This window comes from Gossypium arboreum, chromosome 7 (assembly GCF_025698485.1).
Source record: "Gossypium arboreum isolate Shixiya-1 chromosome 7, ASM2569848v2, whole genome shotgun sequence".
NCBI lineage: Eukaryota > Viridiplantae > Streptophyta > Magnoliopsida > Malvales > Malvaceae > Gossypium > Gossypium arboreum.
The window spans coordinates 102,563,102-102,632,034 of NC_069076.1; the positions used below are offsets into that span (position 1 = coordinate 102,563,102).

Sequence of the window (68,933 nt, forward strand, 5' to 3'; positions counted from 1 at the left end):
AATCCAAAGAAACTTTCCCCGCCACCGCCAGTTTACGTTTTTCTTCGCAATTCTTTCCCTATATTTATAAAAGAAATCAATACCAAAACGAAAGCCTTCCCCCCAAAAAAACTGGGTTTTAGTAATTACTTACAAGCAAGACATCGAACAAAACATCCCAGGAACCGAAACCAAGATCTTTGGAAACAACTGGGAAATCACACAAGTTGTCAAATTCATCATCGTCCCATTCAATTGATTCCTCATTTCCTAAAATTTTCTCACTGCTGCGATTCCGTTTATGCCTTGAAGACGACGATACATGAAACGAAACCAAACTAGGCTTGGGTCCTCTCCACACCATTTCAATCAACACGATTTTCTTATCATCTTCTTCCTCATTTCTAGTTATCCCTTCAAGCTTCAATGGCTTCACTTTCACGTGCAATCTCTTCAATGGAGACCTCAGCCGCCACTTCATCTTTTTGATAAAAAGGAAATGGAAATCGGTATTTTATGGAAATTTTTAAGACTCCTAATTTGGGTCTTCAATTTGTAGAAGACATCGAAGCAAAGGGCCGAGTTAAAGAGGGCGTGTTCTGGTTTTTATTGGTTACGTGGCGAGTTCTGATTGGTGAGGATGAAAACACACTGTGGGAAACTGCCACGTCAAACGCGGACAGGAAATCCGACACGTGAGTTACGCGTAGGTTAAACTAAACGAAAACATATCCGTAAACGTTTTTTATAATTTTATTATTTATTTTGTGTAGAGTAGACCAATCAAAAGACGTGTGGATTTGTTGGTAATCTTTCAAGTCAAGTAACTCAAAACCAGTTCAAGGATATATCCTAGCTTCACCTCTAAATATAAACAAGGAAAGAGTGCTATCCACGTGTGATGTGCCAAAAACATTTGCTGTTTTCAATATCTCTGCCCATCACGTGCTTTAATTTTGGTTATGGATTGGTGACCCGTTTTCCCGGTTCAACTTTTATGTTGGGGCTAAAACTTGCTATTCACATTTGGTGGCATTGACTGAAATTCCATTTGGTTTAATATAATTTTTTTCTATTTTTTTGTTATTTTTAAATTAATTTTCTCAAATTCAAATCGAATTAATTTTTATAATTAAATAAATGGAATAATAAATTGGTATAAGACAGTAAGAGTATCACTGCCCACTCACTATCCGATAATTATTATTTTCCGTTTAATTAAATATAAATATTAAATACCAATATTTAAACACTATATAATAAACATAAATATTTATTTAAACTTTAAACCCTAGATATTAATATTGCACAGATTAAATCCTAACCTTAATGCTAAATTTAAAAATTATATAATGATTCATTTGTTTTTAAATTTTATACAAAAAATTATTTTAGCTCTCCATTTATTTTTTCGTCTTTTTAAACCTTTAAACTTACTTTTTTTTTCAAATCACCTAAAAGTAAATGCAAAATTTAAAGTTTTTAATTTTATTGAATTTGTATACACATGCATTGTCACAAGGGTGACACGTTAGCTTTTAATTATTTTTTAAAATTAAAAATTTAGAAAATTATTTTAAAAATATAAAAATATTTTTAATATTTTAAAAAATAATTAAATCGATATGTCATTTACATGACAATCCACGTATATTAAATAGCGAGTTAAAATAATATTTTTAATAAAATTGGAGGTTAAAAATTATTATACCTCTTAAAATGGACCATGTCGAAAAATGTTACAAAAATAAAAATAATATTCAAAACTTTAAAAATCCAAAATTTTATGAAAATTATAAGAAATTATAAAATTTTATTTTTCAATGTGATAAATTTAAGGATTAAATAAATAAATTACTAAATTAAATTCATTGATGTCTTGTTTTTTTTTCTTAATTTGCTTTGAATGAGTTTTTTAATATATATGGTCTTTAATTTATGTGGTTTTAGTTTAAAATTTAATCATCAATATGCTTAATTTTTTTTAGAGTAAATTACTTAGTTGGTCACCCAATTTTTAGGGCGCTTTTATTTTGGTCATTCAAAATTAAATTCTTGACCCAACTTTTAGGATGCTTTTATTTTTGTCACTCAAAATTAAATCCTTTTAATTTACTCACCCAAATTTTAGGGCGCTTTCATTTTAGTCACCTAAGCGTTAAATTTCTAACGGAAGTTAACTATATACGTCAAATCATGTTTATACTTTCATTTTAGTCACCCAATTTTTAGGTCACTTTTTATTTTGGTCACCCAAAAAATATTTTTTTAAGTATTGATTGGGGTAAAAAAAAAATCAAGGAGTAAAGTGAAAAAGCGGTAGAAACTAAAATAATTCACAAAAATTGTCAAATTGTACTTGTTTGTCCCATTGATGAAAATTCTAAATTTGGGTTTTGAAATATAAATTTTCAAATATTAATATTCAAAATTATACTAACAAATCGGGTGACATTACCAATGGGTAAAAAAAAAATTAACATTTTATTTTGATATTTTAAAATTATTTTCATCAATGGCATAAACAAGTACAATTTGATAATTTTTGTGTATTATTTTAGTTTCTACCTCTATTTCACTTTAATCCTTGATTTTTTTTACCCCAACCAATACTTAAAAAAGATATTTTTTTGGGTGACACAAAATGAAAGTAACTTAAAAGTTGAACGACCAAAATGAAAGTGCAAAAATGACGTGGCATTTATCGTTAACCTCCATTGGAGATTTAACGCTTGGTTGACTAAAATGAAAGCGCCCCAAAAGTTGGGTGACCGACTAGGAATTTACCCTTTTTTAAAAAATTAAGACTTGAACAAATTTATTTATTTAAATAGACTCAAATTGAAAAAAAAATAAATGAAATTAAGACGATAAATTGAATCACAAGTTCTGGCTTATTAACTTAGACGGTGCTCTCCTTATTTAATAATAGAGTTTGAATCACAATTGTACAAAAAATTTTGTTAACTCGACTAATTTAAACCTTTTTTTTTTCATTCAAATCGATTGAATACTCACCTATATCTCTAACCGAACAATTGAGAAATTGTTATACTACCATATATAAATATTGAAACTTTTCATTTTATTTTGTTGGGATTGATATTTGGACATGATAACTGGAGAAGAATTCTATACGCCATCTCTACGAATCTTAACATTAAGTATGACCCTAATTTTGTGTTGATTTTGATGGAGCAACAAACTCTAAATGCAGATAGTCTCATATAGTTATATTAAAAAGATTGTGTATCTATTATGGTATATTTGAAGGCTTAAACAAGAAATTATTGTTTTGTTAACAAAATAGTAATAATATTTTATAGTGGAAGCAGATGGAAAAGATACATCATACAGGAGGGCAGATCTCCACACACTACTGATGACAGATATTCGATGTACCCAACAATTTATGGATGCTTTCGGCTTACACCACTGTTTTCAATGAATGGGTTTCTTTGTGAGTTTTTGCTACCAAACATCCCTCAATGAATGGGTTTCATTGGATGTTTGCATGGTATAAGTGGAGAGGATAGTTTATTCACCACCTTCCAAGATCCCTGCGCCTTTTCCACCAAGTACCAATAGTGTTGGAGATGTGTTTACTAATCTGGGAATCTGCACTACAAGAGATCGATGAACCTCCTTGACTTGCCCCAACTGCTTTCACTTTGTCTTTACTAATTTTATCTCGTTTTATACCCAATAATAACTCACCTTTCCTTGGACTCAAGAGCTTTTCTGCTTCAGAAAGTTGTCTCTTTCTCATATTATTATTCTTTTTAGTCCAAATCCAGTGTTGTCATCTCCCACAATTAATTCAATAAATGTATTCATTATTCTATCTGCTGTTGTGTAAATAAAACTCCAGTTTTAAAAGTCACGCCATCATTTATAGTTTGTTTTAATTCAAGTCTTTTAAAACGTTTAATATATTTTTGTTCATACTTGATTTCGAGACGTTTGGTATACGCATAATCTATTTATGTTTTGTTCAATTTATTCCATTGATTTTTTGATAAAGCGCTATTTAGATTTTAAATTTTGATCTCAACAATATGATACAAAATAAATAAATTACTACAAATTAATACATAAATATTATGTCCGTAAAATAATATCAAAAACGAGAAAGATAAATTAACATTAATTATAATGTTGGAATGATCTAGAAACAAACTAAAGATGCGTCAACTTGATAAAAAAATTTGCATTATAGCCTCGCCATCATCAAATCAATCTGACGATGAACACCGGTCAATCAAGAAAAATTGTAAAAAGCCTCAAGAGACCCACCACATTAGTAACGCATAAAAGGCCAAGTCTTAAATAGCTTATATCCTCTTCATCGTCTCAAATTTATCGTCATCACTATGATTTATCATGATAAAGCATTTTAAAATCGGTTCTTAATATATTCGGTACCACTCTTATATTGACAAATCATCCATATATGTCAGAACATGACTAAAAATTAAAAGTAAAAAAAAAATCACATTTGCTTTTAGAGAAAACAAACTAAACAAAATAAAAACTATGAAAAATGTCAACAAAATAAAATCACAAGACTATAGATAAAACCACATTAAACTGAAATTAAAAACAAAATAAAACTACGAAAAGAAAATGTTAAAGAAACCACGACAAAAAAAAGTAACTCAAAAATTTACACCATGATCGACGAAACAAAAAGTTCAATTTAAAAAAGTTGAACCACTAAAAGATTTTCTATGATTGAAAACTATTCATTCAAAGAAAATTTATTATTATTACACTTCAACTTGACTAGGCACTATGTCACATCTCTTCCGTGACCAAGGTATGCATGACAACCCAAGACACTCATAAGCAAATTAGGTTTACTTAACTTATTAGCAATGATCCAAACATTCTGAAAAACAGATCTGCTTAAAGTTTGGTAACCTAATACTCACTCTATTAAGTTATAGTTAACATGTTAATTTGAATTGTAAGAGATAGATAATAGGGAGTTTAAATTTTCTTTGAACTTTATCTTGTACGTGAATTTGAATTATTGATATAATTCAATTTGCATAGTAACGGGAATTTAACTATAAATAGAAACCTCTTCCAACCTCAATTTTATCATTTATCATTGAGTTATTGCAATAACTAATTTCTTTAGTGTTTTTAGTTTCTTGCTTGTTTTGCCTTAGTTGCTTTTTAGCCTTAGAATTATTTAAGATTCTCAACTTGAGTGCTCGGATCTTGATGAAAGCTAAAAGATTAGTGAAAGATGATAAGGAGTCTTAATGAAAAATATATTTTAGTTAACTTTGAAGTTCCTAAATAATAGTTCTAAATTTGGAATTAGATTCAAATAGGAGAGTTGTGAGATGTGAAAATTTTAGATATTAGAGTTCTAAGGGACCTAAATGAAAAATATGCATTCATGTTTTGATTTCTTTTGGCTTTTATGCTTGAAATTTTTGAAAATGATTGGTATGGTGATATATTCATATGAAATTGTATTATAGAATATGACATCATGACGATAACTGCAATGATATGTGTTTTGATGATAATTAATAATGAAAAATGCTTTATTAAATGAGGTCGATTAGCATTGCGTGAAATAGAAAATAAGTAGGGGACATAAAGTTTGTTTACACAGTTCAGCTTCTTTGTGCCTGTGGAGCCTAAGTCAATGAGAAGTATCAATTATCTTTAAACTCTTATACAGTGATTCTAAATCTATCACATAATCATGACATTTTCCTCGCTTGTATTTTTAGAGACTAGAACCCTCGCTACTAAATTCACTCCTGTGAATTCAACAAGTAAAACCACAAAAAAAAAAAAGAAAAGATTTTACTATCAATATGCACTCACAATATATAGTTCCTCACTTGAGCAAATTTAATGCTCTCAATTTTAGGTGATCCGATCTGATCCAATCCTTCAAATATGTTTCCCCATGTGATATGATCTTCATTGATGAGTTAGATATCATTCACATAATCAATACATCCCATAAACATGATTTAATAAATTGTCAACAATACAAATATGGAAACTAAATTAAACAACTTCAATGGTTAGGGAGTGGGCAGTCCCTGATAAGCTTAATTGCCTTTTCCATAGTTTTCAACAAAGTTCTTAATTATATTATTTAGACTTATATTTTATTTATTATGAATTTAGGAAAATAATTGGAGAAAAGGGAGATTAAAGTTTATTTTTGACAAGTTTTTACGGAGTGGGCTTTCAACTTACACCGCTTTAGTATTTTGGCCATAACTTGATCTACAGAACTCCATTTTAATTCCATAATATATCGTTTCAAAGGGAATTGTAATATATAACCGAAGTTATTTCATGATTGAGCCTAAAAAATGTCATGAAGGTATCTAAAAATGGCTCGGAAGTTTGAAGTGAAAACTTGCCAATAAATCTGGAAAAATTATGCTTTGTCTAATTAAGGCACTTTTGTATTTTCTCCATTGTGTGATTTCTCCCTTTAAATAGACATTATTAGGTTAATATCTAGAGATCACCAACTTAGTATTTTTTTTAAAAAAATTTTGTGTTTTATTTTCTCCAAGAATTTCTAAACTCTATTCTAGTAATACTTGTGGCGAATAACATAATTGGATATAAATTACTTATGCAATTTATGTTATTTGGACATGCAATCTAATCTAAATGAATCCCGCTGATTTGCGTTTGTTGGTTAGAATTGGGTCTTTTTAGTTCTTAATTCTATTGGTAAGCTAAATCCTAAACGCTAAGTTATAAGGTTGTTTATTAATAAAAGGAATAATCTTTACGAGTTTCCTCTTAGTTATCAACAAAGTAAAGAGAAATTGGTTATTATGCGCAACATTGGCAACTATAATTAATTTATTAAAGAAAACCGAAATTATTTTTACATCAATTATCAAACACATAAATCAAAATTGAGATTTTAACGTTGACTGGATTCTCCTTATACTAATTTTCTTATATTTTATTTTGTGATATTTTTTACATTGTTTTAATTTTAATTTTAATTTTTAAAACCCTTAATATTTGTTTTATTTTTTTAGTAAATGAATAAAATTATCACTAGTCTTTGTGGATTCAACCCTAGTTATCTGCTATCTACTAATATTTATATTTTTAGTAGGATTTTATATTTGTAAGTCTCGATAAAATGTACAAAACACTTGACAATTGTATGATATTAACACAATCTATGTTTACCATAACTTGGCCCTACCTAAAATATAAACCTCAAATTTTGTCCAAGATTAATGACATTTTAGGTCCACCAGTATATTCTAAAAGAAATTAAAATTAAAAAAAGCTAATTTATTCTATTTTTGATTTATTATTTAATAAAATAATACATTTTTTCTTTTATTAAAAATATTAAATATATTTTTTAATATTTACACTATAGTAATATATATTATATAAAATTAATTATTATGTGCTATAAATGACATTACATATAAAAATAATATATCAAAAATTAAAAATAGGTAAGACCAAGCTGAATTCTGGCATTGAATGTTAGAGTCTAAGCTTATTCTATATTTTAAACAAACTTAATTGTTTTATCCAAGTACTTTTTTTTGTCCAAACCCTCTCATATCTCATGTATCAGAACGAGCTTTGAACTTAAACAATTAGCCCCACTCATCAAAAATTACCTGAAGTCACTCCACCTTTACGCCGAGTCTATTGCTTCTAGAGTAAGCGATAGATTATCTTGAATTGTTGAGAAGAAGAATTCTGAAGACTGCTACTAATAATTGTTATATATTTCCTTAATTTCATACACAACTGTATGACAACCTGATTAGCCGGCAAAAGCTTTATTTCTTGATGATAAAGACAATGACTTTATGATATTAATTCTCCTATATTTTGAAGCTTTCATGCATTGCTAATAAAAGACACCCTTATCATTAAGAAAGGATGGCCCATAACACTTGCCCTTTCTTTATTTTTTTTCCATGTAAAACATTTTCTTTTTCACAATAGAGGTTATTTAAGGATTGAATTTGAAACACGTATCCATTCAATAAAGAGGTAATGAAATGTTATTTTGCAAGCAGGTGAGAGCAGTGGTTACGTTAGGGTTGCAAGTGGATGACAGAAGCATGAAAAACACAATACGTGGTGGAGGCAGGCATCAATGCATGGCAGCAAGAACTGGGCCATCATCACTCGTGCAACTGCTAAGGAAATGTACCCAATAAGGAAGGGCAATCCAACATGCCCATTTATTTCCTCTGTATCTTAACGTTCATTTAACTTTCTTCGAATATTTCTTCACAACCGATTAGTCTATTAAATTTTAGTTCAATTAATATTAGTATAGATTCTAGTTGTTATATAAAAAGAACAGATATAATCAAAACTTATAATAAAATTATTTAAAAAATAATCTGTTTTATTATAAGAAGATATTAAGTTGTCTACATTCAAATTTCAAACTTCATGTTGAAGCAATGGAAATGATTTGGTTTATAAAAAATACAAAATTTAAAGTGGGTTTGAAGGAATAATTTTAACATTTTAAAGTTTTTAAAATGTTAATATTACAGAATTCATAATTTCAAAACACTAATAATTGTAATTGCTTGGTTGGGATGAATAATTATTTTAAAAAAAACTTAGGTCATCGGAATTTTACATATTAAAAATATAGAAAATATTCAATATGTGAATATCATTAGATTTCTAAAATTTCTAAAATTTATAATAAAATAAAATTTAAATATGTATATTAAAATTAAGTATTCAATATTACAAATTTTTATCATATTATTTTAGTGTTAATAATTGATGCATTAGTCCTGTTAGTAAATCACATATCATTCAAAAAATAGTTAAATTTATTTTAAAGTTAAAAAATTTACTGCATGGGTTGGAATATTTAATTAAAATTGCAATTTAGTTGGAGTTCGGATTTTAAAATTTTAAAAAATAGATTAAAAAAAAGTCCCGCCACATTCAAATTTATTAAGGGCATTTGTTATCGTCATTCGTCACGCTCCGGTCAAAACATGCAATTAACTTAGCTCACCATGACGCCAACCTCGCGCTTGCCCTTCCTTAGGTGCAATGGTCAAAGGTCTAATTTTAGTTTTAATCCCTACAAACTTTGAAATTTAATTCACTTACTTTGTTAGCCTCATATCGGTAAATAACGTTAGTTATTACTGTTTAGAGATTATGTAATTTTTTAACCGTAACCATGAGATGTGACATAGTGATAACTTATATTGTCTTTTAATTATATGGTTGAGGTTTGATTCCTGCTTACGAGAATGAAACATATTTTATAGTTAATCAATTAGTTTTTTAAAGAACTCTCATAATAAACGAATTAATTATTGCTGTCGATAGTGGATATCCTAATTTTGACAAAAGAAAAGAATGTTTTTATTGTTATCTGATCACATAATCAAAATTTCATAATAATTTTTTATAAAATTTTCATGTCAAAATGGTATTATCATTTTAACTATTATAAAAGCAGATAATTAAATTATATTGAATTAAAATATAAGGATTAAATTTTAAATTTGGCATAATAAAAGGATTAAAACTAGAATTAGACCATGGTAAACAACGCTTGAAATTTTTACCGAACTCCACTGACTAAATTTAAAATTTCAAAACTTTTTTTTTTTTAAAACTGGAACATTCACTGCTGGTGGGAGGAGAGTTATATATTTTTGAATTTTAACTGTATTTAAAATATTATATAAATTGCATTTTATTTTAGATATTAAATAATCCGTCGTTTTCCTTTGAAAGAGAGTTTTGGATTTGAAAGCCTCTGGTATAAAAGACCTTTCATGCCCCCAAAAAAAAAAAAAAGAGTTCAAATTCCAATTATTTTATTTATTTTTATTTAATTATCTTTGAAGATTCTTCCTGGTTTGGGCCCTAGACTCTCTAATCTTCGCTGTTTATCTTACTTTCTTCATCTTTTTCTCAGATCCTTTCGATTTTCTTCACTGATTTCTGTCATTAACCTTCGTCTTGGCTTTTATGGAGATTTGATTTAACTCACACTTTACGAGGTAAGAAAAGAAAGAAAAATAAGTAATAATTTTCTTTTAGTTTTCTGAAAATTTCTCGTTTCTTTGCTTCCTGAGAAAACCGATGGATTTCATGTTTGTTTTTTTTGGCTAAGAGTAGATCAATGTGAAGCGAAATGTGTTTGTTGTTTGGTGGCGTTAAAGATCTATGTACTTTCTGGAGCTTTGCTCTACTCAAAGCATTCATTTTTTACTCGGTTTTTCACTGATTTAATTGAGTTTTTTTTTTTGAAAATTTAAGCTACTGCCGAGCTTATGAAATCGACTTCTGTTTACTGTTTATCTGCAAATATAAGATCTAATTTAGCGTGTCTTTTGCTATTTTTTCCCTCAAAGTTTATTGCTGCAAAAAAAATTATAGAGCCGATATATAATTTTTGGAAACCAAAATTTGAACGCGAATAGAAATGGACCTATGAAAGTTAGTAAGCATTATGTGAATTTATAATTGTTTTTGGGGTTTGAGAATTTCGAATTAGTGGAAAATGCTATATATGTTGTAGTTAGGCTTAAACTTTTGTTTGTTTTTATTAGTGTTGCAGTGTGTGATGGATTCGGATAATCTCTTGTCTGCGGGTGGGCTTGAGGTTGCCCATCAAAATGGTGTTTATCCGCAACTTCGGGTGTCTGGGGACGACAGTGGTATTTTGAATAATGTTAATGGAAATGCTGAGGAAACTGTCGGGACTTGTTCGCAGAATGGAATAGATGACAATGGAGCAACTATGGAAGCTAGAGAACCATCGAATGACTTAGTCGATAACAATGGATCAATTGGTTCTAAGGTAGTAGGTCTTCCATTTTATTTGAGTGCTTTAATGAATTGCCATTTACCAAGTCTCATTTCATATTTGTGCGTGTGCTTGTCTTCGTAGGAAGGGGAAGTAAATGATCATGTGAATGTGAAGCAATCCAAACCTCAGAAGGTTCAAAGCAAGACCAAGAATGAGAAGCCCTCTGGTACCAGAAATGCTTCTTCAGCTTTAATGAAGAAAAGTAAAGATGGAAAAACTGCAGAGGTGAGGTTGACAGCATCGAATGGCGGATCTGTGGCTACAAATTCACATCTGAAACAGCCTCTGAAAAATAGATCATGTAATGAAAGACAAGCCAATGCATCCAAGGTGAGAGTTTGTGGTATTACTGGTTTCCTTTTATTTGCATTTTCCATTGATCTTTTTACTCATTGATCCTGCCATTATGATTTTCTGACAGGGTTCTGAAAAACCGGATGCAGCCTTCTCTGAAGGCCCTACGTACGTACTACTTGTGCTCATGATTGAGTTTCTTTTCCTTCTCTTTTTTAGTGCACCCTTCTACCTTTGGTGTTCATTTTGTTATACTTGGTGTTCATCAATTTATTTATCCCTGAAATTAACTCTATGTGCTAGATGATGGTAGATGTTTTCACCTGCCATGTCTCAACTGTTTTGTTGTGTATTCCAGGGAGAAACCCAAGCTGAAGCCTCTTAAGAAGGGGCCTCTTAATAAAGCTGAAGGAGACACAGAGTCCTCGTATCCTTTTTGGTTTGAACTTTTTGTTATTTCTTTATGTCTGGAACTATGGGTTGAAAAGGTTGCTATTTGAGCACTGTTGTATTTCTGTTTTTTAATGACCTATTTATGTTTATCCTTATTGCTTCATTGAAGCCCCATGGCAGCAGATGCCAAACCCCGTAAGGTTGCTAGTCTTCCAAATTATGGTTTCAGTTTCAAGTGTGATGAACGAGCCGAGAAAAGGAAAGAGGTGGGTGCTTTATATCATATTTACGAGATTTTATGTTATTGGCCATTGCTGCACTTTTATTTTACTAAAGCCTTCACCATTGTGTTGTACAGTTCTACACCAAACTTGAGGAAAAGATTCAGGCAATGGAAGTAGAAAAGAGCAACTTGCAAGCCAAGTCCAAGGTGTTATTTTATAACTTTGATGGCTTGTCATCCTCAAATGCTTCTTTCTTGTCATGATAATAATTCAATTTTCTGCCAGGAAACTCAAGAAGCAGAGATCAAAATGTTTAGGAAGAGCTTGAACTTTAAAGCAACTCCAATGCCAAGCTTCTATCAGGAGCCTCCACCCCCTAAAGTGGAATTAAAGAAGGTTAGTTTAATGTTCTAATCTATAAAAAGCTAGATGATCTGTTGAATATAAAACTTTAATAGGCGATATTTACTTCAGTTTGAACTACAATGGCATGCTTATTCAATTTCTTTCTTTCTTCTTTTGGTTCCCCTTTTTTCTCCTTTTCTTTTCTTTTTTTTTTTTTTTGTGGGGGTGGGAGGAGGAGGAGGACTGAAATTCTTAACATCTATGCCCCCAAGGTTTTCTTATCATTTGGTTTGCCAACTTTTTCTACTTGTATGCATTTGTATTCAGGCATTTACATGTTTCAATTTATCATTCTACAAGGGCCATTTTCTTTTCTGCATTATGCTTCAGATTGTTCAGTGGGAGGACTGAAATTGTTAACATCTATGCTACAAGTTTAATTTCCAAGGTTTTCTTATCATTTGGTTTGTCACCTTTTTCTACTTGTACGCATTTTTGTCTGGCATTTACTTCTACTCATACTAGAAGAGCCATTTTCTTTTAGCAAAATGCTTTAGATTGTTCAGTGGGAAGCCATACCTCTGCAACTTTCCTTTTTAGTTGTAGTAATACGATTAACATATAACAACTTGAACTGGTTAACAATTAAATCTATGTTGTGATTGTTATGAAAAACCATTCTGAATGAACCTGAGAACATAAAAAATTGATATTGCAAATGCAAGGTTGGCTTTGAAGGAAAATTTTTTCTAGTCTTTCAGACTCATATCATGTCATCCCATTATTTTCCATTGCATATTTGATACTGTGCTGAACTTGGTTGATCTCTGTTAGACTAGGTCATGAGAATTGCTTCTTACTTTCCTTGGAGCTACCTTGTACTAGTCACTGTACCTCTTAGTGCCAAGTAATATCAAAGCTACTTTAGGATAAACATTTTAATCCATCTTAACATGTCCTAGTTTTGGCATGATGAGCTAACAATTATATGCTTTGGTTCAACATCTTGGATTGATAACTTTGAATGGAACTATCAGAAACCATTTTATTTTTCCTTTCTTGAATGTGCTGACAGATGTAGCGTTCTATAGTTTTATTATATGTTTCTTGCATATGCAATTCTGTTTTTGAATATACATCTTTTTTTATGCATCACCAGATTTTATTGCTTTCTTTTTCCTCTGCTGCAACATTTATATTTTAAAATTCCATGGATGCAGATACCACCAACAAGAGCTAAATCTCCAAAGCTTGGTAGAAGAAAAAGCTCAACTCCTTCGGACTCTGATGGTAACAGCAATAGCGGTCACCAATCAGTCCAGCTAAGTCTGGATGAGAAAGCATTTCAGAGCACCTCTTCTAAAGTAATTTCTCCTGTCAATGCAAAGAAGCCACAGCGGAAATCACTTCCCAAACTGCCTTCTCAGAAGACTAGTCTGTCTGGTTCAACAAATGACGAAAAGACATCTAATACGTCCAGCCAGAAAAAGGTAAATGCACCTAAAGCATCTACCAAGGGAAAGATAGCCTTGCCTAAAGCAATAAATGAAGAATTATCTCCAACCCAACTGCAGCCAGCAGTTTCTGCTGCTGGTTCAGATGAAAGTCAGCGAGACATTGATCAAGTGGACTTGGTTCAAGAGCCGATTGCACTGGAGCATTAAGCATGGCAATGGTTTCAAGTGGATGTTCATATACAAAGTTCTTGACCTGAATTTGCCTAAATAAGGACGTCTAAGACTGAATTATTTGATGATCAAGGCATAAAAAAGATTATACATTACCGGTTATGATGTTGTCTTCTCCGATATCAGCAGCCTTGGTTATTTGGTGTGTTGCTTGCAAAGCTTGCTGGGTTTGTTGTTAGGATTCTGCATTCCTGTTTGCAGCACTGTATCTCAATTGTTTACTAAGTTGACCTAATTTATGTTGTTTAAGGATGACCTATTGAACATAATTTGGAAAATTTTGGAGTCATCTGTTGTTGCTGTTAGATAATCCATGATCGAATCGGGTTTGCCTGAACCTGCTGAACAACTTAATATTGTGAAATAAGTACACTTTCTGTTTCTGGGTCTGCCATATTGTATGAAATTAGCGCTTGCGTTATTTTGCGGAGATTAGATCTGCTAGTCACGTTCCAGTACCAGGAAGCTTTGAAATGATCCCTTTGTAGGGTATGTTTCTCAGAATGGGGTGGAATTGCTGATAAAATCTAGAAAGATTACAAGTAGATTTGTGAATTGGATCGGTTTAATTGGTTTTAGTGTGTGTATGTTTTGAGTTGGGATCATTCAGATTTACAGTTTTAGTTTTTTGTGATTCCAATTTTTACATATTTGATCATGTTAGATTTAAGTTACTTCGGATTTGGATGTTTTGAGTTATGTCCTTTATAGGTTTGGATTTGTTTCTGGTTTAAGTGGGTCTAGGTGTTGTTGATTCTTTAGATGCGGTATGGGAATTTAATTGATTGAAGTGTGCTTTCGATATTAGGGAGAAAAATTATTTTATTTTTCTTGAAATATAATCTTGGAAAGTGATTTCTTTAATTGGTGAGATTTAATTTCGAAAGCAGAGAGAAAATATTCCAATGCAGCTTGTAGAATTAAGTGACTGTGTGTAAAATGAGCGTAATCACTAATGTCATCATCTACTCTCAAATCAATTTTTAAATTAGTTCATTCTACAATTTTCTCACAAAAAGAAATATGAAATGCTACTCTAACAAAAAATCTTTTCATATTAAAAATAGAAAATCTAAGGGCTATTGAAAAATTGGCATTCATATAAATTAAACTATTAATTTAAAATTAGTTTTAAAATAAATTTAAGTTATATATATATATATATATAATATATGAATATATTTGAATTTATATCTACAATATAATGAGAAAAATTTACTAATTTTACATCTTCACAATCTTAAATTAATATGCATGTTTTTTTCTTTAATGTATTCATATAATGGATTTGATCAAATTATTATAAAAATATTATTATTAATTTTTACTCAAATACTTATTAATAATAAAAATATTGGAAAATGTTAAAATACATTAATATTATTTTTGGCTAAACTACTTAGTTGGGTCACCCAACTTTTAGGGTGCCTTCAATTTGGCCACGTAAAATGAAGTCTTTGCAATTTCGTTACCCAACTTTTAGGGTACTTTCATTTTAGTCACTCAATCGTTATATCTCTGATAGCGGTTAATTGTACACGCCGCATCATGTTTACACTTTCATTTTGGTCACTTAACTTCTAGGTTGCTTTTATTTCGAATGCTTGAACAAGGACCTCTTATAGATTAAATTCAATGTTTCCCGTTATAAGACGCTTGTGTATTAAGAGTCTCATCAGCAATGCTACATATTTTAGCGCTATTGTCGCTTTGCCATAAAAGAGATGAAACATATAGATATCTAGCCTCCATTGTTCAATCAAAGCAGATATAAATGTTAAGACAAAAGTGATATTTCCAATTTAGTTCGCATGATAAAAATCGATATCCTTTAATTGGTGAGTAATTCTTCCATTAGATATATCTAAACTCATATTACCACGAAGAATACTGCAATGTCGTTACTTGCCAAGAAATATGTACTCCTTCATATCTGAACAGGTTGGCAGCCATTTAAGGTTCTTAGCTATTTAAGGTTAAAAAGGAAGAACATAACACACTAGCAATTTTGATTGTTCGGTGAAAAAAAATCATATATGATCACCTATTTTTAGGTTTCCATCTTAGGGTTTTAGCTGGGGTTTTCTTAGAAGTTAGGTGCCAAACTTCAATTCGCCATGTTGGTTTAAATTAATAAATTAGACTACGTTATCAATTTTTCACCATAAAAGTCGAGTTCAATGTTATGTATTACTCACAGTCGTTATAAATTTTTAGCCATTTAATTTTCAAATATTTCCTCCGATACTCTACATTTGTGAATGTCGAGATGTTGTAATCATTTTATAATAATTACTCTGATTCAAAAGGGCATAAAAAAATTTGTGCCTAAGACATGTCTATGGAACTCTAGAAAAAGACAACATATTTTAGGAATTAAGTTTCTTAATTACCTATTTCAACAAACTAACTTCTAATGTTACTTGCATTGCATGTAATTGTACGCATTTAATTGAATAATGTGATTTTATTTGAATTATTAAATATAATTAAAATATATTAATTTATCAATTCAAATATTACAATAGAAATTTTTCAAATAATAATTAAAGTATTTTTAACATATTCAAGATGTAATATAGTTCTATTTTATATAATTAATACAAAATAACATTCTTCAAAACAGTAAGTAATTAAGATAATTAATTTTGATATTAATTAAGTGATAATTAGTATGCTTATATATCCGTTCAAGTAATAACTCTATTTTAAAATTATCACAAACTTTTTAACTAATAATTATTTTTAAATATGTAATTATTATAACTACGATTAAATTCTAATTTTTTTAAATGTATATTTATCATAACCTCTATTTTACACCAAATTTTTAACCAATAATTTTAAATTAAATATTTAAATATAAATTTAGTAATATGATGAAAAATAATTGATATTTAAAAAACTTATATAAATTATTGATAAATATTAAAATCTATAATAAAAATAAAAATTGAAGACTTTACAGTAGAGGGTATAACATGTCTATAACATAAAATAATGTAATCCAAGAGCTAATATCAATCCAACTTCATTTCAATGAAAGTTGTTTGCCATTACATGACATTCTAATATACAAAAACAAACTCTTTTACGCAAGGTTAATCAATCAAGCAGTTGCCGAATAAAAGAAAATCGCTCTGTGTGTAAGCTTAAGAACCATTTGATATTCGATGTTCAGTCTTTTCTTTCCTTCATTCTTAATCATCGTCTTTCTCAGCAGCCCATAGATATCGAGCATATGATGCAAGGACATAGCTGCCATTCACAATCACAAGGATCCATTAAAAACCAAGAGATGATTCAAGGACCAAATCAAGAATTTTGTATTGAAGGGGCTTGAAATTATGATACCAATTATTTGGAGAAGCCTTAACAGCTCGATCAAAATAAGATTGAGCAAGAGCTTCATCGCCATGGTTAATCCATATTAAATCTCCATACAATGAAAGAATTTCCCCATCGTCTGGTTTCACAATAATTGCTTTCCCGCAATATTCTTCAGCTTTCAGAAAATCACCTTGTACCTAATCAAATCCAAAATAAGAGAAAGGAATTAAACAAGCAAATGAACAGGAAAAAGAAAAAAGAAAAAGGGTTTAGATTCTTTTTGTTGTTTCATTTTCTGGGTCTGATTTGATTACCTCTTTTAAGAATTTAGCGTAGTTTGTGAGAAGAAGAGTCTCTCCAGGGTAAGTTTTGATCATCTTCCGGTAATACTCATCCAATCTTTGTTTCCCTTGACCCCAATCTCCGAACCTATCTACTCCGCCGCCTCCATTGTCATCACCACCATCATCAACGTCACCAAGAAGGGAGAATGGTGGGAAAGTAAAAATTTCTTCTCTGACTGTATTGGGAGACCCCATTGAACTTGTAGGTAGCTTTTGCCTATTGGAAATAACAATCTGCCTCATGTTCCCATCCGACGATGCTCGTTGGATTTTGTTGATGGGGGAGGACGTCAGAGAAATGGGTATTGATGGGATCCGGTGACCGGAGTCAACCGCCGGCGAACTCTGAGGTATATACGTTTTGAGGATAGGTGTGGATGAGCTTCGTAGAAGCATTTCTTGGCTTGTTTTGAAGGTGTTTGTGTCTCTGGGAACCCTTTTCCAGGGAGTGTTTCAGAGAATGAAAGTACAGCAAAAAAGAAAGATGTGTGCTTTTCTGTTCAAGTTTGAGGAGAGGAGACAGACAGGGAAATGCATGAACTAAAGATTGTGTGAAGTCTGATATAGGCATATTCCATGGTAAGATTGGAAGGCAGGAAAAAAAAAGAGAAATGGAAAAACAGGCAAAACTGTAAAAACGGCGGAGAAGAGTCTAAACCATTGACTTTTGGCTCGTGTTTTTATGCCACTTGTCTTCCATGTAAACTACCACTACTTTTGTCGTATGGAGGACGGTCCGAATTTTTATATAGGTATAATTACTTATTTAGACCTTCAACTTAAAAAAAACTATTTTAGCTATTTATTTAATTGTCTTTTTAGCTATTTATTTATATAGACATACATGTGAATTGTTATGTAGATGACATGTCAGCATTTAATTAAAATTTTAAAATTTAAAAGATTTAAAAAAATTTAAGAACTATTTTTAAAAATTAATTAAATGTTTACATGTCATCCAAAAATGTTAAATTTTTCATCTATTTTAGAATAATTTGATAAAAAATACAAATTTAAAGATTAAAAAAGATGAAAATTGAATTAAGTTGGAAGACCAAAAGATGCTATGTAAAGCATATGCTTTTTTTTTTTTTAATTTTCATTTTGTCGTGACAAAGAAGAAAAAGCATAGGCAGATGTGATGATGTGAACATTCTAAAACTCAGGCAGAAGGCACTGGGTCTAATTGCAAAAGTTGAGGACATATGTGTAGATACTCATTAGCAGCAGGTTTTCAGAATGCTATTCGACAACAAACAAATTGGTTTGGTTAATTGCAACATTGTTCCTTTGTAAAGGAGAAAAAGAATGCAGGGATTATCTATTTTTGACCTGTAGATGCTTTAATTAATTATGGCAGGATGTGCTTCTTGGATTTTGGAGGGAGGAGTTTGCATGGACACTTTCCTACGTGAAAGAAAAGGCTAATTTGATATATATGATTTTATATATTACTTGGTACACGTAAATATTAAGAGCTCAACAGATATAAGATGAGTTTGGATGGACAGTACAATACGTGAATTTAATTTACTTTTTGTTTCATGCTATAGTATTGCTTCAGTATTTAATCTTACCGTCACCGTTATTTTTACGCGTACTGTACATAAACGCACCGCCTATTTAAACTCACCCTAAAATAAAAGATAAATTACACTCATCACACTGCACTCCACCGTTTATCAAAATCCACCCTTAAAAAATTGTTTATGAATTCCGTGCACAATAGACCTAACATTTTTTGTTCTCATGAACGTCACAAACAGCACAGATCCATCGGAAGGCAATCCATACGAATATATAAAAAGAGTATACATTGGTTGACTACAGATGTATGGCCTTGGGCATTAGGGTGAGGAAAGAGAAAGAGAAACTATTTGTGTTAATTTTATATATGTTCAGAATATTTAGTTATAAATATATATTTATACATTAATAATTTATTTATTTTGGACATAATCAATTAATTCATATTGTGTTTGTTGTATTTTGTACGTTGTTTTGTAATTATTTATCTTATGTTGTGTTTAAATTATGTATTAATTATTTAATTGTTGTGTTTAGTTTATTATCATAAAATTTAAGGAAAAGTTATGTGTTATTGCACTTGATCTATAATGATTTGATTTTTAGTTAATTTAAAAATTATTTTAGTAATTGAAACTTAAAAATATATATTTTATTACTTAATTATTTTTAATTTTAATGTTAAAATTTTTATTTAAATAGTTGACGGCTGCTTTAAAATTTTCATTACATCGCTGACTGGTTAAAGACTACAGTTGAAGGCAAAATTCAACCAGCAAAACTTAGTCATGACCAATGCCTCTGAAAGCTCCTTGATGAACTGCCGAAAGCAAAGCAACCAAAACTACGATGACTCGAGACTTTCAATCCACCATAGGGGAAAACAAATTGCTGTTATGTACCTAACCACCGGACTTATAGCTGATGAACCCAAAAATCAAACAAGCTGCTGCTCAAAAGGAAGGGATCTATATCCATTAATTCAGAAAAGGATATTACATCTCCATAACTGTTGCACAAGCAGGTCAATTGCACTGCGGCTGATTGCCTTGCATTGCTGTAGGTTTAACCCCAAGAGGGTCTTACCCAAATTTCTGAGTGACGGCAAGCTCTTGTCCGAGACCATAGAGCATCCAGACACAGAGAGGATCTGCACATTGATCAGATCAGAATGAGCCAGAGCTGCAATTCCAGAATCAGTGATAGCACACTTGGAGACATCAAGATCACCGAGTAACCGACAGTTCTCTGCAATTGCAAACAAACTAGCATCACTGATCTTACAACCGTCAAGATTCAGCGTTTCCAGAGTCCACCTGTGCAAATTTGTCAACCTACAAACAGCTTTGTCACTCAAATTTATACAATCTTTTAGGTTAACCTTAACAAGACCAGCATTACAACTCTCAAGCAATTGGAGAAACCCTGCATCTGTTATTCCATGAAGCCTTCTCAACTCCACATGCTGCAGTTGAGGGCACAACTTCCCCAACACAGCCAAGCTAGAATTACTAAAACCAGGGCAGTTACGGATGGAAAGTGATTGAAGGGATTCACAAGGGGACACAGGAGGCAATCCTGTGGTTAGGTCCACAACACCTAAGCAGTTCACAAGAGAAATAACTTTCAACTTTGCACTGCAGTTGAGAAGAGAACAAAAGAGCCCAATTTGGGTAATTCTGTGACAGTCCTCCAGCTGCAAGCTTTCTAGTGAACCAGCTACTTTGGCAAAAGATACCAACCCCTTATCCGACAACAAATCACATTTAAAGAGGTAGAACTGCTTCAAATTCACACAACCCTTTCCAACAGCTTCAAGTCCCCGATCTGTCAAACCAAGGCAGGATGCAATTGTGAAAGACTTCAATTTTTGTAGTCCTTGACTATTACCCATTATCCAGAAGCCGTTGTCACTCACATTTGGGAGGCTAGTGAGAGAAAGGTCTGTCACTGACTTGCCATAGTGTGCAATAACAGAAAACATCTCATCAGTGATATTCAAGGCCTGTAGCTTTAATTTTGTGAGGGAATATGAGGCTGAAGACAACAAGCTTGCAACTCCTTGATCTCCAACAAGGGGGCAGTTTTTGATTGAAACAGATTTTAAATTGGGACAGCAGCTTGCTAAAGCTAGGAGACCTTCATTTCCAACGTTGGCACAACTCTCTATGGTCAGATCATTCAATTTAGGACAGCCCTTCGCAATGGCGAGCAAAGACTTGTCAGTAACTGCAGGACAGTGGCAAAGGTCAAGCGTTACTAGCCGGTGACACCCATTGGCAATCTCACACAGACCTTCATCTCCAATAGAAGACAAGTTCCACAAGGAAAGAACTCTTAAAGAAGGGCATCCACAGGAAATGGCCCTGAGGCCAACAGTAGTTACTCTATTCCAGGAATTGCTACCTCGAATAAAAAGCTTGCCTAATCCTCCACGACTAGCAGACCCGACGGCAATAGCAGCAAGTCCACCGTCTGTTGCTTTCTTCCCTTCCAAACTCCTTGTGAAGTATCCGTCACTGTCAACATCATTATGTTCAACCTCAGAAACACTTCCACCCTTCTTATTAGTACTCTCATCCTTGGGATTCAAAGCTTGGGTGATGTTGTTGTCACGGATTTCATATTTGCAGATGTTGCTTACAAGTATAAGCCAACGCTTGGAAACACAAGCGCAGGAACTCCTCTCTCGGCCACCACGTAACCATCTGAAGATTTCAAATAAGCATTCATCAGGGAGAACCTCAATTGATGGTTTCTTCTGCTCAAACCTCTCTCCAGAGGCACTGTTGCGAGACCTCTTGCTAAGAGGAAAATAGACATCCATATGATGTTGAAGGAACAAAAAGAGAAGCGCCTCCTACGTGCTATTTTGCAATATTAATAAAAAATCAGTAACCCAAGTTGCTTCAAATATAATCTCAGAAATCTAAGATTTGTCTGTATAATAAAAACTGCATATAACTGAATCTTATCTCATCTATAAACCAAGTTCAACAAATCATAGATATCCAGATTGGAAAACAGCTGAAAAAACAATATATACTCATAAGGCAATGATGGAAACTTGCAAATATGAACAGCTTACCACCTCCAAAGAGAGAAAAAAGAAGAGAAACCCAACAAAGAAGAAGGTTTAAACGTCACCATATGTAGCTTGAAAACATGAAAGAGATTGAAGCTAGAAAACTGGGGGGAAGGATATGAAGATGGATGGCAATGAACAAGGGTTAGCTTTATGAGGAGAGGAGAAGATGCAATGTACCTTAATTCTCTCCCACCATTTCAATTATGCTTACCGCCTTTTTTCGGGTTTATTACTATTATTGTTAGCATTATCGATAATCTTATGATCGGTTGGTAAAATATTAAAATTAATTGTAATAATTTTATAAAAAAATCATTAATTATAATCATCGTATAATTATAATCATCATATATATTATATAATGTTAGATAATATAGACATTACATATATATAATAAAAAAGAATTACATACTTTTATTTATTATCATAAAATATTAACTTAACTTTGTTTTGTTTAAATTTTATTAGACTTTAATTATTAAATAAAATATGAGTTAAATATGTGTAATTATTTTAATAAATAAAATTTTTATTTTTTAAAAGATTTAATAATTAATTTTAATTAATAATGAGCTAATTAAAAATTAAAATTAATGTTTAAAGATTATATATTAAAATTATATCCAAACATGATATTATGTTTTCTTGAAGATTTTCCTTTGCTGAAACTTGTGAAAATAAATTTATATTTTCTAGAAAAGATTTATTAATAAACTGATTGAAATCTGAAACTTTAAGTGATTAAAGTGTTTTTACTATTTTCTCCCTTTGGTTCATCTATTTGAGAAAAGAGTAGAGTGCATGTGTAAATCAATTTCTTGCTATCTTTCTATCTATCTATTATTATTATGTAAGTTAAAACAATGTTTGAAATTTGATATTTAGAGTTGTTATTGTTGAGTGATGGAAACCACCAAATAAAAAATTTTACGATAAAATAACTCTAAACAATAGTAAAGAGTAGTAGGGTCGAATCCATAGGAATTGATTATTGTTATCTAATTTCGTTTTTTTCTTGTAAACATGATTTCTGTCATGATAATGGTCGTGCCCACGACTCAAAACGAACTTGCTAAAAAATAAATAAATAGAAAAAAATTAGGAGAATTGAAAATATTTAGAAATTAAATAAGTGAGATAGCAAAAATAAACAATTATATTAATCGAAAATAAAATTAAATAAGAAAGTGAATTTGAATTTTGTAAATAGAAATATAAAGCCTTAGTTATAGTGATAAAAAACGTCCTAACCGCCAATTTTTTCTTTCGTAGCATTAAACTATTGAAAATGGATAATATCCATGTTTCATGCAATCTTTCTCTATATTAAGGTTATGGTCTCAAATTACACATTTATAACTTTTTCGACATCTCATCTGTTAGAATTAAGTGACCCGAATTCTTATTTAAATAAAATACGATAGAAAATAAAATAAAATTAAAATCCATATAGAACTAGACTTCTTTTATTTTATTTTAGAATAAGGTTTTTTAAACATTATTAAACTCCATCTATTTTATATTGATTAGGATAAGGTGTTTTAATCCTACTAGAATACGGCTTTACAAGCTTATAAATAGACATAGTCTATTCCTCTTGTATTGATTCAATTTTTTGACATAGAGAATTTTCTTCTCCTCTGCCCGTGTTTTTTTCCCGAAAGGGTTTCCACGTAAAATTCTTTGTGTGTTATTTTATTTTATTTTTCTCTCATCATCTTTAGAATAGAAAGAGTCTTGTCTTCTCTAAAATAATTGTGTATTAATCTGAAATATCAAAATCAAAAGATTTAAAAATTTTAGGATATAAATGGATTCAAATATGCTTCCAAATTTAAAATTTTTATTCTTGATGATCTAATATGACAAATTTTGGTTTATCAAGTTTTGCGTAAGAGTTTTTAATGTCACAGCATAGTTGTAGACACCAAATTAGAAATGCAACAACAGATGAATTTTGGATTCAACAATAGGATAATAACAGTTTTAAATTTTTATTTGGAAAGGTTTTGCAAGGGATGCATGGCCTTTCTCAGGAACAGTATGCATTACATTGTTGATTAACAATTATTTTCATTATTACAAGTTCATGTATGAAACCAGCTAGGTGGTTAAGAGAGTAAGAACGTAATCAGATTTGATGCCAGGGATAGATTTGGATTTGGTGCCTAGGATACGAGCTTTCGTGTCCGGGAAAAAATCCATGTTCGGCAACGTCGTAATGGCACCGGTGTCGCTGATTTCGATTGGATATCGAAGCAGGTGACCAGGCAGATCTTGAGCCACTGCATCGCTTGAATACTCATTCCATAGCTCCTCCGCTAAGGAATTGACTGTCTGAACACATTGTAGACTCTCTGGATACTCGAAAATGGTGTTTGGTCTTGGAAGTCCAAGGTGCTCCAGCCACAATGCCATTCGGAAACCATAGATTTGACCCTTGGCTCGTTGGCGATCGGTTGCTATATGAAACGGTTGAAATGCTCCCATGGCAATCTCAGTGTCTCTCCCACCATCCATTGATCTTTGGTTGATGTTGGCTGATCCAATTATGATGTATTCATCATCCACTGCAACAACAAAAATTGAACACAACTACGAGTTTAATGGTAAGCTAAAGCTTTATTTTACATTAATGATTAGCATGATTCATGGCGTTACCAATCATCATCTTCGCGTGAACGTAGATCATGAAACGTCGCGACTGCTGAGCTCTAGCGTAATCTGAATTAGGATCCGGTTTCTCAGGAGGTACATATTCTCTAGATTTTGTGGTCTCCTTGTTTCCAAGGCAGAAAAATGTCAAATAGTCCCTGGGATTTGCATTCAGTCCCTTTTTTTTAAGAGCTTCGGTAATATCAGTGTACATCATCTCCATTGTTCTCCTTTGCCAATCTAAAATTGCTTGAACGGATTCACTCTCAGGTATACCTTCAGGCCACATTGGGATCACTATGTAGACAGTGAACCTTTCTCCAGCTTCAATTTTGCTCACAATTTTCAGTGAAAGCTCCTTTGGTATGAGATGCAAAGCACCAATGTCCTCCACCTTGATACCTTGTGATTTCCAGGCAAATGAGCTTCCCAAGAAATACTGATTCTCAATATAAATGAAATTCTTCGCCCTTCGGATAGCATTGATATAAGCATCTTGGATGCTTCGATCAATGGTTACGTTTTTTCCGCTTACGAGACCCATTTTGGCGGCTTCGTTCGGTTCTTGAGGGAATCCAGCAGCTGCCCCACCATCAATGGATCTGAATATCTGAACGTTCCATGTTTCAGGGTCGTTCCATGATGTCAATGGCGACGGTCGAATCACCATTTCATCGAGCTTGGTTCGCGGGATCAGGATATCGTGCCCACCTTGCTTTTGCCATCGCTGCTCGAAATTGTACAACACGTCCCAAGCAACTGGACCTTCTAGCTTGCAATGGATATCATGCCAAGGTTCCCTCGGACCACCCTTCTTGATCGAAGAACCAGCAAAATTCGGCTGATGGAAATCGTCATGATGGACCGTCCCTAGAGTACTAAACAGGGGATGCTCTTGTGTATCGTATCTCCCGTCGCAAAGATCAATGCCGCCGACAAAACTAACTACCGTCCGCTTTCCGGACCTTTCGCTTGGCAATTCGCCGTCGACGACCACCGTCTTCTGATGGTGAGTAAACATGGTATCTATATCACTTTCCTGAACAATACTTACATCAGCATCAGGTTTCCGAGGACATAAAACACAATGCACATTAGTACCCTTGAAGACATTAGCGGTTTCTTCATCATGAGTTGCCATTAAACCATCCTTCTTCAGCTCCTTAACCGAAGTTCTATCATTCCAAACAAGCATAAGAACCGTCACACCTTGATTAGCCTTTTCTTTGAGAAGCTCTCCGAGTGTTAGGTCGCCACCAGGCTTCGGCCGTCTCGGGTCCCGTATCAAGGTTATCTTGGTGTATACAGACCATCCGGTTATATATATAAAATGTTTGGCATTGTATATTGCATCAAAGATGTCTTCCCAGCATCTATGAACCTGATAGCGCTCACCTCCAGCCAAAAACACCGGTTGGAAATCATCTTCAGTATGGGCATCTTTGTAAAGTGTAACTTTGCAGCCTTGTCGTTGAGCAAAGAAAGTGTAGGGAACTCCACTAAAATCTCGGTTTTTGATCCCTCGAGACCAATGAGGATCCTGGGTGACATTGAAGAACTGGAGGTGAACATGGATCTTCGAATCTCCATGAATGGGAGCATGGTTTTGGTCCAAGATGTTAACCCACCGGTCCACTATGTTCCCATTAATGATATCTTGAACTGGAACGTAAGCTCTGCCAATGAGTGTTGCACCAATAGGGTTAACATATTTGACTGTGAAGATGATGTGTGAGATTAAGTGTCCACAATAGATGCGGAAACTCTCGTTCCATCGAGATGCTTGGCCTTCATTTTTTACCATTCTGGTCCTTGCCACCCTTGCCTTATCTAGATCAACTGTTGCATATATTTTTGAATCAGTGATCTGCAACACAATTCGGAGATATTAAGAGGGAAAAAGATCAACAAAGTTTCATAACTCAAAAAATATATATAAAGGTTGAGATTGTATAGGATAGGTACTGATTGGCATAGCACGAGTCTCTTAAGCTGGGCTAGTAATATTTTCCCTTTCTCCACTAGTGCAACATCCTTCAAAATCCAACAAATACAAAAACATCATTAACACAAATTATGTTCACAAATTATTTTTATATAGAAATTTTTATTTTTTAATTTTCACAAATTATTAACACAATTATTAATATAACATCATTTTATGTTTATTTATTGCATATACATATAATTGTATTTCTCCTATATAAAAATAACTTGATGTATTTATTTCTTAAAATGAGCATGGTTTAATCAAAATTAAAATTTCATATATACATTTGAACCACAACCAAAATTAAAGTTAATATATCAAAAATGAGACAAAATTAAGTATTAAAATGAGAAATTTCGATATAATTCAGAAGCCAAATTATAAATAAAATCTTAAATTTAAAATATAAGAATTATAAATTAATTTAGGTATAAAAATCAATAAAATCAGATGAATTGAACTAAATCAATGGGTGGACTTAACTTTGTTTACTCAAAAACATGAATAAAAAATGAGAAATACTCCAATGAATTTGGTTATGAGACTGAAAGAGCTAATGGCTTTGTTTCCCCATGTCTCTAGTTATACTAAATACGTAACAATCACAATAATATGGGAAAAAGGAGATAAAGCAAAGTTGGAGACATGACAATGGAAAAAGGAGGTGCTACAAGAGAATTCATATATGTATCTACGTAAGTATCTTTTATGCCTTGGTTTGTATAACAGATTCCAAATATATCAAAGATTAATGCTTATTGATTTGATTTTTGGTGGTAAGAGAATTGTTTTTAATTGCATAGCCTCATGGAATTCTCACCATTTAAATGCATGCAATGAAAAAGTTATGTTGTGAGCAAACGCAGAGATATCAATGTATATGTATGCAATAGTGACCATACTTAAAAAGGTCGTAATCATTTACCTTGCTGAGCAATCCTCCCCAGATCTTTAGTCTATCAATCTCATATATGGTCACATTAAGTGTGCCATGCAGCAAATGTTGCTCCATTCTTGACCTGCAAATATAACTCTTTATGATATTGCTTACGACTCTAACGAAAAGTTACTTGGAGACAATGTTGGGAGAAGAAAAAAGATGGTACCAAACATATTTATAGTTAACAAAAAAGTGGGTTTTCTCCATAAGAAATGTTTCTTGTTGAATGCATAGAGAAAGATTTACACGCAAGGGGAGTTTGGAAGTTAGAATAAGTTCCTGCCTTCGTTCCATGCAACTTTGGCATGGGGGAAGTGGCCAGCTTAACTAGGTAAAACAGTAATAATAATTAATTATAGATTAGAATCAAATTTTGGGTAAGTCATCCTTTGCTTGATTGGAGAAAAGCTATGGTTCTCGCTTGGAATCTAAGTACTACACTTAATCGACATTGGACATGTATATTATTTATTTCATTAGCTTTTACAAATCCTAAAAATGTATGTTTCAAAGATTAATATAAATTACGTAGGACTGTATGACAGTTGTTAGAATTCGGATATTCGAATCAACAAAGGTTTTTATTTTTATTTTTACTTTTTTTTTAATGTGAAAGATTATTAGGCTTGCATTGCACAAAAGAGAATGAAAAAGTGTCCTTTTAGAAAATAAAGAGATATAACTTTTGAACCGGTAACTTTAACGGATAGATATCAGATTAAGTAACGGTGAGTAAAAATCGATTCAAAATTAAAAAAAATTAATTGTTTTAGTTGGTTTTGTCAATTGGAATATCGGTTTAGATGATTTGATCAATCAATTTTTAATTTTTGACTTTCAAAATTAAACTGATCAAAAAATCATTTTATATTATTTTATTTTTAATTATTTAAAATATATTTAATTTTATAATATATAATAAATATATACCCACTAAACTCATTAATCCAATAACCTCTAAATCCATTAAATCTAATAAAATACATCCTAATTAAAAAATACGTTACACCCCTCGACATCTTCTCCCAATTTCTCCAAAAACAATTGCAGGCCGCAGCATGGTGCTAGAAAATAATAACAATGAAACCCCATTCCTTGAAGAAATAACAAACAAAACCCCCATTGCTTTTTCCATTTTGCTTGAAGAAAGAAGGGTATACTCTCTAGGTGATTACTCAATATTTAGGGTGCTTAATTTCATTTATTCCATTTAATTAACTTGCTATTATGAAACTATGATGACTTCATTAATTTAATTTTTACTTCGAATTTCAATTATTTAATTAAAACTTAATTAAATAATAATTTGAAGAAGTTAATTTAATTACTAAGTCATCTATATTCATAGCAAGAAAATACATTTACAGCATATAGTGATACATAGCAAGAAAATACATTTACAGCATATAGTGATACGTACATGCAATTTATTTCTCTAGTTCGTCATTTTACATTTTCATATCATCGATTAATGCAAACTTTCAAGGTAGTACAGATCTAGCGGAGGATCAATTGGACATATATAATTAGGGCTTAAATAATTTTTAATTAAGTTCCAACTCTTTGTCTATTAATTATAATATTATTTAGTCATGGAGTCATTCCACTAAAGTATCATGATTGAGCTTTCCGCATTTTATACCATTACGAAAGCTACTACACTAAGTGCTCGTCCAATGATCTTGTCATATGCGTGTTACCCTTATAAGATATCATTAATCTATTTGGAATAAAATATGTTCTCCCCATATGATCCTAATTTATCTCATGGTAATCATTATATTTTCCTTCATGAAAAGTCAATTACTAACAAATAGTACTTAAATTATTCATCTTAGAGAAATGACTTGTGACCTCATTACTTTTCATCTATTATGTAATACCAATGAGAGGATATCATTTGCCCTTTATTAGGCTATAAATTTCACTATTGTAAGTGAAGTTATGCCATGCAGCAGTTGTATACCCAATGTACTATAGCTTTCGACTATTACCAATTGAACTTAGACTATCAATACATCAAAGTATACAAGTCATGCACATATAGTTTGTCACTTACTTAAGATTGAGGTAGGTCACACTATAAACATCTGAAATGAATAAATCCACAAATGGATCTAGGATTTATCCTACTTGGGTCCTATTCGATGTATTGTTAGTGTAGTTAATCATAATTATGTCTATATCTTTTAAGAGTTATATGTTCCAATACCCAAGACAAGTTATCTCCCCAACTGGACTTCATAGGCAATATAATAGTCTTCCAATCAACTTACTCAATTTTGATTAGACTACGGAATTTTTTAGATTATATTTTGATACAAATTGTCTTCTTACATTATGATTCAACCACATAAAACAACTTAATATTAGTTAAACATTAGATAATCAATAAGCTAATATTTACTTTCATTTTGTTTTGTGTACAAAAACCATTTGAGGACATTTATGCAAAAGATATTAATAGTAATGATAAAATTTATTAAATTAATTTATTTGAAAAATTATAAGTACATAAAGTATATAAACGATATCACTACATGTAGAAGCCCAAATTGCCCGGGCCCAATTTTAAACCCATACATAAAACCCAAATCTACCCAAAACCCATTACAAAACCCAAATATTTGACTCAACAATAACCCAAACCCCAAACCCAATTCCTAACAGCCCAAACACTAAAATCCAACCCCTAACCCTAGCCCAAACAACACAAAATAAAAAGAAAAAAGAAAAATAAGAATTTTCAAACCCTAAGTGCACCGCACCTAGGGCCTTCTGCCCCCAACCACCCTCTGCCACCACCACTGTGGCCACCATCCCTTTGCACCTGCAAAAAATAAAGATAGAAGTGACAATAATAATAAAATTTCTTGTAAAATGGCTATATAAAAGCCTAGAAGTCAGTTTGTAAAGGGAGAAAGATTTTTTTGTGGCAAGAATACAAACATTCTATTTCAAAAGTAAAAACGAAAAATAGCAACTTTAGCAATATTATAGCACGAGAATAGCACCAAGTCAAGCAACCAAAATACCGATATCATAATCAAAGGCCTAAGGTGATTTTAGTTTTTATTTTTGTTTTATTTTCGAATCCATTAACTTGCATAAACTTATATATATTATAAATACAAAAAAAATTATATATTAAAAATACAAAAAAAAATTATACCTTTTTAAAAATTTCAGCCACCGTGCGCGGTGGCCGGCGGAGGGCGACGACGGCGGACGGAGCCGGAGTTTGGCCGGAAGGAGAGGGCCTTGAGAGAGAATAGAGAGTCTTTGGAATTTTTTTTTGAAAAACAAATGAAGAATGAGTTTTTTTAAAGAAATTTTGACTTATATAGGCCCCGAAAGCGACGTCATTTTGGGACTGGCCTTAAATGCCCAAAACGACGTCGTTTTGACCCTTAACCCATGGCCGACCCGCGACCCGACCCGCTCCAACTTCAGGGTCCGTGTGTTTTCATTGGAGGGGCTATTTGCGCATTTAGCCCATCCGCTTTTTTATTACTTTGCAATTAAGTCATTTTTTATTTTTAATTTGGCCCCGAAATTTGTCACGATTTTCAATTTAATCCTAGCTGATGTTGTGCGTTTTAGAAAGGGGGTTATTGCACTTTAGGCCCTCCCTTGTTTCATGCGCGTTTAAATAAGCTCTTTTCTTCTTTTTTTATTTCAAATTGGCCCCAAAACTTCATTTTTCTTTCGAATTTAGTCCTTTTTCAGATTTAATTTAGTTTTTTTTATATTACTTTTACCATTTTTATTATTTTTAATATTATTTATTATTATATTTACCATTATCGTTATTGTTATTAGTAGTATATTTTTACTATTATTAGAATTATTATTTTTAGTTTCAATTAATACTTATATATTTATATATTTTATGTATATATTTATAGTTGTTTTTCAATATTATTATTATTCCTAATAAATATATGTATACATATTTAAATACTATATTATACACATATTTTAATACCCGTTGTATACATATTATTATTATATCTATTTTACCCTTATTATATTTTTTATTAATATTAGTATATGTTTTGTTACATATGTATATATCTTTAATATATATATTTATATATATTTATGTAATATTATTAATAATTGTTTTTAACATTATTATCATTTCTAATATATATGTGTATCGTATCATGTATATATCGTTAGTATTATTAGTTATATGTTTTTATCCAATTTCATGTACATATTTTATATTATCCTTATTATCATCATTAATATTAGCATGTGTTTTATTATATGTATATATCTTTAATGAGTATATGTATATATTTATGTAATATTATTAATAGTTGTTTTTAACATTATTATTATCTCTAATATGTATATACTATGTAAATATTTTAATATTATATTATGTATACATTTTTTATATATTACATATATATATCATTTAATATTGTATTTTTATATGTTATGTATACATCTTTAATACTATATTATTTATATATTTTTTATTTTTCATATTATCTTACATATATATTTTTAATAACTATATTATGTATATACTATTACTATATATCTATTTATGTAGCATTATTAATGGTTGTTTTACTATTATTATTATTCCTAGTATATATACTATGTATACATTTTTTAAATACTATATTATATATATATTTTTAAATACCGTATTATATACATGTTATTATTATATCTATTTTTTATCCTATTATATTTATTATTAATATTAGTATATATTTTATTATACGTGTATATATATACTTTTTATATATAGTATTATTTTTATATATCATTATGTTTACTATTATACTTATTATTTTCACTATTGTTGCTTATTATTTTATTTTAATATTATTATGTACTATTTGGTATACGTATATCTTTTGTACATACTTATACTTACTTCATTACTCCTTGATCATTACCATTACCACTATTATTAGTATAATTATTATTCTTTTCATCATTATTAACATGTATATACACATATATATGTATATACATAATTTTTATGTATATATTGTTATTTTCTATTATTGTTATAAATACATTATTTTTCTTATTATATTAATTGTACATTATTTTTGTTTTCATGCAAATATTGTTATTGTTGTTTTAATATTCTTAGTTTTTAATATTTTTATTATTAATTGCATCATTGTTTGCATTATTTACTTAATTCTTATTATAATAATGTTTTACTCATACTTTTAATTAATTTCAACAAATAAGGCAATGTACCGATTTAACATTAAGTCGTCGATTTCATCGTTATGTTGGGTGAATATTAATAGGCTTGTGTTAAAAAAAAAAGGGAACATCCTTCTCAAAAGAAACCGAAAAAATTGAAATTTCTCGTGTTTTAGTAGGATCACGATTAAATGTTATATTGAACTCGCATTTTCAAAAATTAAGACAACACATGTTTCACGAGATACCAATTTTGAGCGTCGCGAGGGTGCTTATACCTTCATCGTGCGTAACCGACTCCCGAACCCTATTTTTCTCTGGCTTTTGATGTAGACCTAAACTCGGCCTTCTTTTTATTTAAAAAAATAATTTTTCTTTTAAAAAAAAAGAGAGGATTTATTAGGTGTCCGATCACACCTAGGGAAAAAGATCGGTGACGACTCCTTTTTTTAATAAAGTTGAAAGTCAATTTTCAAATTTCCAATAAATCGCCTCAATTAGCGACCAAAGCAAAAAAAAAATTTTTACGTCACTACACTACACTAAGGGCACTAGAACCCAACATTCGAGTCCACCTAGAGCGAAAAGAAAGAATCCCAAGAAGCCTAAAAACTTGTCAAAATCTAAATGTTTCCTCTATAGTAAGAAAGAGCATGTCAATGCTAATTGTAAAGAATGGAAGGAGTACCTAGCCTTTAAGGGTAAAGGTACGAAACTTTTGGCTATTGAAACTTATTTAGTGGAAGATTCAATAGACCATTGGGCAATTGATTATGGATCCATTAATCAAATTTGTGGTTTTTTTTTTTTGTTACAGGAGTTCAAAAAAACAAAAGATCTTCAGGATAAGAATCTCTTGTAAACTGAAGATGGGAGCAATGTAGTGGTAGAAGCAGTGGAAGATGCATATATTTATTTGATAGTTTTAGGAATATTATTTTAAATGATATTTTCTATGCATTGAATTTTAGAAGAAATGTAATTTATATTGGATGTTTATTTAGAGATGGTTATACCGTGACTTTTAATAAAGTTATTGCAATTCATATTTGCAATGGATGGATGCAAAATAATCTCTATTTTATCAAATAAAAAATGTACTCAATGTTAGAAACTGAATTAGTGAATAAGAAATACTTAAAATTTCTTACTCTAATGATGCGTACTTTTATCATTTAAGACTTAGTCATATTGATCAAGATAGAATCACTAGACTTATAAAAGATAAGATTTTAAGTTCCCTTAAAGAGGTACATCTTATACAATGTGAATCTTACTTGAAAAACAAAATGACTAAAAGATCTTTTAATGCAAAAGATACACAGATCGTTCGTCTCCTAGAACTGATACACACTAACATATGCAAAATGTACAAAGCCTTCTTTCTTTTATTATTTATTATATTGTTACATTAACGATAGAAAAATATTTTATTTTTATTTTTGAAATTTAAATATAATAAAAAAATATTTATGAGAACCAATTTCCATTATTTACTTAATCATTTTAAAATCTTACCACTTCAATAAATATTTTATATAAAAGAATTAAAGAAATTTTATCGAAAATCGAATTAAGCTGAATTAAATATGAACCAATTTATGGATCCATCTATCCAAATTACTTTCATCCGTGCCTGGTTGTAAAAGGCAGCGAAGAAATGAGTTTTTGCCATAAAAAATCACAAAGTCGGCTCAGTAATCAACCATCCAATTTTGCATTTCCTATTAACATGCCAACCCAAAAGTTGAATACCCCCCTCCCACTCCCAATCATAATTAATTCTCTCACCCTCCCCTCACTCAAAAATCAACTAAACCTTTCGTATGTTAGAATTGTATGACCCGAATCCCGTTTATTCCAATTTGAAATGTAAATCACTTGTTAAAAGAATAAAATAGAGGGATAAATTGAGAATCTTGCCGCAGAATCTATATAGAACTATGCTTATTCTATTGGACGTTGATTATAAAAAGATTGTTTAACCCTTAAAACATGTATAGTCGAAAACCTCTTTTATTGTTTTTTTTCAACATTAATGAATTTCTCTTCTACTAGTGATTTTTTTCCGATAAAAGTTTTTCACATAAAATCTGCTTATTTTTATTTTTTATTACTGTACGATCAATCATACTACCATTATTGACGATAATATAATAATATATAAATTAAAAATTAATAGATAAACTTTTTTTTTGGAGAGCAAATTTTAATTTATATCTCATAAAAAGTATCATCTCTTTTGTTACAAACTCACTTCAACTTTTCATCCATCTTTCAATAGAAAAGACTTAATGATTTTGTTTGATTTGGATGTTAATTATTATTGCTTACTTTTGCTAGTTCCTTTTTTGTTTATTGAGACAAGTGGTGAGGATTGTTTTTATTTTTGGTGGTTTGGATTAAATTCAATGTTTGAGTGAGATGAAACCTATTTCAAAGGGAAGAAATTGTCAAACAGTGTTATTCATTTATTCTTGGAGTTGTATGATGGATGTGTAGGTGAAAATCTTTATTGCAACAAGGCACTAATTACTTGGATGACTTTCAAGACTTCCCAATCAATCCAATCCACCGACAACCTCATATAATTTCATTCTCATATAGAGAGAGACCTCTCCATTATTATTTTTATTTCATCCCCTCTTAAAAGCTACACACCTGATCTCTGAACTTCTCTTAAGTGTTTGTTTCTCAAGAAAATTAAAAACATGGTACAAACAAAGAAATTCAGAGGTGTCCGCCAGCGTCAGTGGGGCTCTTGGGTTTCTGAAATTCGCCATCCTTTACTGTAAGCTCATCCACTCACCATTATCACCAATATTAATTACAACGCACACATATAAATTCTGGGTTTTAATTGTGTAGGAAAAGAAGGGTATGGTTGGGCACATTTGAGACGGCTGAGGCGGCGGCAAGGGCATATGACCAGGCTGCCATTTTGATGAACGGGCAAAATGCGAAGACCAATTTCCCAGTACCCAACAGTGGTAGTGATGATAATGGGTCTTCTCCGTTGCCTGCCGAGACTTTGTCTGAGTTTTTGGGTGCTAAGCTAAGGAAGTGCTGCAAAGACCAATCTCCATCACTAACTTGTCTAAGGCTGGACACCGACAATGCTCATATTGGGGTGTGGCAAAAACGAGCGGGGAGTCGTTCAAGCTCCAACTGGGTGATGAGAGTTGAGCTGGGGAATAAGAAGACAACAATGGAAGATGGAGCAGCTTCGTCTTCGTCAGAGTTATCGCATATGGTTGAGGAGACTGAAGCAGTGGAAGAAGAAGATAGGGTTGCAATGCAGATGATTGAAGAATTGCTCAATTGGAATTGTCCTATGAACTCAACTTCAGCTGGAGTTTAGAAATATATATATATATAGATGATGTACATCCTCTGCAAAATTTATCTGCCATACATACATGCATGTAAAACTAGGGCAACATATGAAGTATCTTACTTTCGTAATAGTGAAAATTACCATATGAAAATATATTATATATAAGAACAACCTAATCAAAGCTTATAGGCCTAGAGAAATGTTCAGTCATTGGAATCTTCATATCCCAAGTTTGACTCCAGCGTTGCATAAATCATGCTTGTTTTTTCAAAAATAAAATTTAAGTGGAGATATATTTTCGATTATTTGTTATACTTTGTAATGATTATAGTTAATTTAGATATATATTACACGTAATGAGGACAGTCCACTTATCAGTGTCGGAATCAAAGAGTGACTGGTAAGTTTCGGCTCCTTCATTTAGGTCTTTATAAAATTTTAAATTAATAATAATAAAATTACACTTTTAACCTTCTCAAAAATAATAAAAATTTGATTTAATACTTTAAAATTATAAAGATATAGATTATGAAAATTGTAAAATTATATTTTTACTATCGTAAAAATATACAATTTAATTCTCCCACCCCTAAAAAGTTTCGACTCTGCTACCACCACTTATACTATTAATATTTAAAAATTTAATTGTTATATTTTATATTTCATTCATATAGATTATGCATGTTAATTTGACATAAATTAATTTTTTTAACTATTTTCTTTATGTAATAAAAATTTCAACTGTTCAATAATTACTAATATATATAATGTTTTAGATTCATATGATAGAGATATCGGATGATCGCTAAAATATTAATCATACAAAACTATAACTAGAACTACCCATAGTCCCTTTCCCCAACCTATAAATAAGAGGATAATACACTTCAACACACTTAAACCTAAATCCTCATACATTAACAACAATAACCATACCAATTAAGCTAAAACTCAATCCACTAAACTTTATAATTTCAATACATAATTATTGTAAGCATTGATTTTGGAAAACACCCAAAAATCAAATCAAAATTTTGGTGGTTCAACTTGACGTGGATGAACGCTTATAGCACAAAATAAATGCAAATTTTGTTGAAAGGTAAGTACATGGAATAAAAACTTAATTAAAGCATGAATGGAAAAACAATTTTGATTCTATTTCTTTTTCAAATGAGAATGATGTTTCAAGAATTAAGAATTAAAACTCTCTTTTACCTTATATTCTAACTAAGTATATATACCTCTTTAATTTCAATCATTTATCACATATTTTTTAATAAAAATATATTACAATATAGTAACAAAATTATTTTCGTTTTATCAATTTATTAATATTTTTATATTATTTCTTCAATGGTAGAGCAGTGAAAAATTAGACTCTTAAGAGGATTCTACCAAGTAACTTGATTTCAAATTAACTTTTCTAAATATAATATTGTTTTAATGAATGTAATATTACATTAAATTTAGTATTTATCTAGATAATATTTTATTCATTTAATATTAATGTGATTAATTCTAAACACTTGAATTCAAGAAAAGTTGTTGAGAGACAATTCTCTGAAAAAAATATTTTAGAAAATTTCTAGAGATATATTCTTATTATTTACAACTCCACCCCAGAATTTTAGAGAAATTATGAAATTGTCTCAATGGTAATTTTGTGAATTCTTTTTATTCGAAGTGAGCCCACACTCGGCAGACGTGAACTTGATGAATCATAAATATACGATTTTGATTAAGTGTTTGTTACTTTAGATAATACAACCAAGTTCTTGTTTTTGGAAAAATTTTAAAACTCTAGTTTTTCCTTAACCTATTTTCTGATGCGTTTTCCAAACCCGATCTTCCAACAATATGTAGAGTCATTTTTTTTTGTTAATTCATGTACTATGTATAAATTGTGGATTTAGTTGATCTACTTTAATTTGGTTAAATTTAGTCTCAATACTTTTCACACTTTGAAATTTCAGTCTTAACACAAATGGTAGCAATTAAATTTGTTAGGTCAAATTCTGTTATTAATCCTATACTATGTGTAACTAATGATTTAGTTTAAATGGATCATTTTAGTATCTATATTTTTCTAATTTTGAAATTTCAATTTCAATTTAAATAGTAATCATTAAATTTATAAATTAAAATGATGCAAAAATTTTAGGGATATTATGTGAAAATAACAAAATAATATAATACTATACATAATAATATGTTTATCACATAAAATTTTAAAAATAATTAAATTTAATTCAACGTAATCAGAACTTAGTAGAGCAAAATTTGAGCAACATATAAAATATAAGTCAGCATGGTATAAATATAAAAACAATCATATCTACACCAACGGAAATATTGAAGAGATGGAAAGATAGGCCTTTAGGCAGTTGGGTGAGAGAGTTAATGCTCTTTGTTAAATAAAAGTGAATATCTTGTGATTTACTTAAATACATATTTTACAACTAAGTTAAGATTTTTTTATATATTGTATTTTTATTTTTTTAATTTTAAAAATATAATTTAAAGATACATAATAAAACGAGTTAAAAATTTTTTCTACTTGTGTACCAAATAATAATAATAGTGAGTGTGAGGGTTTCTACTTAGTGATGAGATACGTATACTTGTCATTGGCTAGTTAATGTAATAATAAGTAAAATACCATAGATGTCTCTATATTAAAAGGCGGATTACATTTTGTCATTCTACCAAAAATGGACAAATTAGCCACCTATATATTAGAAAAAGGGTGCAAATTAGTCATTTCGTTAAAAATTCCGTCCATATGTGTTATTAAGTGATGGTTTGACTTTTTATTTTATTTTTTTTATATAAGTGATCTAGAAATAAATGATGAGTAGAATTAGGTAAAAGTACCATGAAAGCCTTTATATTAGGAGTCAAGTTGTATTTTACTCTCTCTATTAAAAAAGGGTAAATTAGTCCCTATATATTAAATCAAAGAGCAAATTGATCCTTTTATTAAAAAATTCATCTTTTTCTACCAACTGTCCTTGTTTACCTTGTTTATTATTATGTATTATATTTAGCTAGTTTAGTTGTTGTTTCATAGAGATTGATTTAGATCTTCATTATGCTAGCAAGCTTAAAAAAAATTGTATAATTGAGAGACTTGTTTAAATTATTGTACTGATTATTAAGAGCACTTAATGATTAAAGAAACCAAAACCATTATTTTGTGAGAGTGAATTTGATTATAAAACCTTTGTATTATAATTATATAAGCTAAGTTCACAAAGGTGAATTTAGTGGTGAGAATATCAATTTTCTAGGATACAGAAGTGAGGCAATTGTCACTGGTGTAATAGATCAGGTTCACCTGTTGTAAGGATAAAAGATAATGGAAAATTCTCACCGAGCTAAACTTTGCAGATGTAAGAAAATCGAACTTTGTAAATAATTTTCATATCCCTATTTTTGTGCGTTGTTTTTCCGTACTTGAAGAAGTATTAATTTTCCAATCACTTCTTTCAAGCACTTAACTTGTTAATTAACAATAAAAATAATTAAATATATTTTATATTAACTTGGAACACAGGTAATATAGAAAAGCCAATCGAATTAAACGATCCATGGTCATATTAATGAGAAAGTGAAACATGGATAGATAATAGCCAAGGGCAAAATCAACGGGGTGGTGTAGCAATTTATATATGGCCCTCTACTTTTTACAAGCTCAACCATATAATATAAGACCCACACTTTTTTCTTTTTTTATTCATTTGCTTTATAAAAAATTGATAGTTTTCAAGTTTTGACCTTTGCAATGCCATTTGAAATGACCATGGGTCCCTTCCCCCGTACCCCCATTTCCACTCAAGTCTACCACTATTGTAGCATGTAGTAAACAATTTTTGGAGTTGCCAACACTTTTAATGGAAAGTCTAGGTGACAAAGTTGTAGTTGGCATACCCCCATTAATTAGCTTTTTGTTGGACAATTTCTCAATGCAAAGATCTCTAACATCCAAGTCTTTGACTCTCCACCTACTTAATTGTGAATGGCCTAGGATTGATGTATCTTCAATTGTGGATGACGAAACGTCTTTATGGTACCCATTTGACTTTTGAGGTCAGTTTTACATTGTTTTGAGACTTGGGAGGTATCTAAATATGTACATTGATGGAAAACATCAGAGTAATTGATTTTTGTACTAGATTTTAAATGTTTCTTCTATCATCATTTTACAGCTTCCGCGTAAAAGCATCATCAAAGCTTTTGTATTAGGAATTAATTTGTAATTTGTTCTTTTTATTTAAAATATATAAAAATTAGTCTATGCATATTAAATTAAAAAATAAATTAATTATTTCTATTAAATTTCATCCCTTTGTAGAGACAAATCTAAGGGACAAGCAAGGGCTCCGACCCATTATAAAATTTTGAAATATTCATTTTAATCCCTTAAGATTTTTAAAATTTTATTTTAATATTATAATTAATGTCCAAAAATATGATCATTTGTGTTTTTCCCAGATTTTAAAAGCTTTTTTCAGCTTGATTTCTTTAATATAGTTTATAGATTTTTATATTAAATTTGATATATTTTTAGTTTAATTTGATAAATTAATACAAAGTAGTATCCAAATATTAATTTGGTTAAAAATATTTAGTAAAATATTTAGTTTAATTTGATAAACTAATACAAAGTAGTATCTAAGTATTAATTTGGTAAGTAAATAATGTTAAATAATAGTCGTATCTAAATAAAAAGTAATATTTAAATATTAATTTGATTAAAATAAACTTAAATAATTGCGTATCTACTACAGATTGAGCATTTAACCTATTTTGTTTTTGTTTTTTTTTTTAATTTAACTTGGGTATCAAGCTTAACTCAAACTTAAAAACACCTTGTTTAAAATAGGCCCGGCCCTACCCACTTTAAAAATGTCTACTTTATATAGACATCTCAATCCCCCTTATAAATATTTCCAGTTTTGCCCTTGTGACATATGGTGTTCATATGGTGACATATGTACTAAGTTGACATACAGAGATTAGTTTTTAATAATAGAAATAGATTAAATTTTTAACAAAAAAAAAACATATTTACTCTTTCATTTAACGTATAAGGATTAATCTACCCATTTTATGAGTAAATGGCCCAAAATGTATTTCGACACATAGTATAAAAGTATAACCTATTCATTTAAGTATAAGGTCGGAAATCTCATAGGGAATGCTGTTCCTCAATAAGTTTGGAGTGATCCGTTTGTCTGGAAAAAATTCATTATTGGCGTGTGAAACTTGTGGGCTTATTGTTAAATTGCAACTTAAAGGATTCTTCGAGGAGAGTGACCTTTACAGGCTCAATAATAAGGGATTGAATTTGAGTTTTACATTGTCGATTGAGTTTTAGCTTAGTTGGTATCGATTTTGTCAGTGCAATAGGACATAAGTTTGAGTGCCGCATTATCCTCTTATTTAAGAGTTGGGGAGAGACTGCGAATAGTTTTAGACATTGTATCAAAAAATAAATACTAGAAATTGTGAGGATGCTACATTCATATGAAAAGAAGTAAACTTGTGGGCTTATTGTTAAATTGCAACTTAAAGGATTCTTCGAGGAGAGTGACCTTTGTAGGCTCAATAATAAGGGATTGAATTTGAGTTTTACATTGTCGATTGAGTTTTAGCTTAGTTGGTATCGATTTTGTCAGTGCAATAGGACATAAGTTTGAGTGCCGCATTATCCTCTTATTTAAGAGTTGGGGAGAGACTGCGAATAGTTTTAGACATTGTATCAAAAAATAAATACTAGAAATTGTGAGGATGCTACATTCATATGAAAAGAAGTAAAAAAAAAATGAGTTGTAGCGACGTAAAAAATTTCACTTTCGGTCGCTAATTAAGGCGATTATTTGAAAATTTAAAAACCGACTTTCGATTTTATTAAAAAAAGAGTCGCCACCGATCTTTTTTCTAGGTGTGACCGGACACCTAATAAATCATCCTTTTTTAGAAAAGAAAACTTATTCTTGCACAAAAATGAAGGCCGAATTTAGGTCTACGTCAAAAGCCAGAGTAACATTAGGTTCGGGAGTCGGTTACGCGCGAGGAATGTATTAGCACCCTCGCGACGCCCAAAATTGGTATCTTATTAAACACGTGTTGTCTTGATTTTCAAAACTGCAAATTCAAAGTAACATTGAATCGTGATCCGATCAAAACACAGGAAATTTCAAGTTTCGTTTTCTTTTGAGGAGGACATACCGTTTTAACACGAGTCGATTGATATTCACCCAACATAGCGATGAAACCGGTGACTTAATGTTAAATCGGCACGTTGCCTTATTTATTGAAATTAAAAATTATGAGTAAAACATTAGTTAAAATAAGAATTCGTAAATAATACACAACAACGATGCAATTAATAATGAAATACTAAAATTGAGAATATTAAAACAGCAATATTAATATTTACAAAGAAAATAGAAATGATGTACTACCAATATAATAACGAAAATAATGTATTCATAATGATGATAGAAAATAACAATATACATAAAATATACATATACATATATATATACATGGCATACATAATATGGTAAAAATCTATGTGATATAATATTGAAAATATAATCGATATGGTATTAAAAGATAGATACATAAAACATAATACTACAATACATACGCATAATAATAAGAATATATATAATAAAGTATTAGAAATTTGTACACGATATATATAAAAATAAGGTGTTTAAAATACATACATAATATAGTATTTAAGATGCACACATAAGATAGTACAAAAACATAACTTAATATGGTATTGGAATATATACATATAACATAGTATTTAGGTACATATATAAGATGATATAAAAATATAAATGGAAGAGTAAGAAATATAACTAATACATTAAAAATATATACCTATACTAGAAATTATAATCGTAAATATAAATAAACTATTCAGTACACTACGCAAATATATACATATATATAGTAATGATGATGTTTAAGAATATACTATAATAGTATAAAGTACATAACTAATAATACTAATACATGTACATAATAATATAATAAGAAAATGATATATTTATACAAGTACATAAAAATATCTATACATATATGTAAATAATAACAATAATATAAAAAAAAGTAATAATAGTGAAAATAATAAATAAAATATGGTATTAAGAGTATACATGTATAAATATAATATTAAAAGTATATACATAATAAAATATAGAAATATAAAAATACATGTAAATAACATATATAAGAAATAGATTCATAATATAGTATTAAAACATGTACATAATATATACGTATTAGAAAATAAAAAAACTACTATTAATAATACTACATAAACATGTACATATGTATTCAAGATATATACACATATAATAAAACATATACTAGTAATAATAATAATAATAATAATATAATAATAACATAATAATAATAACATAAAGTAATGAAAATAAACAAAAGGTACTAAAATCGAATTAAGAACAGAGTTCTGGGGTGGATTTAAAAGAGGAATAAAGAGAAGAGGGTTTATTTGAATGCGCATGCAACCTGGAGGGACCAAGGGCGCAATATCTCCAACTATTATAACACCACGCTTGGCCAATGACTAAATTGAAAGGCGCAATAAAGTCCAGGGCCGAATTAAAGGTAAAAAATATCTGATTGTAAATGCACGAAAAAGCAGAAGGGCTAAATGTGCAAATAGCCCTTCCGTTTTAAAAAACACACGGATCTAACTGGAGCGGGTCGGGTCGACCAGACCCGGGGCCAAAACGGCACCGTTTTTGGTTAAAAGGGGGGACCAAAACGCACCGTTTTGGTCCCCTATAAAAGATAAAATTTTTTTAAAAAATCATTTGAGAGGGGAGAAGAGAAAAAAAAAAGGGTGAGGGAATCCCGGCCGGAGGGCACCGGTTCGGTCACGGACCATCGGCGTCGCCGATCATCACCAGCTGCAGTGGCGGAAGTTCAAAAGGTAAATTTTTTTTTTTTGAAAATTTTCTTTTTTATGTTAATATGTTATATATATATATAGGTAAAAAGGGTCCGAAAACTAAATTAAAAATAGAAAAAAATAAAAATCACCTTAATGTTTGATGCACTGTTTTGATTCCTGGATTAATGCTATTCTTGTGTTTTCCTTGTATATTTTTTTGAATCTGCTTGTATATTAGAATCCTTGGTATTGAGACAAAATCCCTTTTTTATTGATGAAAAATCCTCCCCCCCCCCTTTTACAACTTCTCATTCGGGCTTTATAACCCTTTTACATTCATTTTTATATTATTTCTATTTTGTCTTCTTTATGGATTGCAGAGGATGGGCACGGACGGTGGAGTGTGTGATGGCTCAGCATGCGCGGGGCGTGGTGGCCGACAAGGTGGAGCAGTGTCAGGTGCACATGGGGCAACGGCGCCAGAAACCCTAGGGTTTCTGGCTTTCCAAAATTTTTTAGAGTCTTGGGCCTACCGGGCTTCACTGTTTTGGGCTGGTGTTGGGTTTTAAGTGTTTAGGTTAGTTTGGGTTTTGGTTGTAACTGGGTTTTGGATATTTGTATTTGGGCCTGGGTAATTTAAATAGGTCATTTGGTTTTGATTGTAAACAGGCCAAAATTGGCCTACAACATGAGTCTTACATTTTGGTTTCTTTAGTAAATTTGGGTTGAGTCATTTATTTAATTTAGTGTTTATAATAATTGATTTTAATTGAAACGGGTGATACTGTTGATATAGTTGTAACTTTAAAAAAAAAAAGTAAACTTGTTATCGAACAACATAGTTAATGGAGTTTTTTAACTAACCAATTTAGTCACTCAATTATTAGTAAGTTTTTTTCGTCACTTATGAAAAGTTATAAAAATGTCACCCAAGTATTCGACTTTTGACTCTTTTTTTGGTCCAATTTTAATCTTGATCCAGATTTCTTTTAAAACAAAACAAAATAAAATAAAATAAAATACCCAAAATTATTAACGGTCTAACATATGTGATATTGTTGGAAATTGGATATGCACCACTAGGCTTTGAGGACATCTTTGCAATGTGGATTGTTGGTCTGTGCGCAAGTTATAGGTGAACCCGTGGTTGGATTGTGTGCTCGAGCTTTATCAATGTAACGAGTCTCAATTGAATCAATTGAATTTGTAATCTCTTTTGAACTTTTAATAGACTTAGCATGTAAAGTACCTATTTTTGACACTATGATTCTTGTTATAGATATATTGTTGGTTCATTTTGGTAACTATGTTACATGCACCTTTAACAACTTGTGACTTTAATGGGTTGCATGATGTGTTTAAGTTGTTACACTTACTTGCATAATCAAATTTCAATGTAATATGTTTATAAGCATGAGTTTAGGTGTTTAGGACTTGTTTTTGCATGTTACACACATTTGTATTATGTTGGTTTGATATCTTAAAAGTTTGATATCTTTTTTTGGTCCAATTTAATCTTGATCCAGATTTTAATGTTTTAAGATATCAAACCAACATTTTAATGTTTTAATAGTCTATATTTCTATAATTCTTAAAAATTAAGTTAATTTTTTATCATTTTAAGGGGTCAAAGTGTAATTTTATCATTATTAATTTAAATTTTATAAATTATAAAGAGTATAAATAAAATTTTCTATTTTAAAGGAAGGTCGAACTCTTGTCAACCTTCTAGCTCTGCCATTATAAAAGTGATGAAATTAGCTTGAGCTTAAAAACCCTACTCAAAAAGTTTTCAAAAATAATTTAAAAAAAATCAAACTCAAATAAGCTTGAGAAAGTTAAACCCGAATTTAATAATAAAAATAAAAATATTTTTATAAAATCTTTAACTATTTGTTTAATTCAAATATTTTTCTTGATAAATTAATTAATTGTTTCATATATAATGAAATAGTAATTTTGTACGAAAATGATATTATCACTATTACACAAATATCAGAAACTCTATGATATTAGCACCTAATTAATATTCAAATTTAAACTTTTGTTTTTCAAATGAAAAAAAAAATAAAGCTTAAACTTTTATCAGTTCCGACAAATAATTTTTTAAACTTAAAATAACCAAAACTAAAACAATCCAAACTTAAAAAATATTCAAACTCAAATCTAAAATAACTGCCCTCAACTTGCCCAATTGTCACATTACAAGTGACCAGTATACTAGTGAAACCGTCAAAGTAAGCATCAGTAGAAATAACAAAATCATGAGAGTTTTATATTGGTATTTGTACTTTTTACTAATCATCTATATTAAAAATTTGTTGTCTAGGTTTTACCGAGAATCGCTCTAGTCTAAAGAGAATTATACTCAAATTGTAGAACGGATGAGAACAATTATGATTATACCAAAAATATAAACATATTTTTATATAAGAAATGTTTATAGTGAATAACGGGGTGCATGTCATCTATATTAAAGGATTGGTTAGTTTGGAACCTGACAAACCAATGGAAAATTGAGGATAATGAGAAGGAATGATCGACCCAGTTTGCAATAGTGCGTGTTGACTTATATTGAAATTCGTAACGATTTTTTATTTTCAATACCAGTCATAACAATATTAATGATGTTGTCAGAATAAGTGTAACTTGAGCTACAAGCATTGAGAATTTAAAGTCAAGTGAAGTCTATTGTGTCCAAAGAATAGGAGGTGAACGTTAGATGATGCCAGAAAAAGAGTGGATTAAGCTAAATACTAATAGAGTAGTCTCGGTCTCTAATGGATCTGCTTCAATTGGAGGGGTATTCCAGGATCATTGTGCTAAATGGATTTGCGGTTATACAATCCGAATTGGAGAGGAGTCAGTGTTCAAAGTCGAGGTAAGAGCCATTTTATAAGGCCTAAAAATAGCATAGGATTCTGACTTTAGGCAGTTAGAGGTAGAGTGTGTTAATACTCTGGTAGTGGAAACTATTATAATTGGCGATGCAACAAATAGTAAGATGTCAAAGCTGCAATTGATTCATTTTTTCTTGAATCGTGATTGGAAAATATACTTTTTATATATTCTTAAGAATCATAATAAAACTGCTCATCATAGGGCTAATATTGCAAATTCAAATTAGAATGAGATGTAGGTATTTACTGAAGCCCCAATTTCGACTGAAGAGCTACTTAAGTCGGATAATTACTACTTGACCGACATCATTTAATAATAGTTTTTAATGTAATCACTTTCACGTTGTTTGCTTTGAACAAAATCAGATACGTAATCGGAAAAGTGACCGGCCATAAGCTTATGAACAATTAAGATAAAAAGTAAAAACAAAATTATAATATGTGGGGATGGACTTTCCATCAAGTCTTAAAATTCATTAATTTCAACATTTTGTCGAGGTTTTTGCCATTTTTCAGACATAAAACAAGTTAGAAGTACTGAACGTACAAGGTCTAAGATGAAGAAGGTGTTTGGTGCAGTGAAAGGCTATGTACGCAGGGGCATTTTTGTAATAAAGAATGAGGCTTAAGGACATTAATTCTTATTTAATGTAGTTCAAATGTCCAGTTGAGCACATTTATGGCATTCAAAGAAGATGACGTGGAAGAACAAAAAAATACAAGGAAAGCTTATAACAGCGCCAGCAATGCATTTTGCCACTTGTCATTGCTCTTACTTTCAATTTTATCAGTGGAGGCCACTATTACAAGAATCCTAGTTCAACACCCACTACGTATGTGATTTTCAGTTCTAATTTACCGTTTCACTACACCAGCAGATTCTCTTACATTTGGACCAATAACTGATCAAATTAGTCTGCAACTTACCATATAAACAAAATGCTTGTAATATATAATGTGATAGCTTGTGAAATGATCTTTTCAAGTTTTTTCTCTAGAATTCCATCCTTTTTCCCACACACACAGCACATATAATCATACACATATTCCATAATGGCCTCGATCACTCTTGAGGAGCTCCACGCATATCATGCCATTGATCGCTCGGTGTTCTCTCGACTGGTAATAACACTTAGAAGGGATCCAGCTGAATCTCTGTTAGTTATGGCGATGTGGTTATGGTTAGAAGAGAAGGGTTATCCCAACATAATAGCCAAAATGGTGAACCTATCAAATCCATTGCTGGAAGCACTAGCCGGTGAAGCGGTTTCGTGTTTGAATTGTCTCGGATCCAAGAATCCTACCATTCCACCTAATGGCATTCTCCCTCTTACTACTAGAATCATGGAGAAAGATGTTTCCTTGCACATGTTCTATCAAAACAAATTCAGTACCATCAGTGGGATCAAAAGTTTTATGACCACTGTTTGTTCTCGGATTTTTACTGATATCTTGCAACATGTGGTGGGGAGCACATCACGAGTGATTCCAAACCAGCCTCTTGTCATCCCTGGTTTCCCTCACTCATTATTTGGCAGCGTCACTATAGTGCCAAGAGCCATGGACCATGATTTTCCTATTGGGGGCTTATGGGGATGGAATCCTTCCAACAACGTTTCCGAGGACGATCGGACCTTGTTTCTGACGTTCTCGCGGGGTTTTCCTGTTTCGGAAGATGAAATAAGAGAACTGTTCACAAATGTAGGCGTTTGTGTTGATTGTGTACGTATGCAGGATAATGTCCCCTATGGTGAACAACCTTTGTTTGCTAAAATGGTGCTACGATCCGTTGCGAATGTCGATCAAATTTTGAGCGGGAGGCCCATCGCTAAGTTCCGGATCAACGGTAAACACATATGGGCACGGAAGTATGAACGAAGAGAGTAGATACACCGAGGAAGGCTGATGTTAGAACTTTTATAGATAATACTTATACATTTGTCTTGCTGCAAACCTTTAGTACTTAAAAGCTTGTCTTCTATGCACTGATATTCATAAATATTTGCCAAATATGTATTCCTTTATGTGAATCAAAACTAGTACAGTAAACATTATCAGCCTTACTTTTTATCTCCATAGACACAGTTCTAACCCTGTGGTTTAACGTTACATATGTAGAAGGTTCTTTTTTGTTTTGGGGTTCTAAAAGTCCACAGAACCAGTTTTGATAAAAAAAAAACCCATGCGTTTGCCGGGAGTCGAACCCGGGTCTATTGTTTGGAAGGCAATTATCCTAACCGTTGGACTACAAACGCTCGGTGACATTGTATCTGGTTTTTACTTAATCTACCATAATAACAGAAGCCAGAGATACTATTTGTAGTGTAGAAGCGTGATTACAACGACCCAGGTTTTGACGCATGATAAAAACACCGAAATACCGAATGGCATATGCAGGATGCGGGGTGTTTATAAGAATATAAGGAGAATATCCAAGTTTGTTGTTTCTTCTCTTCTCCCATGTCCTCGTCTTCCACCATTTATGTATCAATGCTATTTGCTTCATTTCCTGCTTTGGGTTCATTTTTGTTTTTATCATTTAATTAAAAAAATTAATTTAATTATTGAATTATTCAAAACTTTTCATTTTTATTTAAATCATTAAGCTGTTAAGTTTTTTTTTAAGTTCACCTAATAAGCTCCAAGTAATATTCATCGATGACGAAAAGAATATATATTAAATTCAATTCAATCCGACAATTAGTGTAAGAGATAAGAGAAAAAATGTATTTAAATTTTATTTCAGAAATTAAGTAACATAAAAAAATTTTCATAAAAAAATAAATTATAGAATAGAAAAAGAACTTTTAATTTATGTAAATAGTGCAAATTGAGAAAACCACGTAATACTTTTAACGATTTAATTACTTAAATAAAACTTTTAAATAATTTAAAAATTAAATTATAATTTTTAATTTATCTTAAATTTTAAGGGTTTTATTACAAAGGATTTAAAAGCCCAATTCAAAGCATTTATGTCTATGTCCTCGAAAGGACGAAATAGCAACACTAATGATGTTTGTTGCTAACTTCTCTCTGACGTGAAGCTTCCTGTATACCATTGCTACCATTTTCCATGCGTTGGCTCCGGGGAGAAAGGGCGTTAAATGATGTGATTCTACTTTTATTTCTTTTCTTAATTTTAAGATTGAGTGGTATTTAAATTATTATTTTTGTCTAATTTTATTCTAAAATCTAAATTGTCCAATTATATCAATGTTATTTTACTTTATCTCAAAATATAAATAGAAAGGTATCACATCATGTTTTTATTTTATAACGTTTTGGATAAAATAGATAGATTTGATAATTTGGGTACTATTTTAATTAAAATTTTTAAATAATTATATAAGAAAAATGATATAGTTTGAAGATTAATTTTGCATGTAAATCTTTTTTAAATATAAGTATTTGTGATTTTTATAAATATCTTTTTTCTAAATTAAGTTATTATTCTTTTATAATTATAAAAGAATAATAAGGTTTTATTTGAATATAGCAAAAAAATCAAAATACATATGTAGATAAGTTATTTCTTAAAATAATTATTTTTAAAAGGATTTTCGACACTTATAGGTGATGAGGTGAGTGCATTCTCAAATTCTCACAAAATTCATATCCTGATTATTAGGAGAAAAAACTATGAAGTATAGTGCAAAAATCTTGGGTGTCAAGTTCATGTTAGTCAATATTGACCGAGTATATATTGTCTGTATAGGTGTCGAGGTCCTCTATTATAAATACTCATATCATTTTCTTTTATTTCATCGAAAATTACCTTTAAAAGATCTCTTAAACTCTCCTACCTAGGAAAAAAAAACCCTTAAATTTTGTACTTTCTCCCTAAAAATGATTGCTTTAAGATTTCAAGAAGAACATATAACTTATTATGCTATTGATATGGTAAAATTATTTACTTGGTTTTTAATTATATTATGATGAAACTTTGTAAATGTTTTACAAAATTAAATATTATTTTGTAATATTTTAAATCATAGAGAGATCAAAATTGTTTGTGCATGGCATAATTTAAGCATTCAAAGCTACAAAGACATATACAAGACCACTTAAAGAGTATTGATTTATTTGTAACGTCTATAATAATAAAATTTGAAACGATTCTAAAGTTGATTATTGCCTTATTAAGAAAATGTAGTTTGAAAACTCATACATCACGATTTTCCATGTAAGAAAGTGATTATAGCATTTAAAGATATCGCTTTAATAACCAATCTTTCAATAGACTAGTAGGTGATATTCGAAGATAGTAACAGACACAAAACCATAGTGTTATCAATTGTTGCATTTTGTACAATCTAAAGAGGAGAAAGAATTGGATGGAAATCGGGTGAAATGCATATGATTAAAGGGATTTATCAAATCAACCCATTCACTGCAAATGTAGAAGAGATAGATTGATACAGTAAAACTTCATCGCTTTGGATGATAGAATGAATATTACTTTTAGACACGTTTGGTAATAAATGTCCATGCCATGGATTTCCTCTATTAGAATCTTTTGATATGGTTGGTACATTCAATCGGGGACTAACGATTTAAGCGTATTTATAATTGATGTTTTGGTGTGACTCAATATAAAATCAATAAAATAAATGGTTGTTGTATGATGTTGCAAACTTAAGCTTAGATATAAATGTTGTGGTTAGCACTTATCATTCTAGCTATAAGAGTTCCCTCTTATCTAAAGGTAGAAATAAAATTGTAATAAATATCTTAAAAGCTTAATGTATGGTTTAACTCTTAAAGTAATCACTTTTTTTCACTTTAGTACCTATTTTTTCACGAGGAAACCCGTCATTGAAGTTGAGAGAATAGCTGTGGAAGTCATAGCTGAACTGTGTGCTGCATCTTTGCAACCTTATGGCTTTCCTCCACGGGGGCTTGAGCTTCAAAACAAACTACTTCAACGCATATAATTTAGGGCAGCAACACAAAGTCGGCCCTCGATAAGTTTAATTGTGTCTAAGGAAAGTCAAGGTTCTTGGCCGAGTGGTTCCCGATTGCCAGAAAAATACTTTTCAAAAAACTCAGAGAAAGAAACATGGAGTATTCTGGTGGTACCCGATCGGAGCTCCGACGGTTGTAGACTGCGACGGCGATGAACAACGGCTGTGATGTTCAATATTTAACAAAAACCCCTTTTTTTTCTCCCTTTAATCCAATGAATGAGATCATTTCGATATGCACGATTCGCATGAGAAATGTTTGACACCTCTTTTCTCGGGTAAGAACATAAAAGAGTGCATAATCTAAAAGATTCATAAACATTATTACAATTTCGCTGCTAGTTCGAAAAACATGAACTATGACACTCACCAACCGAATTGTTTGGCCGCCCTGTCCGAATATATCGCACGACCAACAATGGGGCTCTTAGAATCCTTGGTTCGTCATTTTATCGAACACTTCCCGACCAACGTTCCTCCATTGCAATTAACATGTGAGCCAATGCGCTTAAAAACATGGTTATTCACTTCAAAACCAAACTTTAACAACAATCCATCTAAGAGCATGCCTAAATTCAAGTCTCTAATGCCAAGACAGGCCTTCAAAACAAACGGGCACGTGGAATTGTTGGACAAAACTTGAAAACCCATAAAGCGGTTTTGAGCATCAACTTTGATAAAACTTCGTAAAATCATAATCAAATCCTTCTCAGAAACCCAAAGCAGGGAGAACCCAGAGTTCCCTTAATCCAACAGTCAACCAGCGCTCCACGTCAGTATTGCTTTTTTGGTCCCACGTGGCTGGTTGATCGTTGGCCACGTTACCTTTCTGTTCAACTATAGAACAGAACTTTCTTTCTCATCTTCCTACCAATTCGCTGGTCTAGAACAACAATCGGAAATATGAGAAGAATTTTTTCGATGTCTTCGCTTCTGAATAAGGGATCTATTCAACGAAGAGTTTCAAAAAAGTATCTTATCAATGCAATTCGTCCATATTCAGAGGATCTATCTTCCCCGAAATCTCCAGGTTTGTTCCTATACTTGATGTTTTCGTTTTACATTTGTTTTTATAATCTTCTTCATGCTTTATCCGGTTAATAACTTGACCCCAAAATTTAGTATTTCTGTTAACTTAGATATGAATTTAGGATTTTGAACCTTGAAGTATGAATATGATTGTGCTAGTTTGTTTCTTCTAGGAAAAATAAATTATAGAAAAAAGGGCTAACCTTCTTTGGGTTACTTTCTTTTTATTGGAAGGTTGGAACTTGTTGGGAAAGGAAAAGTATATATATATTTTTAACTGACAGATTGGAACTTTAACCACTATTTCAACCAAATCTCGGCAACTAAAATATGATTCTTTTATCACTTTTACATTACATCAAGAACATTTTATTTAACCTATGATGCTCTTATTCTTTAATTTTCTGGGTATTGGACACTTGCATTTTATGCATATTTGGATTCAAATATATGAAAAATTTTACCCATACCGTTCTAGTAACATAGCATTTATTCTTATATATCTGGAATTAAGCAAGCTAATGCTTTCAGGGCCTCTATTGCAATATCGCAAGTTAGTGGAGCAAGGAAGGCTGCAGCATGATCCTTACCAAGAAAGGGTTGCTTTGGCATTGGAAAATTTGCTTGGGAGGTTGGAACAGTATGAAAAAGAGATGGAGGACTATCATGTATGTTTTGAACTCTTATCTAGTGATGTACCATGTATATATTTCTTGTGATTCAATTGCCTTGACATTTTGTTTGTATGATGTGGTGTTTAAACTTTTCTTCTATTTGTAGATTAAGCTAGCTGAGTGGGAGAAAAACAGGGAGACTGAGCGTCGGAAGCTTTTGATGGAGGAAGCTGAGCTCAATCACCGTGGGGACCTTTGGACATCGGTTAATAAGCGGAAGAGTGAACTTTTAGAAAGATGGTCATTCAGGTGAGGCATGCTAGTTCTGTTTTTATTCGACAAAATACTTTTCAAACATTTGGATGGAAATTCAGATATGTTCATATTTTGGTTCTTTTGGTATTAATGAAGTTCCATTTGATTCAGGAGAAAATCTGAAGATATAGAACCTGGAGTTGGTAAGTGGGTTTCATACCTCAATCGTGAGAAGAAGTTGGATTCACTTATTGGTCGCCGTCCTACTGCTCCTCCAGCCCCAAAAGGACTCTATATATATGGGAATGTTGGAAGCGGTATGTTGCCAAATTTTATCTACATGGTAACTGAGGTTTTGTGCACCAATAATCAAACCAGAAAAAAAAAAAAAATTGGAAATTTGATTTCCCATTTTTTTCAGTTTCATCTACTTTATGTTCTTTTCCTTGATTCTTCCAGGGTTAACAGACTGATTGCACAAATTTATTAACTTAAGATCTTTTCTCCTTTTTTTTTTTTTTTTTTGTAGGGAAGACAATGCTTATGGATATGTTTTATAGTGCCACTGAAGGAATAGTTAAACATAGACAAAGGTTCCATTTTCATGAGGTGAGCTCTTGGAGGTGAGCCTTTTCTTGTCTAATCTCTGGTTCTGTCTGTAATGATCCTATTTTTATAAGTGAAAGCTTACTGTTTCCAAAGACACACAAAACAACATTAGTATTACCTATCTTTCCTAGTATCCACAATCCTCCCTGTCCACGAATAAGCTCTTTCTCATGCAAACATTCACCAGTTTCTCAATATAAGTATGTGTTAATAGGGAATGGCTTTATGGTAATGAGTAGTTTGCACTCTTGTTATTTATATATATAAAGAAAAAAAAAACATGGAAGTCACAATCGCTTTACACTTTGGCAGGCAATGCTCAAAATAAATGAAGCTATGCATAAATTGTGGAAAAATCAAGTTGAGGAAAAGTCTATTCAGTCAAGCATATCTTCTTGGATTATGAATCTTTCCTTTGATATGAAAGCCAAGGAGTGGTTAGCTGCTGAAGAAAGATATAAACAAGAGGTTCAGATGAAAAATATTCTTCCAGCAGTAGCAGATAAGTTTCTTGTTGACAGGCAAGCCGGTGAAAGAGGAGCTAGTATTCTTTGCTTTGATGAGATACAGGTAGCATTTTTATCCAAATCATGACCATTACTTAGGTCTCAGATACTGAGATATCGGTGTCTGACATGAACATTAGATCTCTGACTGACTAGAGAACTGTTTCCCAACTTTATAGGCATAATACGATAGTTTCTTAGAATCAGGGAAAAGAACCGCTATTTTCGTATTGTTTTAGCAGTGATTCAGTTCCCTTTCTATCACTTTGATGACGTTCTTCACTGCACTCTAATGTTGCTAAAAAAGGAACAGTTTTCAGAATGCGCAGCTCACGATGTATCTCAATTGGTCTTGCTTTTTGTTACAGGCAGTTGATGTATTTGCTATTGTGGCCTTATCTGGAATTGTAAGCAGATTACTTAGTACTGGAACTGTTTTAGTTTCTACCAGTAATCGGGCACCAAAGGATTTAAATCAGGTGTTTTTGGAGAATTCAATTCCTTTCCTGTCAGTTGGATGTTTATGACTTCAATTATTACTTGTTTAACAATTGATATCTCTTCTCACTTCTTTTTTTTTTACCTCTATAATTTTCTTATGCAGGATGGTATGCAGCGAGAGATCTTCCTAAAATTTGTAAATAAGTTGGAAAAACACTGTGAGATTATTTTGGTTGGAAGTGAGATTGATTATCGCCGACAAATAGCACAGAGGTCTGTATATAAGGTGATATTTCATTCTTCTCTACGTGGATACGTATTTGTTTTCACCTTTCTTTCCTTGAGATAAACAATGTTTTTCGTTCTATATTTCAAACTGTACATAATCATTCTCTTTTCCTACTTTAAATGAACCTGAAAATCTATTTAGTGACTGAAATTTGAATTTGTTCATGCAGGTTCATTATTTTTGGCCTCTCGATGGAACTGCTTTGAAGGAATTTGAGAAAATGTGGTGTCAGGTTATAAACCAGGCTGAAGGAGAAGTCACATCCAGTACTGTTCCAGTGATGTTTGGAAGGTACTTGTTAATTTAAGGGCATCAGTTTTAGATCTATCAAATTCTAAACCTGAGGACTTTTTTCACAAACAGGACACTGGAGGTTCCTCAGAGCTGCAACGGAGTAGCACGGTTCACATTTGACTATTTATGTGGCCGGCCGGTATAATTCTTTGCTTATTATTAATTGATACATTATTATTCCTGTTTTCTCTCTGTGCTTCTTTAGGGGGAATAGGAAAAGCTGCAAAATCAGAGACTTGTTTATATTTCTAACCTGTAATTCGTATGTTAATTCATTTTTATTCTCTGGATATGTGCTCTCTCAATCTTGTTTAGACTTATTAACAGCGTATGACTTTTCCAACATCTATAAAACATGAACTTCTTGGTTCTTTACTTCCACTTTCTCACTTACAATTTATCTACAGGTAGGTGCTGCAGATTATATCGCTGTTGCTAAAAGCCACCATACAGTCTTTATCTCTGATATTCCAGTTATGAGCATGCGTATCCGTGACAAGGTACAATTTCTATAGAAATAGCAAATAATGCGTAAGAGAAAATGGGAATTGAATTGCCAATAGCATTTCCTTACCCTACAATAAGTGTTGTCTTTCCACATTTCAGGCACGTAGATTTATTACTCTCATCGATGAACTATACAACCATCATTGCTGCCTATTTTGTTCAGCGGCTACTTCAATTGATGACTTATTTCAAGGAACTGAAGAGGGTACACTTTTTGATCTCGAAAGGTAAGCTTTTTCATTGCGGTTTCTATGACTGTTTTTTAATGTAAATCACTAAATCCTAGCATTCATCACAATGAATAAGCTTTTCCATTGTCGGTTATCTGATGATCTGGTTAGAAAGATCTGGTATGCAATTAATTGAAAGCATCAACCTTCTTTGTTTCCAGTTTCCAGTTCGAAACTGAGACAGAAGGGGCAAAACTTCGGCGAGATGTTTTGGCAGAAGGGAGTGTGAGTTTAGGAGGTGCACCAGCTGGTATAACATCCATGCTATCTGGTCAAGAAGAGATGTTTGCCTTCCGCCGAGCCGTAAGTTGCCCTCTGCTTTCCTTTTTCATATGTAATATCCTTTGTCTTATGCTAGGAAAGCATATTTGAAGACAAACCGAGGAGATAGTTACTAGCTAAGCAGAATTACTACGGATATAATAATATAATCTACTTTTGTAGGTATCTCGCTTGATCGAAATGCAGACACCATTATACCTAGAAGGAGTTCGTTCCCTTCATCCTTACTTCCAGAGGAAGCACCAAAGCTTCAAAAATTGTAGTTATAGTGCAAGCACAGTGCACCACCAAGTATCCCATTGAGCTGTAAGTTTATATAGTGATTAGATTCTATGCATGTGTATTCAACTCATTTATTTCTTATTAACAGAAGTAATGAAATGATATAATAAAATCAATCAAGTTGCCAGCAGCCTTTCTTCTTCGAGAATTAACATGAGCTATTGTTGGAACTGAAAATCCAAAGCTAAGAACTCGGATGTTATCTCCTTATGGTATCCTTCTTTTTGAAGTGTATTTCAACATTGTTGTGGTAATGGCTGTAAGGGAGATGTTCAATTATTCTCTCTGAAGTTTTCTGTTTGTGGAATTTATTCACCATCTTATTCAGTGGTATTCAATCATCTTATCCAGCTTGATTCTCTATCTGATGATGTTTGCTTTATTCCATGTGATTTAGGATCTGCTTTATTTTTATATCGACATCTCTCGACACATTTACTATCATCTGTTTCCATTACAGGAAAGCTCCTTTTTCTGTTGCTGCTTGTATTTAAAAGTTGAAGGACACTTAACCTTCCCTTTGTCTCAATAGAAGGAAAAGCCAAATAGGTAGAGCATATATGTGGTCACTTCTTTTTAAGCCAAAAGAATGTCAATGAATCTCAAATTGGGACACATAACCCATCCATAAGGATTAAGGGTCATGTTTGTCTCTTCTCTTCATGTGTTCATCTGATAATTTTTGTATCACTAAGAGGAGAATATGATTTATTTTATGGTGTTTTTATAAACCTATAGCTTCAACAACGGTTCAAAAAATTCATTCCCGAACGCTTTTGAAGTTTGAAAGTAGGTTAAATTATAATTATATAATGAAAAGATAAATTTGACTGATTGAGTGTTAGCTTGATTAGTATTGATATTGTTGTTAATGTAAGAATATGTGAGTTTGAGTGCGTTTTATTTGTCTAAATTCATTCTGAATTTATAAAAATCATCAAAATTCTAAAAAATATAAAAGAATATTAAAATTAAAATTTATATAAAAAAAACCATTGCGAATTTTTTTTTTTTGGGAGGGGGGTGGTGGCGTTAAGATTAAATCTTGCAGCAGCAAGCATGAAAAATTAAAACCATGCATGCCCAGAAGAAATAATGAAAATATTATGACTTAATGCACATTTTAGTCCTTGAAGTATACTGTTTATCCTATTTTGATTTTTAAAGTTTTTTGCCCACTTTAACCCTAGTGTTATTAAAAAATTTTAATTTAATCTCTAATGTTATCATACATTTCTGGTTCAATCCTTTGAATATTAAAAAAAAAATAGGCTGTGATATCCAATCAATTGGAGCGGTGGAATGAGAGGGTTTTTTTATTTAATATTAATATAATTATTTTATTTAATCTTAATTTATTATTATATTTTTGAAAATATTTATGTATTTTAAAATTTTAAAATTTTTAAAATTAAGATCAAATTGAGAATATTTATAAATTTAAGAGTTAATTTTTAAAATTATAAGTAAATTAATATAATATGTAAAAATTAAAAGCTAAATTAATTATTATATCAATTTTTTAATTGTTACTTTAATTTGCCCTTTGTGATTTTAGCAAAAGTAGCTAAAAATGGGTGCGTAAATTATTTATTTTGACTACTTAAAATGAAAATTTTAAGTTTTTTTCTTTCTTAGCTCCAGTTTTGTAAAAGATGTTTTTTTTTTTTTCACTTTAAAACCCAGAAATGTTTAAAATGGTAAATAAATAAACTTTAATTGGGATAATTTGATTATTTCACGTGCCTAAAGTTCCCAGTTTGCAGCACGGTACTCAGTATCGTACAATTTCACTACCAATCATATCGATCGCTACTTTTAAAATTTTAGGTAGAATAACTTATTTAGTCCTCCATTTTTACATTTTAAGTAGAATAAATTATTTAGTCCTCCATTTTTATATCACCTCACTCACTGCTCTCTGCCCTGTCCTCTTATTTTTAAAAACATATATCTACGCAGCTCGGTCCAACCCGATGCGCATAAATGAGAAAAATTTAATTTGTCATATTCGTATATATAAGGATAAGAATGACTTAAAATGACGTAGAATGACGGTTTCTTACAATCCCTTCCCAACTCCATATTTGGTGTAAACCATCCTTGCACAGCACACCCCTCTGCAAAAGCATCACTTCAAAACAACAAACTCCATCTTTCAGGCTAATGGAATTCAAATACAGAGCTGTTGATGAACGGCCGCCGAAGGATTTCCCTCCACCCTCCTCAACTTTCAATCCTTTACCGCCTCAAGGATTTCTACCCCACCCTGTCAACCTGGAATTGGGGAAGGTCCAACTCCGAGAAGCGATCATCGCCTCGGATATCGCTCGTCGGAGAGCCTTAGAAGCTCAAGTCAGAAGGGAGTTAGAAACGGGCTTACCTTTAGACCAAAGGCTCACATTGCACCTCCACTCTCACTCTACCATTCCTTTCATGCATCACCTTAATAACTATAATCGCTGCCGCTCGGAGTCGCCTTTCAGCTTGTTTCCACCGTCACTTCCCCTGTCGCCGATCTTGTTGCCCTCACCTCTGACACAGGTTTTGGACAATGAAGTTAAAAATACTACGGAGAAAAAGAAGTTGATTATATTGGTAAGCACCTTTTAATTATTTATTTTACTCAATAAAATATTTCAGCGTCAGAAAGGCATAGTTTTTTTTTTTGGTTAAAGCCACAGGCTTGAACGAACTTCATATACACGCTATTTTATCATGTAAGAATCTTATGCACAATGGCAATGAAGGCATGATCCCTTTTGAATTTACGGGTTGGGTCGTTTAAGTAGAAGATCAAAGACAAACCTTTGAAATCATAATTTAATGTTGCCGTAGTAACGTATATGTGCTTGTACGTTAGTTTAATGGCGATTTAGTGCTGTTTCCTGTGTTGTTTTTTGTGTTTGATGATGTTGCAGTTGGAACAAGACATGCATCTAGAGTTTGCTGTCTGTTCATATAGGGTAACCCTTTCTCTTTTCAACTGGACATTCAGAAACTGGTCCTAATGGGTCATTGATGCTTCACTTAGGAAGGCATTTTTCCTAGATTGCTATAGCTGCTTTTACTCTGTGTTATCGTGGTCTATTGTAGAATAGTTTAGATTGATGATGAATTTTCTATTCCATTTGGAACAGCTTTTCCATTTGTTTTGGATTTGTTCATGCATATGCATCTATGTTTCTACAAACTTTATTTATCATTTTCTTTGGGATCTCAATGCAACTTCATCTGATCTTTGACAATCTGTTGGCTGCTTCAAAAGTTTCTTACGAAAGTTGAGACACCAAACCAATATGTTTAGTGTTTCATGTTAGAACTTAGATAGAGATAATAATTGAATCCATCTAAAGTTACTTGGATTTTGTTTATGTTTATATGCATAAATTAATTGATTTTACTTTCACCATTAGCGTACATTTATACAGATCTTTGTCTGTATGTGTGCCCCTAAATTTCTTAATAGATTATATAAATATCATTAGAAGTGCTAGATTTTGCATAGAAGCAATCTCTGGTGCTTTGAATCTTGTTATAAAGTTCTTATAAGTTTTCGTTGGCTCCACTTGTGCTGAGAAAGAAAGTATATCGGCTCAAATTATTGATGACTTACGTTTGAGGTCTATGCTGCTTGTTTTGACTGATTCGGTTACATGTAAGATGTTAGCAAAGGCAGAAAGTAGAGAGATTGACCATTGTTTAATTGATTATCATCACAACTTTCTGGTTACATATTCTTCTCTGAGTGTTGTATTGCAGGAAAAGCCTGATCCTAATCGTGTTGTCGGAGTAAAGCGGAAAACACCACCTCTAGAAGGAACTGGTGAACTGCCTCTGCCTTCAATTAGCTCGAAGGGGAAACAGCATGATGAGTGGAGTTGTGCTATTTGTCGAGTCAGCACCACAAGCGAGAAAGGTTTCACTGAACACCTTCAAGGTAAGAAGCACAAGGCTAACGAAGCAAGGCTAAGAGCTAACATACTGGAGAAGAGTTCCAATACCAGTACCAAGACCATAACAGTGCAAAAGAAACTTGGACTCTCAAATCAGAATGAAAAGGATGAGCTGCTGAGTAAGGGAGAGAAGGCAGAAGAAAGGTTTACAGAGAAGAAATATGCAGATTCCTTCAAGAAAGAACAAACGGATGAGGCGGAGATGACACCAGAACTTGGCAAAAAGAAGAAATTTAAGTTTTGGTGTGACATCTGTTTAGTTGGTATGCATTCTGAGGTGGTAATGGAAACCCATAAGAAGGGGAAGAAGCATATTGCTGGGCTCCTGAAACTTGATAAAATATAGCTGCCCTTCCTACCGCCACCGCCATCACCAAGCAGGCAAGATCAAGAGCTACTGATGTGGTCTCTGACAAAGCAAAGCTAATGGATGTTCCAAAGGTTGATAGAGTTATAAACTACCAGCCATGCAAAATTGCTTGTGATAACCATAGAGAGAAAATACACTACAAATGTATTGGGAGTTCTAAAAATTGCACTCTCTGCATCTTATTACTATCTGAGACTTGATTAGATGTTGGTATTACTTATGTGCACCCAAGACTGATTTTTTGCTTAAATGCCTAGGGTGTTGGGAGTAAACATTCCATTCGATTGCCCTTACTGTACTAGTGGCAGTGCAGATAACTTGCCTGGAGGGTGCATGAATTGATACTTAACCTAACATACAAGCTCTGTTTGGCGACATTTGAACTAACTTCACCGTGCCCTTGAGCATCATTTGGTGTTTGCTTTTGCTTTGGGCCCTTGGTTTTGGTGGGTCCAAACCAAAACCATGGAATTTTGATTGTTTGTGGTTGCATCCTAATGGAAAGTGACAACAACTTCCAGCCTACTCCAAATACCCATTTTCAAAAGTATCAAGATGGAACAGGCCGCACCTTCCATTGCTTGGCAAAATCTAAACTATGGATGCTCAGCGTCAAAGTTTGGTATCTTTCAACAACCATTCCCACCAGAGATAATTCCAAGGCAAGGCAAGGCAGCAATTTAATATATGCCAACTATATTTTTCTTTACAAAAGGAGGAAATGAAAAAGGAACATAGCGCAATTAAAGGAGGGGGAGGGAGGCTATAGCTAAACTCACTTAGTCCTCAACCCATCCAACTAAGCACTTCTATTACAAGTAATGACACTTAAACCCTCAATGCCACCTGATCTTGCCAAGAGATCTTTCTTTTCCCGACTCTGTTCGGTCCATTCCCGGTGTTCCTGCAGGCTGATATTTTGATATCATTGTGCTGCTCATCACTTGCCATTCGGATTGAACTTTTCTTGAATTCGTCTATTCTCATTGAATTGTCCATAGCTTGTAGTTCTTCCTCCTCTCTCTACAATGGAAGACAACGAATATCACATTAGCTTTGTTGTAGAAGATTATAGTATGCAAACTGCAATGAAAAACACTTGTAATAGTTACAAACAGACTACCGAAATCTGGTTTAAATCGAAAATCGGCGTCATAGTTCGAGCGGTAGCCTCCTTTCCACTGTAAAGCCTTTCCCTCTGGTTTAAGTCGATAATTGGTGAGGAACTTCGCAGAATAACTTCCTCGCCATTGATATTTTTGTGCTGCTTCTGATTTAAGTCAAATATCAGAGAAGGATGAGTGAAAGTGGTTTCCTTTTCACTATAAGTCTTTCCCTTTTGGTTCAGATCGAACCCCATAGCTAGATGTCGCAAACTGTGTTCCTTTCCAGTTGATTTCTTTTCCTTCACATTTGATTTGCTTCTTTTAACCATCGTACTCTGTGGTTGCACAAAGTTTCGGCTGGCTAGGGTGTTGGAAGATCGGTTTTGCATCAAGAACTTGTGCCTCCGTTTCAAAAACCTAATAACAAACATATGGTCAAAAGTCGAAAAATCGAAATATTAGCTCTACATTGATAATTGTGATTCTAAAGCTTGTGAATCCTAAAATGTTATGGAGGAACAATATATCATACCGAACTTCGGCCAAAAGGGTTAATTTTCGCTCTTTCATCATCTGCAATTTCATTCTCATGGCTTCTGTTTCCTGGAAAACACAAAGCACAATATTAGGACTATATTAAGGCCTTAACACAAGTGTATAAACAAGCCATTAAATTTGACATCATAGAAGGCAAAGGAACCCCAATATTTTGGGCCCTCAAATTTTTTGGAGGGTTTGAACATACTGCCCTTATAGTTCGTGAGAATCCATGATAAGTCCTTAGAACTACTAAAAGCATTCCCTATAGAAAAAGTTAAGGATTTGTGTGGGAAACAATCAACAATCTTATCATCAAACATTCCAATGAATTGAAAACAAATACATATAATCACCTTCATCAATAAATATCAATGGATCAAAAGACTATATTTCCATCATATTTTAACCCAAATAACAAAGGCCTTACCATGTTCCCATATAACAATGATCAAAAGTTTTCATTTCCTCATATTTTAACCCATAAAAAACAAATACAAAAAGGGATCATTTTGGATGAGGCAAGATCTCCATCAACAGAGACGAAAACATAAGATCCAAACAATCAACATACCCCAATCTTAAAGACTGAAAAACAAGAACGTAAGCCCCAGAGACTAACAGAAACCGGATCTAATAAAATATGAAAACAAAGTTGTTACCTTGTGCAAGTCTTCAAAGTCTTGCATAAGGCTCTGGTGCTTGAACCTGGTCCTTTGGTCCTCATACATAGGATATGGAGAATACCCCATGGAAGCAGCAACCCCTTTCATCTTTTTCATGTTTCCAGATCAGAGGGATGAGAAAAAGTGAAGAACCCAAAAGGCCAAAATAAGGAAATATGGAGGAGGAGAAGAAAGAGAGAAAGAAGGGTATTTGATGAAAAAAGGGAAGAAAGAAAGAGATATGGGCAAGAAATAACAAAAGGAATAGGGAATAAGTGTAGAGAGAGAGGATAGGAAGGTTCTCGTTTTGCTGTTTACTATAGGGAAAAACTCTGACCGAGACAAAGAAAACCCAATGAAGCCCACATAATAACTCGGTGAAAAACATGTTTCTTTTGAGAGTTGAGACACTGATGAAGATGGGATTTTTTTTGGGTGGGTTGCAGAAGGGTATTTCAGGTAAAAACGTTTTTATAAAAATGGTTTCTTTGAGGTGGGTTTTGGTTGGAGGACGTTTCAAGACATTCCCCCCATCTTCTATTTACATAAATTTTGGTCCAGCTGGGCCATTGAAGAAAGAGAGAGTTAGGTACCCTTTCTTTCTTTGATTTCGAAGAGGGTGCGTGGAGTTTCCATGTTTCTTTCTTTTCTTGGTCTTTTGTTTGTTTCGTTTTCAATTTCCCCCCCAGCAAAGTAAGGGTTTTTTTTCTTAAGAGAGAGAAAAGCTAAAGGCTTTGATGCGAGAAGAGTGGGCTGAAAAACAGCAGCAAAGGATAAAAATAATATAAGCTGATGCTGTTTTTTCTGATGTTGTTGTTTGTTATTTTGTTTCTGTTTTTGAGTGCTGGCCTGCCTGGGTGTTTTCACCTGTTTGAGGGTCACCCTTATTTTTCGTGGATTAGTCCCTGATCCTGAATATATCAAAATTTCAATCAGAAAGAGATGCTTTTTTTCGTTTCACATTATTAGGTCCCATTGCTTATAAATTTCCCATCATACCCTTCCCTTCATTCATGAAAATGCTTCCTTTTTACCTCTTTTCAACAATGAATAGGATGGTGAATCCAGCAAATCTTCTATTAGAAAACCGCTCTTTGAATAGCTTAAAAAGAAAGCTAAAAAGCTGGCTGTGCTTGAAGATTTGGAGCTGATTCATAAAGAAAAAAGATACAAATCACATGTATGCATATGAATGTATTTAAAGGGAAGGATGGTTTGGCATCTGGTCTCTGCGTCATCATGGTAGCAAACCTAATAAGCCTTTAATTTTTTTAGTGGTAAAGAGCTGTGATTTATTTACACTGTAGTTCCAAAATCCAGATGTACATGTGAAAGTGAAAACAATCAGTCCCTTGGAATTATGTCTAAAGTTAGACAGTGGAGGACCAAAAAAGGTTGAAAGAAAATAAAAATTGTACTTTTTGTTCATCTAATCTAATGGTCTCAACTGTTTTAAACAGATGTTTTTTTGCTTTTCTTCTTTTCAACAGTTTAAAGCACCCTCTCTAGGCTAGCAAGCATGCACTTTCTCTAAACCCCTTTTCTTTGATTATGAGTTAAGACAAGTGAACCATTAAATGATAGAAACAGAACCAAAGTGGACACTTCCACCATTGATGACTTTTGGAAAGAAATTATGGTGGGAACTGAGAAGAGAGAGACTGAAATTGGCTTTGTGTAGAAAGTTGACCATAAAAAAAAGGGGGAATACAATAGTAATTTCATGGGGGGGCATATTTTGTAGGGTTTTTCAAATTTCAAAACTACCATGACTCGGGGGTTTGAAACTTGTTTTGCAGGGTTTGGAACAAGTCAAGGAAGTAGCCGGCTTTTGTTTAATGTTCAGTGCATCATTTTTGACGATACTGTTTGGTTCCAACCAAAAAGCTATGGCACCTGGTACTAAGTACGTTGCATGTACCCTTCTAAAAGGATTGGGTTAGATATTTAAAATCAAAATTGAAGTAAAACCGACTACCAATACCAACCCTTTTTTTTTTATGATTCCATATGAGCAGGCATCAGTTTTATGTATGTTAGCTCCCATCTAAAAATGGAGTGTCATTTGGTTTTTGGGCCTTTTGAAGTTGGGTTTGAAACTATGTAACACCTTGTGTTGTAATAGTGAAAACCATTTCACAAGCATAAGCAACAAAAATTGGGCCTGAGAATACCATTATCAACCCTAAATGCAAAAAAGAAAAGGGAAAAAAAACCTTATCTTGTTCTGAAATCTGTGTCTTTTTTAGTCTATAGAAATATCTGAATTTTCTGGGGGAAGGTAACCTTCGTAAGCAATGGCTTCGTCAAGTGTCGTGACTACTCAAATATCAAATCAACTTGGAACCACCGATTGGAAGAAGTCCATCCCTTCACTCTCCCTTGGTAACTCTCTCTCTCTCTGTTTGGTTGCTGAGAAAATAGAGTATCAGAATAGACTATGGAAAAGTTTTAATCTTTATTGATGGATTTGTTCTAGTGATTATCTTTTAGTGTATGAACATGACTGAAATTGTTTTATTGGATCCCATTTAATTTTCTTTTTAATTAATAAAACAAGGTTTGAACTTCCAATTCACTTTTGTTTTTTTCAAATGATAGAAAATTTCTCAGTAACCAAACCGATGACTGTTCCAATTGCATCAATTATTCCCAATTGATGAATTTAAAGAGTGAATTTTAATATGTTTTTTCTACCGACGGTTTTCAGGTAACTTAAACTTGAATAAAAATCTAGCTGGTAAGCAGTTTTTATCATTGTCAGCTCCTCAAAAATCTGGGCTGAACTATAAATCCCTACGTGTAAATGGTCTGTTCGGAGGAAAAAAGGAAAATGGTGAGAAGGGTGATGATGCACCTTCCAAGGTAAGCTATGGTAGCATTCGTTTCTGCTGTATATTTGGATTATAGCCTCTTTATCATTGCTAAATTCTGATCCATATTCCAATATTATGGTGACATTTTTTGTTATAATTAATGCCCCTCTCTTTAAAGTAGTAGTAAATACTAGTTGTGTTGTGTCCCAGCCTTGTCTATAATTGAAAATGATGCTTCAAGTTATGCCTTAGCCCTTAGGTGATTTAGTCAAGCATTTATTGCTGGCATTCGATCCTGGTAGTTCGGTAGATCAGTCTACAAACTGCATGCCTTATGTTATGATAAGCTGTATTTGCAATCCATGCTAATTTGATGCATGTTTTATCAAGGGTAATGATAATGAGAAAGGAAAGAGCTTCTGCATATTCATAGGCCACTTTTGTGTCCATGAAAAACAAAAATTCCTTGTGTGAAACATATCCAATGAGACTGTGTACAAAACTAAGGGAGTCTAAGTCAATATGCTATGGTTCATCGTGTTTTTTCCCCTGCTTTACCAGACATATTCATATCCATGGTGAGAGATTATGGCTCTAATCCACTTTCTTATCATTAGATTTACAGTCTGTCAAATAATCACTAATCCATTTCAAAGTGTCAAATTTGATTGATTGCTCGATTTGACTAAGCACCATGCTCCGCTTGAGTGCTACACGAGCTTCATCATCATTCACAATTTGAAGACTGAACCATGGTTGACTCTCTACCTCCTTTGAAACTAATGCTGCTTGCCTTCCTACTAATTTGATTTTAGGCAGGAATTCTTGGGCCACTTTTGTGTCCATGAATAACAAAAATTCCTTGTGTGAAACATATCCAATGAGACTGTGTACAAAACTTAGGGAGTCTAAGTCAATATGCTATGGTTCATCATGTTTTTTCCCCTGCTTTACCAGACATATTCATATCCATGGTGAGAGATTATGGCTCTAATCCACTTTCTTATCATTAGATTTACAGTCTGTCAAATAATCACTAATCCATTTCAAAGTGTCAAATTTGATTGATTGCTCGATTTGACTAAGCACCATGCTCCGCTTGAGTGCTACACGAGCTTCATCATCATTCACAATTTGAAGACTGAACCATGGTTGACTCTCTACCTCCTTTGAAACTAATGCTGCTTGCCTTCCTACTAATTTGATTTTAGGCAGGAATTCTTGGGAACATGCAAAACCTCTATGAGACAGTAAAGAAAGCACAAATGGTTGTCCAGGTTGAGGCTGTGCGAGTGCAAAAGGAACTTGCCGCGTATGGATTTTTTATTACACTTACTATTACTTTCACTATCTTAAACTTTTCATTTCTCTGTTTGTGAGTTTCATTTGGTTTTCATTGTGTTATGCAGAGCAGAGTTCGATGGCTACTGTGAAGGTGAGCTGATTAAGGTACGTTATTACAGATTACCATCCTCTTTCTATCCCTTCTACCAGTATCATGTACTGTCACACATAGCAAACTATGGAAATGAAAATAGTTCAAGTTGGACATATCAATCTATACTTCTTAAATATAGATTATAATTTCCTCTACCACTTATTGTTCCATTGAATAACTTTCCACTTATTTTGCGTCAATTGAATCATTCAGTTTTTACAGGTGGAAAGATTGTTTGCTTGTCAAAATTCAAATGAATGACTAGATTGGTTATAATTCTATTTGTGATCTTGGAGATTAGGGGTAGATAGAATGATATAAGAAGCCTTGGATTAAATTTAGTTCCCTTTCAGTTCCCCCAAAGAACTTTTGATGCTTTACACTCAAGCCAACTGTATGGTGTATCTCTCTATCATGTTTTACAGACTTTTGACTCCCAATATATTCTCTTTTTTAGGCAACTTTATCTGGAAATCAGCAACCTGTACGCATAGAGATCACTGAGGCAGCAATGGAATTGGATGCAGAAGTGAGTCTGGTTATTAACTATTTTTCCTTGAGACCATTTGAGATTAGTCCTCTATTATGGCCGCATCTTAGGTTCTTTTTGCTTTCAAATTCCTTCTACGGAATGTGCCAGGAAAGGATCAATTTTCTAGACTCCCACCTGGTTTAGTTGGGCTGCCATTGTAAGGCATTAAGAAGAACTTAAG

The 68,933-nt window shown here is 31.9% G+C and overlaps 11 protein-coding genes and 1 non-coding gene across 15 annotated transcripts in view; 6 read left to right on the plus strand and 6 right to left on the minus strand.

Moving 5' to 3' along the window:
- LOC108470356 (uncharacterized) overlaps nucleotides 1-576 on the minus strand; it is a 2,592-nt gene extending 2,016 nt beyond the window's left edge. Inside the window, exons 1-2 of the mRNA XM_017771632.2 lie at nucleotides 134-576; nucleotides 1-58 (exon numbers count right to left, since the gene is read on the minus strand). The exon at nucleotides 1-58 is cut by the window's left edge and continues 98 nt beyond it. Coding sequence (XP_017627121.1) covers nucleotides 1-58; nucleotides 134-460 — 385 coding nt within the window. The 5' untranslated portion in view covers nucleotides 461-576. The remainder of the gene's footprint in view (nucleotides 59-133) is intronic.
- A 9,090-nt stretch (nucleotides 577-9,666) lies between these two features.
- On the plus strand, nucleotides 9,667-14,118 carry LOC108457186 (protein WVD2-like 5). The gene is made up of 10 exons (XM_017756112.2): nucleotides 9,667-9,781; nucleotides 9,941-10,025; nucleotides 10,578-10,828; nucleotides 10,919-11,167; nucleotides 11,259-11,299; nucleotides 11,490-11,558; nucleotides 11,694-11,790; nucleotides 11,883-11,954; nucleotides 12,034-12,144; nucleotides 13,314-14,118. The coding sequence occupies exons 3-10, from the start codon at nucleotides 10,592-10,594 to the stop codon at nucleotides 13,755-13,757; spliced, it is 1,320 nt and encodes a 439-aa protein (XP_017611601.1). The 5' UTR covers nucleotides 9,667-9,781; nucleotides 9,941-10,025; nucleotides 10,578-10,591; the 3' UTR covers nucleotides 13,758-14,118.
- Nucleotides 14,119-16,687: 2,569 nt separating this feature from the next.
- LOC108488613 (uncharacterized) lies at nucleotides 16,688-18,103 on the minus strand. Its single transcript, XM_017792905.2, has 3 exons — nucleotides 17,426-18,103; nucleotides 17,136-17,308; nucleotides 16,688-17,039 (listed from the first exon to the last, which is right to left on the minus strand). Exons 1-3 carry the CDS (start codon nucleotides 17,849-17,851, stop codon nucleotides 16,982-16,984), a joined length of 657 nt encoding a protein of 218 aa, XP_017648394.1. The 5' UTR covers nucleotides 17,852-18,103; the 3' UTR covers nucleotides 16,688-16,981.
- Nucleotides 18,104-19,964: 1,861 nt separating this feature from the next.
- LOC108475038 (EIN3-binding F-box protein 1) lies at nucleotides 19,965-22,258 on the minus strand. The gene is made up of 2 exons (XM_053030321.1): nucleotides 22,071-22,258; nucleotides 19,965-21,849 (listed from the first exon to the last, which is right to left on the minus strand). Exon 2 carries the CDS (start codon nucleotides 21,807-21,809, stop codon nucleotides 19,965-19,967), a length of 1,845 nt encoding a protein of 614 aa, XP_052886281.1. The 5' UTR covers nucleotides 21,810-21,849; nucleotides 22,071-22,258.
- Nucleotides 22,259-24,042: 1,784 nt separating this feature from the next.
- Nucleotides 24,043-27,935, minus strand: LOC108484051 (phospholipase D alpha 1-like). Its single transcript, XM_017787675.2, has 4 exons — nucleotides 27,641-27,935; nucleotides 26,691-26,759; nucleotides 24,732-26,592; nucleotides 24,043-24,640 (listed from the first exon to the last, which is right to left on the minus strand). The coding sequence occupies exons 1-4, from the start codon at nucleotides 27,725-27,727 to the stop codon at nucleotides 24,174-24,176; spliced, it is 2,484 nt and encodes an 827-aa protein (XP_017643164.1). The 5' UTR covers nucleotides 27,728-27,935; the 3' UTR covers nucleotides 24,043-24,173.
- Nucleotides 27,936-35,394: 7,459 nt separating this feature from the next.
- On the plus strand, nucleotides 35,395-36,435 carry LOC108485776 (ethylene-responsive transcription factor SHINE 2-like). Its single transcript, XM_017789624.2, has 2 exons — nucleotides 35,395-35,636; nucleotides 35,714-36,435. The coding sequence occupies exons 1-2, from the start codon at nucleotides 35,557-35,559 to the stop codon at nucleotides 36,204-36,206; spliced, it is 573 nt and encodes a 190-aa protein (XP_017645113.1). The 5' UTR covers nucleotides 35,395-35,556; the 3' UTR covers nucleotides 36,207-36,435.
- An 11,560-nt stretch (nucleotides 36,436-47,995) lies between these two features.
- LOC108466774 (uncharacterized) lies at nucleotides 47,996-49,026 on the plus strand. The gene has a single exon (XM_017767144.2). The coding sequence runs from the start codon at nucleotides 48,081-48,083 to the stop codon at nucleotides 48,912-48,914; it is 834 nt and encodes a 277-aa protein (XP_017622633.1). The 5' UTR covers nucleotides 47,996-48,080; the 3' UTR covers nucleotides 48,915-49,026.
- Nucleotides 49,027-49,210: 184 nt separating this feature from the next.
- TRNAG-UCC (transfer RNA glycine (anticodon UCC)) lies at nucleotides 49,211-49,282 on the minus strand. The gene has a single exon. It is a non-coding gene; the product is annotated as a tRNA-Gly (tRNA).
- A 3,274-nt stretch (nucleotides 49,283-52,556) lies between these two features.
- On the plus strand, nucleotides 52,557-58,121 carry LOC108466755 (uncharacterized). Of its 3 annotated transcripts, none has more exons than XM_017767127.2 (15): nucleotides 52,557-53,024; nucleotides 53,555-53,691; nucleotides 53,804-53,946; nucleotides 54,064-54,209; nucleotides 54,422-54,501; nucleotides 54,814-55,071; nucleotides 55,376-55,486; nucleotides 55,612-55,734; nucleotides 55,907-56,028; nucleotides 56,101-56,170; nucleotides 56,439-56,531; nucleotides 56,638-56,765; nucleotides 56,930-57,071; nucleotides 57,213-57,356; nucleotides 57,793-58,121. In XM_017767127.2, the coding sequence occupies exons 1-14, from the start codon at nucleotides 52,898-52,900 to the stop codon at nucleotides 57,351-57,353; spliced, it is 1,821 nt and encodes a 606-aa protein (XP_017622616.1). In that variant the 5' UTR covers nucleotides 52,557-52,897; the 3' UTR covers nucleotides 57,354-57,356; nucleotides 57,793-58,121. The 3 variants fall into 3 exon arrangements, with proteins under 3 accessions (XP_017622616.1, XP_017622623.1, XP_052886888.1); XM_017767134.2 differs by lacking the exon at nucleotides 57,793-58,121 and adding an exon at nucleotides 57,421-57,673; XM_053030928.1 differs by lacking the exon at nucleotides 57,793-58,121 and having other exon boundaries at nucleotides 52,558-53,024; nucleotides 57,213-57,673.
- A 1,225-nt stretch (nucleotides 58,122-59,346) lies between these two features.
- On the plus strand, nucleotides 59,347-61,930 carry LOC108455489 (uncharacterized). Its single transcript, XM_017754043.2, has 2 exons — nucleotides 59,347-59,930; nucleotides 61,095-61,930. The coding sequence occupies exons 1-2, from the start codon at nucleotides 59,499-59,501 to the stop codon at nucleotides 61,632-61,634; spliced, it is 972 nt and encodes a 323-aa protein (XP_017609532.1). The 5' UTR covers nucleotides 59,347-59,498; the 3' UTR covers nucleotides 61,635-61,930.
- Nucleotides 61,931-62,313: 383 nt separating this feature from the next.
- On the minus strand, nucleotides 62,314-64,961 carry LOC108455499 (uncharacterized). Its single transcript, XM_017754053.2, has 4 exons — nucleotides 63,964-64,961; nucleotides 63,297-63,367; nucleotides 62,782-63,181; nucleotides 62,314-62,681 (listed from the first exon to the last, which is right to left on the minus strand). The coding sequence occupies exons 1-4, from the start codon at nucleotides 64,081-64,083 to the stop codon at nucleotides 62,487-62,489; spliced, it is 786 nt and encodes a 261-aa protein (XP_017609542.1). The 5' UTR covers nucleotides 64,084-64,961; the 3' UTR covers nucleotides 62,314-62,486.
- A 1,068-nt stretch (nucleotides 64,962-66,029) lies between these two features.
- Nucleotides 66,030-68,933, plus strand: part of LOC108452803 (nucleoid-associated protein At4g30620, chloroplastic) — a 5,701-nt gene continuing 2,797 nt past the window's right edge. Inside the window, exons 1-5 of one of the 2 annotated variants that reach the window (XM_017750596.2) lie at nucleotides 66,030-66,351; nucleotides 66,677-66,831; nucleotides 67,994-68,094; nucleotides 68,192-68,231; nucleotides 68,678-68,749. In XM_017750596.2, the coding sequence (XP_017606085.1) occupies nucleotides 66,264-66,351; nucleotides 66,677-66,831; nucleotides 67,994-68,094; nucleotides 68,192-68,231; nucleotides 68,678-68,749 (456 nt within the window). In that variant the 5' untranslated portion in view covers nucleotides 66,030-66,263. The remainder of the gene's footprint in view (nucleotides 66,352-66,676; nucleotides 66,832-67,993; nucleotides 68,095-68,191; nucleotides 68,232-68,677; nucleotides 68,750-68,933) is intronic. The other variant, XR_008285817.1, reaches the window with a different exon arrangement.

What these genes read in the sequence shown, in the direction of transcription:
- LOC108457186 (XM_017756112.2), top strand. Translation starts at nt 10,592, where the DNA reads ATGGATTCGGATAATCTCTTGTCTGCGGGTGGGCTTGAGGTTGCCCAT. An exon ending in GACAAGCCAATGCATCCAAG is followed by an intron (nt 11,168 to 11,258) that starts GTGAGAGTTTGT and finishes ATTTTCTGACAG; the next exon opens with GGTTCTGAAAAACCGGATGC. An exon ending in GAGCCGAGAAAAGGAAAGAG is followed by an intron (nt 11,791 to 11,882) that starts GTGGGTGCTTTA and finishes TGTGTTGTACAG; the next exon opens with TTCTACACCAAACTTGAGGA.
- LOC108488613 (XM_017792905.2), bottom strand. Translation starts at nt 17,851, where the DNA reads ATGCTTCTACGAAGCTCATCCACACCTATCCTCAAAACGTATATACCT. An exon ending in ACGCTAAATTCTTAAAAGAG is followed by an intron (nt 17,309 to 17,425) that starts GTAATCAAATCA and finishes GGATTTGATTAG; the next exon opens with GTACAAGGTGATTTTCTGAA. An exon ending in AAGGCTTCTCCAAATAATTG is followed by an intron (nt 17,040 to 17,135) that starts GTATCATAATTT and finishes TGTGAATGGCAG; the next exon opens with CTATGTCCTTGCATCATATG.
- LOC108475038 (XM_053030321.1), bottom strand. Translation starts at nt 21,809, where the DNA reads ATGGATGTCTATTTTCCTCTTAGCAAGAGGTCTCGCAACAGTGCCTCT.
- LOC108484051 (XM_017787675.2), bottom strand. Translation starts at nt 27,727, where the DNA reads ATGGAGCAACATTTGCTGCATGGCACACTTAATGTGACCATATATGAG. An exon ending in GACTCGTGCTATGCCAATCA is followed by an intron (nt 26,593 to 26,690) that starts GTACCTATCCTA and finishes ATTGTGTTGCAG; the next exon opens with ATCACTGATTCAAAAATATA. An exon ending in TCACGCGAAGATGATGATTG is followed by an intron (nt 24,641 to 24,731) that starts GTAACGCCATGA and finishes TTGTTGTTGCAG; the next exon opens with TGGATGATGAATACATCATA.
- LOC108485776 (XM_017789624.2), top strand. Translation starts at nt 35,557, where the DNA reads ATGGTACAAACAAAGAAATTCAGAGGTGTCCGCCAGCGTCAGTGGGGC. An exon ending in GAAATTCGCCATCCTTTACT is followed by an intron (nt 35,637 to 35,713) that starts GTAAGCTCATCC and finishes TTAATTGTGTAG; the next exon opens with GAAAAGAAGGGTATGGTTGG.
- LOC108466774 (XM_017767144.2), top strand. Translation starts at nt 48,081, where the DNA reads ATGGCCTCGATCACTCTTGAGGAGCTCCACGCATATCATGCCATTGAT.
- LOC108466755 (XM_017767127.2), top strand. Translation starts at nt 52,898, where the DNA reads ATGAGAAGAATTTTTTCGATGTCTTCGCTTCTGAATAAGGGATCTATT. An exon ending in AAGAGATGGAGGACTATCAT is followed by an intron (nt 53,692 to 53,803) that starts GTATGTTTTGAA and finishes TTCTATTTGTAG; the next exon opens with ATTAAGCTAGCTGAGTGGGA. An exon ending in CACAGAGGTCTGTATATAAG is followed by an intron (nt 55,735 to 55,906) that starts GTGATATTTCAT and finishes TTGTTCATGCAG; the next exon opens with GTTCATTATTTTTGGCCTCT.
- LOC108455489 (XM_017754043.2), top strand. Translation starts at nt 59,499, where the DNA reads ATGGAATTCAAATACAGAGCTGTTGATGAACGGCCGCCGAAGGATTTC. An exon ending in AAAAGAAGTTGATTATATTG is followed by an intron (nt 59,931 to 61,094) that starts GTAAGCACCTTT and finishes GTTGTATTGCAG; the next exon opens with GAAAAGCCTGATCCTAATCG.
- LOC108455499 (XM_017754053.2), bottom strand. Translation starts at nt 64,083, where the DNA reads ATGAAAAAGATGAAAGGGGTTGCTGCTTCCATGGGGTATTCTCCATAT. An exon ending in ACTTTGAAGACTTGCACAAG is followed by an intron (nt 63,368 to 63,963) that starts GTAACAACTTTG and finishes TGTGTTTTCCAG; the next exon opens with GAAACAGAAGCCATGAGAAT. An exon ending in TCGATTTAAACCAGATTTCG is followed by an intron (nt 62,682 to 62,781) that starts GTAGTCTGTTTG and finishes CTTCCATTGTAG; the next exon opens with AGAGAGGAGGAAGAACTACA.